This window comes from Panthera pardus, unplaced genomic scaffold (genome assembly GCF_024362965.1).
Source record: "Panthera pardus isolate Hobbes unplaced genomic scaffold, ASM2436296v1 HiC_scaffold_16, whole genome shotgun sequence".
NCBI lineage: Eukaryota > Metazoa > Chordata > Mammalia > Carnivora > Felidae > Panthera > Panthera pardus.
The window spans coordinates 54,615,801-54,687,889 of record NW_026526721.1 but is presented as its reverse complement, the minus strand read 5'-3'; the positions used below and the strand labels follow the sequence as shown (position 1 = coordinate 54,687,889).

The 72,089-nt window shown below is 37.3% G+C and overlaps 1 protein-coding gene across 1 annotated transcript; it reads left to right on the top strand.

Moving 5' to 3' along the window:
* Window positions 1-16,464: 16,464 nt before the first annotated feature.
* Window positions 16,465-69,557, top strand: IFT57 (intraflagellar transport 57). The gene is made up of 11 exons (XM_019448272.2): window positions 16,465-16,804; window positions 19,280-19,442; window positions 20,266-20,384; window positions 22,770-22,860; window positions 27,103-27,171; window positions 43,490-43,612; window positions 63,094-63,165; window positions 64,087-64,218; window positions 65,579-65,641; window positions 67,315-67,381; window positions 68,373-69,557. The coding sequence occupies exons 1-11, from the start codon at window positions 16,593-16,595 to the stop codon at window positions 68,549-68,551; spliced, it is 1,290 nt and encodes a 429-aa protein (XP_019303817.1). The 5' UTR covers window positions 16,465-16,592; the 3' UTR covers window positions 68,552-69,557.
* The last annotated feature ends 2,532 nt before the right edge of the window (window positions 69,558-72,089 follow it).

Here is a 72,089-nt window from a genome sequence, read left to right as displayed (position 1 = left end):
GTCCTTGAGGGGAGAATGATAGAGTAGAAAGTGGGTCAGACAAGAGCTGGAGGGAAGGACAGAGATAGATTACACATTAGAAGCCTAAGGGCACAATTCTGACCTTGTAGCTTCCAAGACCCTAGGATTAACAGATCAAGAGCCACAGGTGCAGAGCTACGTGCCCTCCTCTTCCACCTCTGCCCCAGGATAACCCATAGACTAATTATAATGCATTTGCATTGCAGTTATGCCCCTCTCCCCCACCCCATAGAGAAAGGCTGCCTGGACAGTTCTGGTACGCACTTTATAGGGTCAAAAACTCCCCCTCCCAACCTGTGGGAGGAGTTCCCTGAATGATTGGAAGCAGCCTCCATTAAAAACCACCCTGTCCATGTTTTAAGACCCACTCAGGTAAAAGGGGAGGATCCCAGTAACCTCAAGGCAGTTGTCAGCTCTGAGCCCGCCTGCTCTCCCACCTTGAGTGTATGGTCCTTAATAAACTGCTTTGTGCTTGCTACCTTCCTTCTAGCTCATCTTTATTCCAAGGGGGATCCTCAGGCAAACCTTTGCCTGTGCAGACTCTCCCAAACTTAACAGTATGAAGCTCAGGTCTCAGAGTTACAGTTCAGTTTACAAAACATGAGTGACAAAGTACATTGTTTTCTGTTATGATTGGTTACTAGAAACTTACATTCTTTTTAGGGTAGGAACACTGTATAACCTTACTTATTTGTAGCTCATTGGCAGGAAGCTGAAGAGAGCTTAAGTTTTGTTTAAGGTCAGAGTTAGCACTTCAAGGAAAATTAGGACAGTTTAAGTTTTGGTTACATGACTGTGAGTGTTTGGTCAAGGGGTATATCCAAATTGTGACCTCCATTTGGGTTTTTCTTTAACACTGACTGCAAACATAATAGAATGGTGTCTTGAGCTGCTGTTTCATGTGTGTTGCTATGCATAAACAGTGATCAAAACACTAATTAAGCTGTGGTGGCCATGAGAACAAGCAGAGTTGAGCAGAGGCTCCAAATGCTGGAATCTGAAAACCACTATCTTGTTTGTGCAAAGGCAGTGCTTCTCAAGGGCTGCTGCTGGGCAATGACCGCACTGGAGGACACAAGAGTTGATGGTTGATCTTGGTTTGAGGGCTTCCTCAGTGGCCTTGCTGAACCTTCCTTAGACAGTAACAGCATGCTTCCACTCACCCTTCCATTTCCTCCTCGCTCAAGGTCAGACTCGATCATGGTCTGAAAGCTCTTCCAGCCTTTTCCATCTCTCTCATCATTTTCTCATACAGGCATTTTCCCTAATAAAATCCTTTGATGTTTAAACCAGTCTTGGTGTCTAATTCTCAGAGGACCCAGACAAAAAGGCAGTAAGCCATGGGTTAGGTAATGGCTCACCTATCACCATGCAAATAGAGGATGCTGTATTCTTTGGAAGTGAAGCACACAGTTTCTGCCAAAAGGTAGTAACTAAGTTGCTAGATTTCAGTTAGTTTTCACCAGTGCATTCCTTTTTTGTTTTTTCCCCCTGAGAAAGAGGGAGGGGAGAAGGGCAGGAGAGACAGAGAGAGAGAGAGAAAGAGAGAATATCTCCAGCAGTCTCCACGCTTAGCACAGTGCCTGACATGGGGCTCAATCCCAAAACCCTGAGATCATGATCTGAGCTGAAATCAAGAGTCAGACTCAACCAATTTAGCCACCCAGGCACTCCTCATCAGTGCATTCCTGATGGTCTTGGTGAATATTGGGCTCTTCAGAAACATTCAAGTGGAGATAAATGCTGTGATAGGTAGGTATGGTATTGGCATTTGAAAACTATGGAGGGAACAATGCTTACAGAGATAGGGGAGTTGGCTGGTCACTGCTAAATTGTACTAACACCCTTCAGAGGGATAATGGGTGATGAGGGCTATGAACAAGCAGTTAGCACCTAAATATGACAGCCAGAGACTCTGGAAGGTAGGTTCCAAAGATGCCCATCTCCTGCTGGGGGGCTGACCCAGTTGAGCAGCAGGCTGAAGACTTGATTGCTAAAGTATCAGAGCTCCTGAGACATTTTAATTCTCTGGCAGAAAAGGTCTGCCATGGGAAGGTCAGGGCCCTAGTGGGGAAAACCTGAGACTCTGAAACAGAATAGGGACATCTGAATGTCTACAGGATGTTGCTTCTGCCTCCTTCCAGACACTCTGGGATTGCAGAGGTAACACACCCCTCCCTGGCACGAACTAGCATTTCTGCAGCAACTCCCAGAAGCAATTCACCCTAACAAGGCAACAGATGATGGCCACTCAGGCTAACCCTGCTACCTTTCATGGTTGCCAAGACAACAATTAGAGTTAAATCTCAGCTTAACACAGCTGGAGATGTGCTGAGCCTTACAAAGGAGGAAAGAGACTATCCCCCTAACGAATTATATGAATGAGCTGGCATATCCTAGTAAGAATCAGGAAATTACTCCTGGAAGTAGATTTTGAAAGTTCTTGATCAATGGGGACAAAGTGTACAACCAAATAAGCCAGAATCCATTGACTTGGGGATACTTTATTAAGACTCAGGATTTAAAAGCCCAGCAAGGACCCAGAGGATAGGTAAACTCACAGCTGGGGTGGCTCCTAGAAGCTTGGGTGACTCTCAGTAGAAATGTCCAAATTGCCCTAGCAGAAGGCAAATGAAGGGATTAAGTAGCTGAAAGAAGTGAGCATGTGGTGTGGATATATAAGGCCAGAAGACCCATCAGAAGATTATGTTTCACAGGAGGGTCCAGATAGCACACCATTCACCAAGGCCATCAGTAATGCACTGGTAAGAGTAGAACCAGTACCATTAAGAAATTCTCTGATGGCTTTCCTCTACAGGCCGGAAATGTTGGTACTAGAAACAGTTGCATAACTGGGCTGGCTAGCATCCCTGGAGATGATGGGGTCTTGAAGTAATAGAGGCCAGATGGCAGCACTTGTCTATCAGGAGCTGGGAGGCTGTAATTACCATAATGACTGGCAAGACCGCGGGGCAGCCAAGGCTGCTTGACCCACAGGGAGTTGTAGAGATGGTTAATAGAGCATAGTGTCTCTAGGGGCAAAACAGATGGACAGCTAACAAGGGTGTTACTTAACATTACAACCAAATAAAGATAAGAACAGAGGAGCGAGATGCTGAGTGGTTGCCCAACAAAGTCATAATTACTTGCTCAGTTCCCAGATCAGAACAAATTTTCATATTTATAACCAATTTGCTAAAGAAGGGGCTAAGTCCCTAGGAGGAAGGACTCTACCACACCATGGTAAGCAGGTACCATGACAATACAATGCCTATATGCGTTATTTGAATTGATACATTTGGCAGTTGGAGTAATCCCCACATTATGTCCCTGGCCTCTGAAATAAGAGCTATCATCATAGCAGGATAGTCAGATGAAAACTTCTTTTTTTTTTTTTTTTGAAAACTTCTGAAATCATCCTCCCTATAGTAAATTTAAAACATTGTAATATCCCATGAAGGGGTGTGGCAAAGATGAGCACCAGCATTATATATTTGAAGGATGCAGGAAGAGTGGCTCTTATCAGATATCCATTTAATTTGATACTCAGGCCCCTTGAAAAGTCAGATGAATCTTGGAGAATAACTGTAGACTATCACAATGCCAACCAAGATCCTTGTTTGTAGCTACTATTCCAGCCAGGGTATAGAAGATAGAGAAAGTCAATATGGCATCAGGTACACAATATGCAGTCATTAATCTAGTGAATGTATGTATTCTATTCAATCCCATCAGGAAAGAGGATCAGAAACAGTTTGTATTCACATGGATGGATATAATATTCCTTCAAAATTTTCCTTCAGGGCTATGTTCACTCTCCTGCCCTCGATCATAGTTCAGAGAGATCTAGACCTTCAGGAAACCCCACAGAACATCACACCTATCTATTACATCCATGATTTGATGCCCATTAAACAGGAGTAAGAGATGATTAGGATGTTGAAGACCTTGGTAAGATGCATTCACTCTAGAGAATGAAGGAGCAAAGATTCAGGTGCCAGTCTTTTCAGTGAAGTTTTGAGAACCTAGTGATCAGGGGCATGCTGGGACATGCTCCAAAGTAAAAGACAAATTACTGTATCTTGCATTCGTTACACAAAGAAGCAAGGAAAGCATTTCGAAGGTGTCTTTGGCTTCTGGAGGCAACATATTCCAAACTTGGGACTATTCATTCCATCCATATTACAGGGTGATACTGAAAGAGCAGACCTAGGCCGGCCGACTAGTGACTATGTCCCTGACATGGCCGCAGAAAGAAGTTCCCGCTCAAACCTCAGACCATGCCTCCTCCCCTTGAGTAATTTATGTTTTCTAAGAAAGCAGGCTACCGATTGATGCATTCTTCCGAAGTCTAAGGTGGGAGGAAGGGGAGTGTGAGAGGCGTGGAAAGTGTGAGTAGAAGAGGGAGGGCTTCTCTCAGGTAGGGGCCAGATGCAGGAGCCCTCAACCCTGCCCAGGCTTAGAATGACCTAGGAGCATTTTACCCTTCCCCAAACCAATTAAATCAGAGTCTCTGGGGATGGTGTTTGGTGCTAGGTATTTATATAGCACAGCAAGGCTGACAGCCAATGGTTAATAGGCGACCAGTGAGAAACGTTCTGTATACACTGAGGCCAAACATGTTAGAGATCCTCAGACACAGTGGCTCTTAAACTTTAGGTGCATCAGAATCTCCTGGAAGACTTGTTCAAACAGATTGCTGAGCCCCACCGGCAGAGTTTCTGATTCAGTGGGTCTTTGACGACCAGGCCCAACATTTGCATTTTTAACAAGTTCCAGGTGACGCTGATAATTGCTGATCTGGGACCATACCTTGGCAGCCATTGTTCTATCCTTCCCCAGCCAATTGACTGAGGCCACAACTCTTCCCCAGCCAATCGGCTAGGGCCAGGATCCTTATAAAACCTTTGTGCTTTTGAAACCCGCTCTCTCTCTCACTGCTGCGTTGGTGCAGGTAGGGGATTGAGCTTGAGCTAGCTCGAATAAAGGCTCTTTGCTTTTGCATCGGACTCTGCTCCCTGGTGGTCTTTGGGGATCACGAATTCTGGGCATAACAATACAACAAAAGGATGCCAGCTTTAAGTGGGGCCTTAGATTGCGTTGTAGTATAAAATGAGTACTTCCACACAACGTTCCTCCCCATTATTCTTTTTTTTTTTTTTAATTTTTTTTTTCAACGTTTTTTATTTATTTTTGGGACAGAGAGAGACAGAGCATGAACGGGGAGGGGGAGAGAGAGAGGGAGACACAGAATCGGAAACAGGCTCCAGGCTCCGAGCCATCAGCCCAGAGCCTGACGCGGGGCTCGAACTCACGGACTGCGAGATCGTGACCTGGCTGAAGTCGGACGCTTAACTGACTGCGCCACCCAGGTGCCCCCTTCCCCATTATTCTTCACTTGGGATTAATCTTGTACCAAGAGCTGACTGTTGACCCAGTCTTTACCCAGCTCCCTTCCCATTTTCAATCCCAGGCATATAGCCTAATAAAATTCTGTCATGTCTAATCCCATTTATCCTGTGACTCTTGGAAGATTTGGACGAACACAAGTGTTATAGAGAAAAGTCACCTAAAGCATAAGGAATCAGGGCACCTGGGTGGCTCAGTCAGTTAAGCATCAGACTGTTGGTTTCAGCTCAGGTTATGATCTCATGGTTGTAGGATCAAGCCCTGTGTCAGGTTCCATGCTCACAGTGTGGAGCCTGCTTGGGATTCTCTCTTTCTCCCTCTCTCTCTGCCCCTCCCCAACACGTGTATGCACACACTCTCTCTCTCAAAATAAACTTTAAGAAAAAGAGTAAGGAATCATTACCATTGTTAAGAATCTCTAGAGGAAGCAGGGTGCCTGGGTGGCTCAGTCGGTTGAGCGACCAACTTTGGCTCAGGTCATGATCTCGTGGTCTGAGTTCAAGCCCTGTGTCAGGCTCTGTGCTGACAGCTCAGAGCCTGGAGCCTGCTTTGGATTCTGTGTCTCCCTCTCTCTCTGCCCCTCCCCTGCTCATGTTCTCTCTCTCTCTCTTTGTCAAAAATAAATAAAACATTAAAAAAATTTAAAAGAATCTCTAGAGGAAATAAAAGGGGGAAACCAAATTTACAGTGTGAGGGTAGGATGGGTTTTTGGGTATGAAAAACAAGACTGTGTAGCACTTCTCATCATTCTACCCTCTCCACCCTCAACTAAAGAGAGACCATGGTCTGGTGTGTGGAAGAGTTAATAATGGTATTATTATTAATAATGACTTTGGTGGTATTGACTACAAAGCCAAACAAAGATATCAGAGACAGAGAATCCAATCAGCCATTAGTAAAATGTCATTAAGAATTGTGGCTCAACCAGACAAGAAGACTGATAAATCGATATTTAAACCAGTCAGTTAAGGATTAGTGAAGGAAGTTAGTTACTACGAGGTAGAGAGTTACAATCTCAAAGCACAGGTAAGTAATTGAATCCACTTTATTTAATTTAATGACTTAAGACACAAACCTGAACCTAACTGTAAACAACCTCATCTGAAATCTATGGGCTTAATATTCTCCTTCTTGTGATGACTATAAAAAGGGCTCAGCATGTCTATCTCATGTTAGGAAGAACCATCCTGGCCACACACAGGCACCTTGTTTTGTCAGAGATGTGTAGGCTGTAGGTGATCATATTATGATACACAAAAATATGCAACTTTGGCATAAGGGTTATTTTGAGCTGAAAACAACTGAGAAATAGCAGGTACCAAAAAAATCTCTCTGCCCTCCCCATATTTGCCTAAAATCAAACTTGGACTCCCAGTCACCAAAGACTCTTAGGAGCCCAGAGACAGCACTGAGAGAAATCTGCTTAACACTCTTCACCAAAATAATCCTTATCTTCAATAATTTCCCCCATATACTTACCTTGGAAGCCTGAGGCTCCTTTCCTTTGTTATGTCACTTCTCTACAAACTTATTCTTTGTTGGGATGCTATGTAAGCCCAAGTTTTAACCACCTCTTTGAGTTATTCTTATTAAGTTTCTCCTGCAGGTATACTCACTGCACATTAATAAACTGTTATTCTCTTTTGTCAGTCTAGTATGTAGGGCCACAGTCAGAGAATCTAGGATAGAAGAAAAAAGTTTTTTCAACTTCAACTTGTTAGATGCATTATTTTGATCATTATTTATTTGAGCCAGTAACCTTAACTTGTTTGAGATGATAAAATAATTCTCTTACTAGAGGCAGATATTCCAGGAAATGAGTGAAATTTATGCATTGCCTCCTTTAAGGTCCTCCTTTAAGCAATTCAAAATTGCTGATTTTGAATTCAAAATTTCATATTTTTTAATTAAAAGGGATCCCCACTTCCCATAAATTGCATAAGCTTCAGGACACACAAAGCCTGGATCTGTCCCAGGAAGCTTGTATAGCAGGCTGAGAAATTTGGATATTGTTGCAAACGGTGATCTATATATGAATGTCGGGTAAGACAGTGACACGTCCATATTTGCATTTTAGAAAGATTACTCTGAGAACAATGTAGACAAAACTGTGAAAAAGGACCAGGTCTGCAGAGACAACTATAAGGAAGCCATCATTGTATCCCAAGCAAGAATAAAGACCTTTTTCTTTTTATTTCATAAAAGGACTTGGTGTTTCCTTTGAAAGAACAAGATCCTCTAGGGCATTTCTAATTTTACTTATAAAAGCTTCTGCCTCCCATTTCAGAAGCATTATTCTTCCTCCAAGAAGCTGAGGAGATTCAAATCTTTTGCAATGTAACAATCTGTCCTTGCCTTCAGAAAGTAAAATATGGAATTTTCATACTCAACAGTGTTAAATTACAAGCATAAGGAAAATAGCAAGAATTTGTTTTAAAATTGACTATCAGTTTAAAAATTGAAAATAGAACAGTTTTTCAGAAACCTTTTTATTCCAATAAAAGATTCAAATAAAGTATGTGCCAAATCCTTGGATGGTAAACTCAATATTATTTAAAAAAAAATACCCTAAGAGCACACATTTTAATATTAAACAAGTTTAGAGTTCATCTGGAAGAATAAAAATATAATAATCAAGATTGAGAAAGGTGGGTTGTTCTACCAAAGAGTAAACCTTATTTTAAAGCCATGAAAACAAAAACAGTTTTAGAGGCATGAGAAAAAGCAAAGAGAAGTCTGTTCAAAGTGTGGAGTCTGGAAATGGACTAAAGAAGTATAAACACGTCACATTAATAGTAAAAAAATGGGCTGGTAGATGGTTAGTCATTTTTTCACAGCAGTATGGGGTGAAGAGGAAACCATCAACTCCATTCTGTGGGGGAACTATGGGGGAAAATCTCCCCTTTTAGGGGGAGACAACCACACAGTCTATGTACCATTAATTGTCTACTCTTCCTCAGTAACTTCCTCAGAAAGTTACTATGAAAAATTCATACTCTGGGGCGCCTGGGTGGCTTGGTCAGTTAAGCGTCCGACTTCGGCTCATGTCATGATCTCAGGGTCTGTGGGTTCAAGCCCCGCGTCGGGCTTTGTGCTGACAGCTCAGAGCCTGGAGCCTGTTTCGGATTCTGTGTCTCCCTCTCTCTCTGCTCCTCCCCTGTTCATGCTCTGTCTCTCTCTGTCTCAAAAATAAAATAAACGTTAAAAAAAAAAAATTCATACTCTGACTTGGGGTACTGGGGAAAAGGAAAAAAAGTTTTACACTAAGTTTACGAGTATTCCTGCGAATTCTGCAGTTACAATTTAAATACACACACACACACGTATACATACACTGGCCATGTAGATCAAGCACAAAGACTTATTGAAAATGATAAGTTGTTAGAAAGTCATAGGAAGAGTTTTTAGTTATACACTCTTGATTCAGGACTATTTTGGGGATGAGTTCTTTGGGATTTACTTAAGCACATTCCAATTTCAATTCTTAGCAAATGGGCTATAGGTGCATATTCTTCTCCAGATTCTGAAAATATCTGATTATATATAGCAGACCCCTTGCTAAAATCCCTAGGCAAAGAGTTAGCTCATGCCCCTGCACACTTAAACAGAAGACTAAAGGGGATCAGCCCCCATATTAGACACAAAGGAGAAGAGCCATCAACTTTGCTCTGAAGTTTGACTCCTCAGACCAGAGATCTACTGCAGTCATATTGGTTCTCCTACTGGTGTCCCCTCACTAATTCTTCCCAACCTTTCAGAGCCTAGGCAAAAATGATACTAGAGACATAGAATGTATAATAGACTATGAGGAATATAGAGGAGGCCCACCTATCTCTGTCCTGTTAAGGAGCAGGAAGAAAGAAGGCTGGAGAGCCTTTTTCCGAAGCACACCCTACTTCCCTATATCATAGGTTGCACTTGCCAATTGACAGGTGTATCCTGCATTAGTGCATGTGATATTTCAGCACACACACCAAATATTTGCTGTGCAAAAAAAAAAAAAAAAAAAATCTAGAAAATACTCTCCGTGGCTGTCAAAAGCAAAACAGTGATCTCTGGATCTATTAGTTTGCGCTTTCACATTCACACCTTCAGAAAGAAAGGAAAAAATGTTATCTCATTATCAAAGTCTCACTAAATGTAAAGACAGAATGTATTACTTCTTATATTCATGAAACAAAATATGTAGATATGGAGTAGAAATCTTCTCTACTAAATAGCTAGGAACAAAAATAAGGCAATTGGATTCAATGTTTTATTATCATGTAATGGTTTGGGCACCAGGTTCCACCCACAACAAGGTGCCAATAACCATTTGAGAAACTGGTCATCAGAAAGGCTGGCGTACTATGCATTGAGATGCAGAGTTGTACCGTGAAGGTGTAGCATCTAGCAGATTTTGCTTTTATTAGGCTCTAGAAAGCCCGATTAAGTAAGCGTGTTGTTTACTCTGCTTGAATTTAATTTTTCCTTGGGGGAAAGAATCCCATCCCTGCCTGTAAAATAAATTGAATTTTCTTAATCTGGCCCTAAAGAATAAACCTATTTCTATTTAATCTTCAAAACTCTGAAAAATCAGATCAATCATTCGTTAGTAGCCAGTATGTATCAAATCAAAGTGTTGCTATCACATATGATGGAATAGAACTCTTATCAAAAAAAACTAGACTGTTGTATTGTTTTCAGTTACTTATCTGCTATTTTCCTGACAGTTTACACTATAGCTGATCAATAGGTTATAGCTTTCGCAGGCTTACTTTTTTGAAAATGTTAGCTCAAGACCATCTTCACTATTTCAGTTCATATCCCACATAAAGAAATTCAGAAGTGTTGCATTTTAATGTAAACTATTGTAGTAAAAGCTGCTGATGCCTACCCAGATTTCTTTTTACCAGACTGATTTTCCCATTCTCCAGTTGTTACAAATAGTGGCCACTTGGTATTCACAGCTGCATCCTTCTCCAGAAAATTACCCTTGGCCGATAGAAGCCACCTCACCCAGAGATGTCTGGGACAGCCCATAGCCAATGAACCAGTGAGACATGGATATAAAGGCCAGTTTTCTTGCCTTAAAGTGGGGCATCTTTGTAGTGCCATTCATGCCCTAGAGAACACCTCATGATGCCTATTACAAAGTTCTGTTGAATCTCTCTCCTAATATCTCAGTATCACTTTTTCACTACTCCAATTGCCACTCAGTTCAGGACCATCTCTCACCTGACTACACAAACAGCCTTCAGAATCAACATTCACCTTCCTATAGTCGCTTCTCTACAATATTGCTGGAACACTCCAACACGCAAATATAATCGTCTTTCACTCCCCCTCCTCTAACACACACACCCCTACTTACACCTTTCATTAACTATCTCCATCACTTACACAGAGGCAGTAAACTGAACTCAGTTCACAAATGTATTGTTTCTCTCCAAAGAAAATGAGACCATGAGGCAAAGCAAAACCTTGAGATACGTACAATATAATTGGATTACATTTACCTACCTTGAGAACCAAAGTTAGCTAAAGCAGTTAACTATAATCTTAAATTGAGTTAGAAGACTTTGATTAGTAGAGAAGAACTAGAAAATGAAGTAAACCTAGGGGAATGGGTGACAAAAACAATTCCCCTTGTATATTAGGGAGTTTGTTATGGCAAGTTAGGACTTAGTATGTCCCACTGATGTTCTTGGTGGGCAAGAATCTCTTCTACCTTCTGGGCCAGGAATCTCTTGATACATTGCATGGGAAACTTCTCAGTTTCAGGTTGGGATGATGGTTGGTTCTCAGGCAGGTGAGTATAGTTTAAACCTGGAAAACTGCAACACTAAATACACTAACGAAGAAAGTCAAACCCCGAATAGTAATAATAATGCTAAAGAATAATTTGTGCATCTTTGATACTTAAGTATCTAATATTTGAAAATTTGGCCCATTACAGAAATAGACTGACTTGTGACTCCAGTTTATAATATGTAATCGTGTAACTGATTTTGACTTGGTTTTACATTGCAGTTTGTTTACAAATAATATTGGAATACTTACAGAATATATTCCCCTTCCCTCCCACCACTTTTTAAAATTTAAATTCAGGAAATTTAACAGAATCTGGAATGGTTTGTCAGACAATATTAAAACAAATGTGATAAGTTTATGAACAGTTTTAAAAGTTCTATAGAAATTTAAGTTGTATATCCCCTCCTTAAACTTGACTATAACAAATTTCCTACATTTACAAATGGAGTAAGATTTGACTATCAAAATAAAAGGTAAGAACAAGGCTTCTCAATTTTGAACTTCAGTGCATTAATAAGTATCTTTAACAACTAAAGTAGCCCCTGAAATAATATTTTGTATGGAGAGTATTAATTAGGACCTCATATTGACATACAAATCCAGATTTAGACTGTTGCAAAATCATAAACCATGACAAAATTAGGTCAAATTCCTACATGACAAAAATGCCCCCTCCTTGAGATGGTGCATGAGTTTTCTAGTTCACCAGTCTTTCTCTCACTCCCTGCTCCTCCCCTTCCCCCCAGCCACATTGCTTAATTACTCATTTCCCTTTACATGCCTGGTCCTTATAAAGGAATTTCCTATTTCAACTCATGCATCTAGAGGACTGGTTCTCAACAAGGGGTGATATTGTTCCCCAAGGCCCAGGTGGCAAAGTCTGGAGACATTTTTGTTACAACTATGGATGGATACTACTGGCATCCAGTGCATAGAGGCCAGGGATGCTGTTAAACATCTTACAATGTGCATAACAGCACCCAACAACAAAGAGTTATCCAGCCTAAAATGTCAACAGTGTTAAAGGCTAAGAAATCCTGACCTCTAAGAAAACATCTAAAATCCTCCAACATGGCACAGAGACCTTGCGATAACCTCTGTGTATTTTGGAGACTAATCCATTGACATTATATGGGTCGCAAATACCTCTTTTCTTCATTGTTTATATAGTCTTCTTTTGTATCTAAGTTCTTAAATTTTAATGAGTTTCTCTTTCCTTTAAAATTTGTTCTTTATTTCCTTCGAGAAATCCTTCCCTACATTGTTCCCTTCTAAACGTCCTATGAGTATTTCACATTTATGTCTTTAATCCATCTGGAATTTATGTGTTAGAATTCAGAGATGTAATTTTGTTTCTACATGGATAACCCATAGCTTCAATAGCATTTACTGAATAGTCCATCTTTCTCCACTAATTGGTAACACCAACTTTGTTGTATATTGACTTTCCAAATAAACTCCCACCTATTTCCAGATTTTCTATTTTCTCTTTATTCCTGTGATGTCATTAATTTAAATTACACTTTGATTAGGAAACTACTATCTGATATCATGATTCCTTCCCCAGTCTTCTTTAAATTTATTCTTATGTATGATTTTCAGTGTCAGCCCTCTTGTAATTTTATTCAAAAACGCATTGAGTTTAAAGATGGGGTTAAAGATAACTAATTTTTCTTATTCATGAACATTGTATCCCTATTTGGATTTTTCCATGACTTTCAACGAAGTTTAACAATTTCCCCATAATGATAATGATAGACTTATTGCTGGGTGCTATATATGGTTTTTGGTTTTCTAGTAACTATTTTCTTAGTTTAGATCTTGTATAAGGCAAACTTGCTGAGCTGTCTTAATAGCTTGTCTGTAGAGTCTCTTGGAGTTTTTACTTAATCATATCACCTGCAATAGTTTCTTCTTCTGCAATACTTACTAATCTTTTTCCAATGTACTGGCTCTGATTTCTAGTACAGTTTAGAAGAGTGGGTGTCTTCATCTTGTTCTTGACTTTAAAGGCATTGCCTTTAATGCTTCACATTTAAACATGACTCTTTTCTTTTTAGATTTTTGGCAGATACTTTCTGTCAGACTATGAAAGTTTTATTCAATTAGTGCCTTTCTAAGTTTTTAACATCTTGAATGGGTGGTACTAAGCCAATTGTAACAGAAAGAGGGTTGTTCTTTAAGCATGCCCAGTCTTCTTGAAGGACTCGTTCTTGTATTTGGAGATGTAGCTAGAAAGCTTTCCTCCATCTTTGAACCTGATTCCTAATCACCCCCAGCCTTGCTCAGCATCTTTCAGGGAAATCCATTTAGTTTAAATCACCTTTGATAGAGATACTGTTCAGTTTCCAGAGATCAGCTCATTCACTCACAAAAAGGCCTTAAGGGCCTTAAAAATTACCTCCAATCATTTCACAGTTTGCAAGAGATAAAAATCAAAGTCTGAAGCCTGGCCAAAATTGTAGTCAACACATAGAGCCAGGGATAAATCTCTTAAGATTCTTAAAAGGAAGTAGGAATATGCATCAACATTCCTTTCTCTTCAAGCTCTTCTCTAATTCCCTGGTCAACATATGAGCTACTCTTGCAAAACTGCTAACAAAAATGTAATCCAAAGTTTCTAAGTGGCTGAAACAGCCAGATGAGGATTTAAGTGTGCATCTCACATGTGTGAAGGAAACTACTTCCGCCAGGGAAAGAGAAGTGTTATCAACTATTGTGGGCAAATAAAGAGTCAGCAAAAATAATCCCTGGGCCTTATAAAAATGTAATGACATTTCGGTGTTGTTTCCCATCTTTTTTTTCTGTGGGAAAACACACAATGTTGAATAGTTGGCTTTTTTGTTTCTTTCATTCTTTCTGGGCCACACTTACTGGGGGACACTTTATAATTTAGTCTTTTTTTCTTCTTCACAACAATGAAGGGGAAAAATAATTATTCATACTGCTTTTAAGCCAGGATGCATCAGTATTGTACCTGAGAAGAAAATGGCTAAGTTCTGGGACAGGTGGGATTTTTTTCCCCTTCAGTCAAAATACATATGTTATTGGAGCGTTTCTTCGCCAAAAAACAATGTTTGGCTATTTCATCTTGAGCGCTATATATAACTTTCTGAAAATGTCAAAACATCTTATGCAGGCAGCATGCCTTGAGTAAACATCTATCTCCCTGGGTGTAACTAATTTACCCATAGCCTTTTTGAGTGTCATTTAAACAGCCACAGGTTGTTTGTTGATTAACCAAGCATCGTAAAGCATGGACCTGAACTTCCATTTTTTTCTCCAATCGTAACAACTATCTTGCAGTCTGAAAGTTACTGAAAGTTACCATTGCATCCCTCGCCCATATATGTGGTGGCTGGAGTGGGGATGTATGAGTGAGAAACACTCTTCCAAGTTAGCAAAGAAAAAGATCAAATCTGCAGTGGAGTACAGTCAAATCCAACTTTCCAATCTATCTTTTTTATTTTTATTTTTTTAAGTTTATTTTTATTTATTTTGAAAGGGAGATGGAGAGCAAGCGTGGGAGGGGCAGAGAGAGAGGGAGACAGAATCCTAAGTAGGTTCCAGGCTACCAGCACAGGGCCTAATGTGGGGCTTGAACTCATGAACTGTGAGATCATGACCTGAGCCAATGTCAAGAGTAGGACCCTTACCTGACAGCCACCCAGGGGCCCCTCCAACCTATCTTTATTAAAATCAACTGGTTAATGACTTGCAGTAGGCCAGTAAAATGTTATTCATTTAAAAAGCAAGACTTGGGGCACCAGGGTGGCTCAGTCCAGTGAGCATCTGACTCTTGATTTCAGCTCTGATTATGATCTCACAGATATGAGAGTGAGTCCCAAGGGCTCTGGGTTGGGCATGGAGCCTGCTTAAGATTATCTCTCTCCCTCTCTCTCTGCCCCTCCTCTTCACTCCCACATGTGCACACACATGCATTCTCTCCCTCTCAAAAAAAAAATTAAAAAATAATAAAAAATAAAAGTTATCTGTGGCTCTTTGAGTTATTTCTAAATTATTGTATGTATTTCCTTTCTCTGGTAAGTGGAAAAAAGTATTTATTTGCCTGATTTTTCACGTTATTAGTATCAGAGAGAAGTTAGGTCTAGACTGATATTAAAATGAAAAGTATTCCTCCACCCATTTTCTAACAAGAACAAAAATATATTACAGATAAATTTCAAACTTCAGTTATGTCAAAAAATGTGAGTCTTCCATATTCTCCAGTAGCAGGTATAATACATCAGAGATCTTTCCCAAATCACATTATAAACACAAACACATTTTCAGCCTCCTCCTACACATTTTCTTCTCCCACGAAATCTCCACACATCCACCATCTACCTCATTTTTTATGCAGCTTTTTGGAAAACTGCTTGATACACAAGCCTTTTTTGAAAACTGTAAAGCTGTGGTCAGCTATGTCTTTCTAATAGCTGCAGAGTACAGTAGGAACTTTTGCAACACAGAGCTGTGGCACAGAGAAATTCAAGACAATCCCCTTTATCTTGATTTTTAACAAGGAACCTCAAAACTTTATGTTACATGTAATGGGCTTGAAACAGATTAATCAACGGGATGTGAACTTAGAATTCATGTTTCGGAGGTAGAACAAATCCTTCCCAACGCCTCCTTTTTGCTCATCTCCTGCCCTTCTTTTCCCCCACCCCTTCCTTTTTCTAGTGCCAGAGTAACAACCGGGAATTATAATATTTCAAGGCTTATAATATACTGTACTGCTAAATGCAGCAAATACAGAAACCTCTTGTTGGAAAGTTCCTGAGATGAAGGGAAACCTACGACACTATTGTTGCAACTTCGAAAAATTCTAATTTTGAGAAGAAAAAGCAAATCATAGTCGTGGGCTACCTTAGCCTTCAACAGTGCACGTCTTCCTTTCTGTTTGATTTTTTTCAAGGCTACCCGTGGATAACTCAGACGCCCGCGGGGCATTGGTCCTTAACCAGCAGGCCCAACCAGCTCCCAGCCAGCTAAGAGCTACAGGGAGATCTCAGCACAAATGCGCTCCGCCCCTCCTTTGCCAGGAGGCGTGCACCCGACGGGGGGGGGGGGGGGGGGGAAGGCCACGCCCCCACGAGGGGCGGGACTGCCTCTCAGCCATCTCCTCCCCAGAGGCTCGGGGCGCTGTCCCGGCGTGACGTCATCCAGAAAGCCCGCCCTGGTTGGAGGGAATTTAGAAGAAAACAGGGCGGGAAGGAGGCGGAGTCTAGTTTCCCTGGAGACGGGTTGCTCGGCGGTCGCTTGGTAACCGGTCGCGGCGGTCCCGTCTGCGGCAACGCAGGCGGCTCAGGCGGCCGAGGTCTGTGGGCCGAAGCCCACGCGGGGCTCTTTCTGCCTGCTCTGTGATGGCGGCTGCGACGGCAGTGGTCACACCCTCAGGTTTGGAGGATGGGGTGTCTCGGTCCCGCGGCGAAGGGGCCGGGGAGGTGGTCGTGGAGCGGGGGCCTGGTGCGGCCTACCACATGTTCGTGGTGATGGAGGACCTGGTGGAGAAGCTGAAGCTACTCCACTACGAGGAGGAACTCCTCCGGAAGAACAACCTGAAGCCCCCGTCCAGGTGGGTGCCCTCGTTCTCCAGCGCCTGGGAGCCGGCCAGGCCCGGGGAGATGCCTCCTCCGCCTTCTGGGGAACCTTGAACGCGAGTTGCACTTGCCTCCATCTTCCTAGGCAGGAAGGGGCACTTCCCCCCGAACTTGGCGACAGAGGCCACGGAGTTCACAGAGTTGAGACTTGGTGTTTTTTAGAGAGAGTAAAGTTTCAGAAACGCAGAAAAGACTGGAAGACGGCTTTCCTAGACTTTAAAGCACCCACGCACCTCCACAAAATGCAAACTGTTCTTTCTGATTATAAAAGTTGTAAAAGAACCTATTGTAGAGGACTCAAAAAAACACAAGAAAGGGTGTAGAAAAAAAATACTGAAATCACCCATAATCTCTTTCCCAAAGATGAATATCACTTTAGCTGCTTCTAGTTTTTGTTTTCCTCTGAGATAATTTGTCTCTACAAGTGGTTAACTGCGGGTACCTAGGACCTTGCTCGACTTTATATGCAGTAAGTAAACTTGTTGATTAATTGTTATGGTTTAAAAGACTCCTGCCTTTGCAGTAACAGTACTCTCAGAAACTAAGAAGTGGAAAAGACAAATGAAACGACAGCTACTGGAACTGTGTCTATCGTACAACCTAAAATTCTGCCCTTGTTCTGGTGGGGAACAGTCCATCATATCCTGAAGTCAATGCCATTAGTTGTTGAGGGTAATGCACAGCTAGCACTTTCTCTTCCAGTTAGTGTAGCTTAGTGATAGATAAATAAGCTAATACTTAGATTTGTTTATTGTGTAAAGTGCAATTTAGATTAAAAATCTGTAGTGATTTCTTTGAATGGGTATAGCTTGGCTAAAATAATTTCCCATGACAGTTTTGATCTCATTAGTCGATCTCTTCCAATAGCTTGAATTTTAAGATATGTAGGCTCTATGTAAACTGCCCATATTGCTAAGTCGGTCTATAATAAAAGTTAGAGGAAAAAGTAGTGTTGCTTGATCCATGATAGAAATTGTGAGATTGAGAGTTATTACATAAATGAATTAAACAGGATAATATAAATAACCAACATTTTCTATGATAAAAATGCATTTTTGCCCCCAAGTATATTTTTCAAACTAAAAGAAAATGGCTTTAAGGCTCTAGTGATATAACCTCAGTACTATTTCCTCAGGAGTTCAGCAGGATATTTTGAATCATGGATTTGAGTGGCAATATCCTAATTTAATGGTTCTCAAGAGTGTGGTCATCAGACCAAAAGCAGTATCACTTGGGAACTTATTAGAAGTGCAGTTCCACGGGCCCTTTCCCTGGTCTACTGTATCAGAAATTTTAGGGGTGGAGCGTAGAAGTCTGTGTTTAACAAGCTTTTCAGGTGATTCTGATGCATGCTAAAGTTTGCAAACCGCTCTACTAGGTCTGGAGGATCTTTCAGTATCCAGTCCTGTGTCATGGAGTTGTCATCAGCCAGTAAGGAAAAGATGAATTTTTAGCAGTGGGTACTTTGAAGGGGTTGTGAACATATACCTGGAAGAACTTCATTACCTTTTTCTTCCCAGCCATCTCTTACCTTTCAAAACATTTACACTTACCCTGCAGGACAAACTTTGGAAAACATGAAAGAGTAGACTGCTGATTCTTATTTAAAATAGTTATAATAGCTATAAATATAGTTATGAACATAATGGCAATAACTGCACATAAAAGGGCAAAATTAGATCGTTGATCAGCTGACTCAAATGTTGTTAGCAAGTTTTATTCTTAACCTATTTAAGTATAAATCATATTGATCTTCCTAGGACTGTTTTTAGTAGGCTAAGGGATTTAGCAAAAGTCAATAAATGTTTGTTAGACTGTGGATATGCTACTTAGTGGTTATTGAGGCTGGCTGCATCTCAAAACCATATACGAAGCTTTTGGAACATACTTGTACTGGGGCTCTACTCCCAGAAGTTCTGATTTAATTCATGAGGGAATAAGCAATGCTTGGTCCAGTAGCTATAGTTTGAGGAGCTCCTCAGGGGATTCAGCTATGCAGCCAAGATGAGAACAACTGTTTAACATACCCGATAGGTTAGGAACAGTATGTAAAGATACCAGGGACATTGTAAAATATGTAAAAATGCATAGTGAATAATCATAAAGGTCTTTTGTTAAACTCTGAAATTCTCTTTAATTCCAAATTACCATTTTCAAGAGGTACTCTCTTATTAATTATTCCTGACATAAATGATTTTGGCAAAAGTTGTACATGATCAGTTTTTTAACATGCCCTGCATTTACTTGAGTGTAAGTTCTTTGATCTAATATTTTGTGTACAGTAGTAATTACCCTAGTCCTGTTGATTAAAAACTTTAATATGAGTGTTGTGGATTACTGGAAACTTCAAAGGGTGAATTGCAGATTTTTTTTTAATTTAAAAATGTTAAATTAAAATTAAAGCCATTAAAATATTTCATATTCCATCCTCCCCCCTTGTTTTGAAACAGACACTATTTTGCACTGCCTACCAACCCTGGTGAACAGTTCTACATGTTTTGCACTCTTGCTGCTTGGTTGATTAACAAAGCAGGACGCCCCTTTGAGCAACCTCAAGAATATGATGACCCTAATGCAACTATATCTAACATATTATCTGAGCTTCGATCCTTTGTAAGTGTAAATAACTGTCTTCTTTCAGAATGTTGTCAAGTTATGAATTTTAATATTGGTAATTCAACAACATAGATGCTACCCTTTTAGATGAATTGTCTATGAATAACAATATCTATACACACCCAATACATACGTATGTAAAATTATATTTGGGTTTTTTTCAGATAAAACCTCAGAATGGTTGGTATTATAATATTAATGCCACTTCTAAAAATGTTCAATGTACTCTTTGTAGCCCAAAGTAATAATATTTTTCTTAATCTTGTTATGTCTCAGAGGTAAATTTATGGATACTTAGTTCTCCTTCTAAAAAATGCTAGTAGGAAGCTGAAACATTGTATTTTGAAAGGGAACTTTGATTTAATAGACCATGATAGCGGTTGGTTGTACTTTTCATTTCTGACTTTTCCTGGGGGGCATTCAGTAAGAACTTTTGGTATACATGTTATTAACTTTTGACAAGTGATTCATTCTGTCCTTCCTATGGTTGTTTAATGATAGGATACCAAGCTAGTAGCTTTACTGTTTTTTTTGTTTTTGGTTTTTTTTTTTCACCCTAATAGGATCAGTTACTTGTTCTGTCATGGGGTTATTGCCTTTCAATTTGATACCTTTGACAATAAAACATCCTCATTTTCCTTTAGTGTATGTATCAATGGATAGAAAAGATGGACTTCTAAGAAGCAATATAGTTCATTATTTTAAACCATATTTGAGAAATAGAGAAGCAATACACTTTTTCAGGAGTACTTTGCTTAAAATATTTTGACATATGGAATATAAATAACAAATAAGACACTGTATATCTTTTGTATTTCAGGGTAGAACTGCAGATTTTCCTCCTTCAAAATTAAAGTCAGGATTTGGAGAACATATATGCTATGTTCTTGACTGTCTAGCTGAAGAAGCATTAAAATATATTGGTTTCACCTGGAAAAGGTAAAAATTACCCAACCTGACAATGGTAATTTTATGTGGATAGCTTTTTCCTCTGTGGGTTCAGAGCTGTTTAATTGAACTGACAGGGAGTACTTCCTCTTGACTATTCTAAACTGAAAATGCCACAAGTGATTAAAAATGTCTGTGTATAGACAAAACTGGAATATCTGATTTTATCATGCTCTTGCCCAATTCAAATTTAAATAATTATTAAAGGTTCAACTGTAAATGAGTATCTTCATCAATGTAGGAAATTTTTTCAAGGTCTCTTTATTTATATACACAAAGATGGAATATACATGGTGGTAACTGATAGCTGTAGATTTAAGGAAAAAATGGAAATTAATATAGTACTTTAAAATGGGATTTTCCCTTTTTTTATAGATACTGGCCAAGAATAATAGCCATCTGAAGAAGCCACCTGACATTCTCTTAGATCTTGTTTATTGTTTCTTTCTCTGACTTGACAGTGATGTGTTGTTTATATTTCTATGATCATATTTATCCCTTGGTTTTAAACTCATTTGTTTTCAGGTCAGGCTTTCTTGCCAGAAACTATAAACTCTTCATATATACTGTATAGCAGTTAGGATAGCACTTTGTATATCACAGATGCTCACAGCATTTTAAACCATATGAAATAACTAATATTCATCTACTAATGAACTAAAAAATGGCAATTTTATGCTTCAACCTAAATATTATGAGTTAGTGCGGTATAAGGAATAACTATATGATTCAGATTACTTCTTTATTGGACTCCAAGAAAAGTTATGAGATGTGATACTCCATTTGGCATTTTTAAATATTATTAATTTTATTGTCCAATGTGTTCTAAATTCACCTGAAGTGATCCGTTTCTCAACCATTATTCAGTTTTGTACTTCCTTTATTTGTAGGCATATCTAATTCTTGGCCACGTATTGTGATTTTGATAATTTATAAGGACTGTAAATATATGGGGAGGGAAAAGGGGAAAATATTGAAAATAAGCATCAGAGAATATGTCAGCTATGTAATGTGTAGTTTACATAGAAGTTACATATTTATAGATGACTATTTTACTTATTAAATATGTCAAAACAAATCCTAGAAGAACATTGCCTTTTAGACATTATCTAATTCTAATTAATAAAAAAATAGGAAATTTATTTTTTAAATGTTGATTTTTATATTTTGTTAACCTGTCTGAGGTATAGATTTTTAAAATAAGTTTCCAGAAATAAACCTAAGTACTTTTGGGTATTTTTAATATGGGAAATACATGTCACTAATCTTGATGGAGAAATGATTGTTCAATACTTAGTATTAGGACCACTGATTAGATTTTGGAAATAAGCTGGAGCCTTTCTTATTCCATCAAAATAAATTTCAGATTGATGAAAGGTGTAAATGTGAAAAATGAAACTGTAGGAGTACTAAAAAGTCAAAGGTGGTTGAGATGTGTCATGTGAGGGAAAAGCTAGGATCCATGCAAGAAGAGGTTGCCAAGTCTATGTAACAAGAATTGTAAAAATCTTGAATGGCCAAGATTATATAAGTAATAGACTGGAAAAAATAGTTTTAACACAAGTTAAGCAAAGCACCCATTTTCTTAACATACAAAAGGGCAAAGGGCATAAATAGACATTTCACTGGAAAAGAAACACCAATAACTGATTAAACCATGAAAAAGTGTTCAATCATTCTCCTGTGAAAGAAATGCAATAAAACAAGAGAGATTTTTCATGTATATGATTGGCAAAGATTAACATTTATTTACAATATTGGTGAACATGTGGAAATGGAGTCACTGTTTTTGGGAATGTGAAGTAGGGTAACATTTTGGAAGTTGGTTTTTGGTGATATACGTCAAAACAATACAATGTACAAAGTTGTTGACCCAGCTATTCGTTTTACTGGTATAAATTAATTGTAATTGATAGACGTAAAGATAAATGTACAAGGATGATCTTTGTAAAATTGTTTAGTAAAAAAAACCAGAAACCACCTCAATGTTCATCCATAGTTGCTAATTAAATTAGTTATGGTACTATTTAACAGTTCAATGGAATACAGTGCCGGGGGGTGGGGGGGAGAGAAAAATGTATATGTACTTAAATGTGGTATATTAGTAAGTGAAAAAAGTATATTGGGTAACTATATGCATGTTACCATCCTAATTGTGTAAATTTATTCTTTAAATTTGGAGAGAAACATTTTTGCTTCTTTATGTAGAAAGTTTCAAAAAGAGTACATCAAACATGTAATGGTGATTATGGAAGGCAGGTAGAAAAGGATAATATCTGGTGTAGAAGGGATTCTTAATATTCACATTATACCTTTTTGTCATGCTAAAATGCTTTGTTTTTAACTCTCCTCTCATACTAAGCTTTATTATTTTAGACCAACATACCCAGTGGAAGAATTAGAAGAAGAAACTGTCCCAGAAGATGATGCAGAATTAACATTAAATAAAGTGGATGAAGAATTTGTGGTATGTGTGTTGCTGAACTTTTTGTTTTTGTTTTTGTTTTGGATTTCTTTCCCTTCCCTTAATTCCCCCAGATTTCCATTTTCAGGAATATATTTTGTTTCATTGTTTCTAGAGAAGAAAAGCTTTTAAATAGTGTACCCAGTATCAGTTGTTTAGACTTTTGGTTAAGTTAATGCTCATGGTTTCTAATGACTGAGGTCTGAATTATAGTCAAGGTTCTTAAACTATAGACAGGAAATAGTGAACTGCTAGTTATATGAGTAACCATTTTATTAGCAACCATTCTTGATTTTAAATAGGCTATAAATAATAAAGAACTTAAAAAGAACAGTAGTATTTAGGATTAATATATTCTGCTTCATAAGAACAGTATTAATTTCTCAGGGACTTCTGTATGCTTCTAAAATTAGAATAAGTACCACCCGTTAGGAATTTTTAAAAATACTTATAAATACCAACATTATTTAAATTGTTGGGCAGTATCTTGGCCTTTACCATTCTTAACATTCTATTTATATTCTGAAACTAAATAATCAAGTCTATAACAGATTAGACAACTAACATGGTAGAGACAAAGAAGACTTTCTCATAACCAGAGATGGATTGACCATGGTGTTTTAGGAAGTATAATGTGATCTGAAATTGAAATAGCAGGAAAAAACCCTTTTTTAAAGTGTACTTTACTGTCATAAACCAATTACATTTTCAAGGTGAATTTTTAAATAAGTAGATAATAAGTATATTCTATTATTTCAGCTTAATTTATTATGTGATTATATACTACAAAGATATTAATCACTGCATCATTTTATAGCAAATGCTGAAAATAACCATTAAATAAATTAGACTATATCCAAATAGTAGAATATTGTATAGCCATTAAGATTGTTTACAAAGAAATGTTATTGACATAGGGATGATAACTTATGCTGTATGCATAAATTCAAGTATGTAAAATATACAAAAAAAGAAAAAATAACAGTATGTCAACATTAGTTACATATGGATAGAAAGATTATGGATGATTATTTTCTTTTCTGTGCTTCTTTGTATTATCAAAGTTTTTAATGTGTCTTATCAGAGCATAAATATTTTAAACTGTAAATATAAAAAAGATCATTCTGTTATTTACAGAAGGAAAAAGACCATTGTAAAACTAATGAATTTAATAGATATCTTTTTAAATATGACACATTTAAAAAATTAAGGTAAATGTATATTCATTCTGCATGTGTTTTATTGAGCACCTATTGGGCAAGACGCTGGTGGAACTGTATGTACAAAGGCTCTGAGGCAGGAAGGAGCTTAGCTTGATCAAGGATCTGAGAAAAGACCACTGGGGCCAGATACCCTAAATGAGGCGGGGTGTGTGTGTGTGTGTGTGTGTGTGTGTGTGTGTGTGTGTGTGAGATAAGATTAACAAGGAAGATAGACCAAGTCCAGATCATTTTCGCCATTTTTAAGGAGTTTAGACTTTTTTCTTGTGTAATAGATCTTTTCATTCAGGCCCAGAGAACGTTAAGTTCTCACATATTGCCAATTGTTCACCTCATTAATTTTACTCAGGTATTTTCCTCATCTTGTCTTTTTAGTAACTGTTTATTAGTTAATGGTTTATGAACAGAAACCTGGTCCTAGCGCATCAACTTTTAGCTTCAGAGACATAACTGAAACCTGCCAGTCAGGGGAAAAAAAAAAGGTACAAAAACCTACTAGCCAGAAAGAAAGCTCTGAAGGTGGAAACCAAATTTACACTTTTTTTGTACCTCTACGTTATTGTACAGTGCTTGGTGCAAAGTGGATATTCATTAAATATTTGACTACCAAATCAGCTGTCAGTAAATTGCTGTGTAACTTGTAGAAATTATAGCTGATTTTTTTCTGAGAACCCTTTGAAGTCCAAAGCAGCATCATTAGGTATGTAAATTAGAGATACAAACTAGAAAGCAGCCTCTTTGCACATTTCTTCCCAACTATAAGGTAAAGTCCTTCTACTGTCATAAGACCAAACTGAAGGCCTTCTTCAAAGGCCTGAGGCTGTTAGTTAGTTCCCTTATGTCAAGTCTCTTGAATTTTTTCCTTTTTTATTTCTTTCTTTTTCCCTTTCTTTCTCTCTTTCTCTCTTTCTCTCTCTCTTTCTCTTTCTTTCTTTCTTTCTTTCTTTCTTTCTTTCTTTCTTTCTTTCTTTCTTTCTTTTTCTTATCATATTCTAAGGAGCCCTCAGTTACCTCTCCCATTCCTTTTGTTAAGGAGATCAGTGCTAAAAAGCATTTGGACAGTGGGATGTTACATTATTTTGTTGCCAGAGTTTGAGGTGGCTCAAGGATGGAAAAGATTAATTTCTGACAGAGTAAAATTCTGCTATAATCATCTAGAAACTAGAATCCTTCAGTTTTAGACTTGTCATATCAAGGTAGGACACACTGATAACTGTTAAAAAGGTAAAACAAGTATTGGTCACAAAACAATATTTTTACCTGCTGTATATAATCAGATACTTAGTAATTGGCAGTTAGAGAAGTAAAAGGGTATATGCTAAGCAAAGAAACAGTAGGAAATTGTTCAGTGTCTTCTAAATAACCAAAATCAGAATACTCCATTTATTTTAAAGCTTTTTTGGTAAGTCTGTTTATATTCAAATTGCTTTTGAATACTGTCTTAATAATATTTAGTAACAAATCTTTTTTTTGACTGCCTACTATTAAAGCTTTTTGCCTATTAGTGTTTAATCCAGTACTAATTCAACAAGTATTTATTGATCCTCTATGTAAACTGTACTGATTAGGTTATTGTAAAAGCATAATAAACTTGTCTCTTCTCCCATGGGCATCAAGTCATTGGCGTTTCAGTCATTTACTCTCGTTGTTAAGTAGGTCATCATTAGTGCAAACACAGAATAAACTGAGCCGCGTCTCAAAGGTGTGCATCTGCATTTGTGGTTAAGGTTTAAGATGTAAACAGTTACATCAATTTTGTGTACACCTCTATGCTCCACTGCTCCTCCTCCCTAAAAATGTAAATGTAAAAAAATGTAAACATAAAAAAGTAAATGTCAGTTGAGTCTATTTATACTCTGCATTTACATTGGTTCATATTTTACAAAAATCTTTCCAGTTCCCCAAAGATTAGCATAGTTCTCATAACTTACCTTAGTGGCCCCACCCCCCAGAGTTTCAGAGTGATCTGGGATGGGACCTTAGAATTTGCATCCTAACAAGTTCCCAGGTGATGCTGATGCTGTGGTCTCAGAACCACATTTTGAGAACCACTGTCTTACATCCTTCTAAATTCTTAAAGATCACTGTATGTGTGGAAGTGTCCAACAAATAATTTTTTCCTTTGAGGACCAAGCTCCATTTGCTGTATTACCACGTCCTTAAGCCTGGGTTATTGTTAAATTTGTTTCACCTGCTATGTCACTTATCACCACAGAGACATTTGAAGAGAAAGGGGAGCTAATTTTTTGACCTTCATGCTTTAGAACCTGCTCAAGACTTCATATTTACTGTATATTGGGGAGGGGATTGCCTCTCAAAGGGTCACTTCTGACCCTACTGCCCACACCAATTGGCCCAGGGGTCAGAACCAACTTTGAATCTACATCAACTATCCTTTAAGATAGTTAATATCTAAGATACAAGGTTAGTATCTCAAATATATATTTATATCTTTAAATAGATTTAATATTTTAATATCTTTAAATAGACCTAGGGCCCATGGGCCAAAGAGTACTAATGACTAAACTTAGTAATTTATTAAACTTGAACATATAAGAGATGAGATGTCAAAAATATGAATTAATGGGATTGGTCCACAGTGCAGGTGAGAATATTCTGTGTCTGTCAACTTCATTTTTGTCCATTTTAGTCATGTTACTCAAAATTGACATTAACTCCTTCCATTATCTTTCTATTTCATATATACCACACTGTACTGTTTCTTATTCTTATGCTTATTTATCCCTAGTTTTATAGTAATGGCTCTTCCTTCTTCCTTGTTTTTCTTTTTTCAGTAACTATAAAAAGGCCCTGTTGTAAAAGACACCATTAAAACCTCTAAAAACAGATGACCTGTTAATAACATTATGCCCTAGTTTACACACACTACCAGGCTTTTAAATACCCTTTCCTGCATTGGTCTTTATATTGAGCTTAGTATATTGTGTATGTAAAAACTGGAAATACATTTTTTAAATTGTAACTTTTTATAATTATTAACTTTTAAAACTCTTATTTTTCTAAGGAAGAGGAGACAGACAATGAAGAAAACTTTATTGATCTCAACGTTTTGAAGGCCCAGACATATCGCTTGGTAAGTTACATGGAATACACACAGGACCAACAAGCAGTCAGTATACTTGTTCTGCTGAAAGTTGAAACAAGTAGAAACCATTGTTTGCTATTGTTTTGTGCATGATGTGAAAAGTAGCTCTCAAAAGTTGTTTCCTATATATAAAATGTTATAATTATAGCAAATAAAAAATCTGGAGGGTCGAGTGAGACAGCCTCTAATCTGTACCATGGAAAATCCACATACTGCTTCTCATATAAACTGAAAATAACTCATTTGTCATTTTTATTATAGAAAGACATTATTTGATTTCAAGTTATTTTCCATTCTAATTGACTAGTATTGAATGGTCTTGATTATAGGAAAATACTTAAATGGTAATTCTTTGAAATTAAAATGGATTATTTTAAGACTGGTATATGGATAAAGTAGTCAGACCTTGCTTTAAGTCAGTGTAGGCTTATGTTAATTAGGAAATAAATGTAGTCTATAAATGAGAACCCACTCAATGAAATGTTTCCTTTTTTTAAAAAAATTATTTTTAATGTTTATTTTTGAGAGAAGTGAGAGACAGAGCACAATCAGGGGAGGGGCAGAGAGAGAGGGAGACACAGTCCGAAGCAGGCTCCAGGCTCTGAGCTGTCAGCACAGAGCCTGATGCAGGGCTTGAACTCACAAACCAAGAGATCATGACCTGAGCTAAAGTCAGAGGCTTAACCACCTAAGTCACCCAGGAGCCCCTCAATGAGATATTTCAAAAGTACATGTAGGATTTTTGTATTTCATTATATATATGTATTCACATAAATGATACTTAATTGTTCAAAAAGGTATGCATGGAATATAATATTTTTTTTAATGTTTTAACTGTTTTATTTTAAGTGTATTTATTTTTGAGAGAAAGAGAGAAACAGACCACGAGCAGGATAGGGGCAGAGAGAGAGAGAGAGAGAGAGAGAGAGAGAGAGAGAGAATCCCAAGCAGTCTCTGTGCTGTCAGGATGGAGCCTGATGAAGGTCTCAATCCCATGAACTGTGACATCACAACCTGAGCCGAAATCAAGAGTCGGACGCTCACCTGACTGAGCCACCCAGATGCTCCTGGAATGTAATATTCTTATTTGCCCTTTATTTAACTTTTCTTGTCTAAATTCTACAAACAAGTTTGAAACTTCCTTGGCCATCCCACCCCAGGACGATCTCTTCATTTATCATTTACTGCCTTAGTATCATTAGTCAGCATTATTTATAATTGTTAATGATATGTGTGTTTTCTGCCCACCTTGAGATGCAATAAAACATAACGTACAATATTGTGGCTAACTTGCCTGAATGTGTGAGTTGACTTTTAATACATTTATATTCTCCATAGCATAACACAGAAGATGCCAAATACATGAATTCATTCATTCATTCTTAAATGAATTAGTGTATTTTTATTGCTCAATTGAAAACTGAGAATATAATATAATCTGATACAGTATATCAGAATAATATGTTAACATTTAAATTCAAACAGATAAACTCCAGTTGTAACAGTACTTTGGTAGTACTTTATAGTTTTCAAAGTACAGTTGACCCTGAACAACACGGGTTTGCACTGCACAGGTGCACTTACCCATGGATTTTTTTCACAATGGATACAGTACAATACTATAAATGTACTTTCTTTATGTTTTTCTCAATAGCATTTTCTTTTGTCTTTATTGTAAGAATACAGTATGTAATGCATATAACATACAAAATGTGCATTAATTGACTATGTTATCACTAAGGCTTCCAGTCAGTAGTAGGCTATTAGAAGTTAGGGTTTGGGGAGTCAAAAGTTAGTCCCAGATCTTTGATTATGTAGGGGTCAGCACCCCCCTAACTCCAGCGTTGTTCAAGGGTCAACTGCACTTTAAAATACATCCTTTATTGACCTTGTGAAGGGTTTGGGTAGATGTTGTTATCTTAATTGTACAGATACAAAAACTGAAATTTATAATCTTTGGACAGTTTACTCTTTTAAAAAACTAATAAGATTGCAGTAGCTGAATTTGAATTGTTTGTTCTAAACTCCCAAGTCTATTACTTTTTTCCCTTTACACCATACAAGAGTTCAGCAGGTAGGTATAGTTTGTTTGATTCCTACCTTAAACAAGGACACTGTGGTGCTTGATGTTCCTAAGTGTTGAAGATGATAATGAAGTTCTCCTAAAGTATGAGGGGGAAAAAAGTGATGGATATACAATTATTCTCAGAACGAAACTGTCATTTGTGTTATTCATTCTTCCGTTGATAGTATAAATAGAACCTCTAAAGGCCACCTGGGATTCCCTCTGGATAAAGTAGTTTGAGAATTAGAAGGGGTTTAAGTAATTTCATTTGCCTCTATCACTACTCTAAGTTCCTGTTTGTCCTGATTTCAGTTTTTACTTTAAACTATTTAAGTTTTCCCCTACCTATGCCTTTGTAAGTTATCTAGGTATTAGATTCTTTGGACAAATATTATATAACATAAACCCCTTCAAGCTGAGGCTATGTGTGGTTGTATTTTCACAAGAGGAAGAAGTCTGAACACCAGGTGTTTGTGGATGGTCAGCCACAAAGTTCTAATGAGGCAGAAAACCCTTTCATATTTTAAAAAATCTGGCATGCTTATGATGTTGCCCACTAAAGCCGTCTGCCTGAGACAGCTGTATCTGACTCTACCTTATGATGGCTTAGGCTGCTCTTTCCCCAAGACAGAACTGCTATATAGGTTAGTAACATAGATTTAAGATTTTATGTTTCATGCAGCAGGTGGACTCACAATGCAGAGGAAATATTATTTTAGCAAAGTTGCATGCAGTGAGTTTTTTGCTAGAATAAAAATGACATGTACTCTCTAGGAAATTGATGTACTAAATGTAGATGTGACTGTGCCACTCTAGCCATTTATGGATTATAACAGTCCTCTCTACCTGTGATTTTGAAAACATAGATGCTTCTCCAATCATTCTCTGTTCTCTCACCTTGCTTTATTTTTCTTTACAGACCCTGGCAACATATTAATTTCTATCTATTGTCTATCTCAGTCACTAGAGTGCTCTCTCCTCTGAGTGGGAGCTTTCTTTACTACTTTTTCACCTGTGCCGGGTGTGTAGAGACTGCTCAGTACTGAATAATATTGAAGGAATACGTGCAGAAATGAATGCTATTTTACATTTACAATTTTATAGGCAAGGTATAGCTTAATTTTCATAGAGAAAAGAACTGCTCAACTATAATTACTTCCTCTTCTATGTACCAGGTATGATAATGCAGGGAGAAATCCACTTATATTCCCTTCTTTCACTAAATAAAGTGATACCTAGATACTAAAAAGTGTGCTTGCTCTTAAGGATCGTGATAATGCAAGAAGATGAGCCTGTACAGCATCTTCTTGAGATTTGTGGTAAATCGAGCGAGAGAGAATGTAAATGGAAAAGACGTGTTGCAGATGATGTTCTCTGAAAGTGGACACTGAGACAGGGTTTGTGGTGCAAGATGTTGATTATGAAAGGAAGGGAGAAGACTTGGGCTGGGAGAGAAGCCTAGCTGTGATTCAGGCCTGACAAAACCTGGGGCAACTTGCTGAAGAGCTCTGGACCAAATGCTGCCTGCTTGGCCCCGTCACTGGAGGCAGGCTGCCCTGGGAAGGACATGCGGCCAGGTCGAGGTGGCTCTCTGCAGGTAAGACAGCCTGAGGGGGCTGACAGCAGCAAGCTGTCTGCTGGCCACGTCCTTCCTTGAGAGGGGACCTGGTGGTCCATCTTCCTGACTACCACAACATATTTAAATCCTGCAGCTGCTAATTAGAAGAATTTGTAAAGAGATACTATGTACCCACTGACTAAATTTTGAAGTGTCTACTCGGATCATGACATAGCAGTAGTGTTTCACGAACCCTGAAAATGTTGTTCTAAGAAAATGGTTCCTCTGATCATTGGTGTATGCTTACAGTGATGAAGCTGGTTTGTTTTGGAAGCACTTGTTTTTCAGAACATTTCTTTACTCTCAGGTTTAAAAAGTATGTTTTAAAGTTACTTTATTCTGTGCCCCCCCCCATTCTCTTACACCCCTTATGGCTTTGTCAAATATAATACTTTGCAAGAAAATAACTTTTACAATTAGCAAGGGATTGCTATATCTTCCAAGGTTTTATTTATAGGTTATTTGAATTTTGATATAGCTTTTCTTAGAAGAAAAAAAGATATAAATATTAGTCTTCAAGGCTAGCCCACAAAGTTCTACATTCTCTCTGCCCCTCTGATTTCCTGAATTGTCTTGAAATCCAAAATTTAGCCAAAAACTCCTTGGGGGTGGTCATGGGGAAGACACTGGTGTCGTATTAAAGATCTCACAGTTGGGCAGAGCCCCTGATGGGTAGGGGGACAGTAGAATTTCAGAGATGTGAGGGGCGGGAGCAGGAAAGGAAGGCCCTGGCGGCAAGGTGTTAGGCAGGTGTTTAGGCCATTTCTAGCTCTGTCTCGAGTATGTTAACTGGAAACTGCCTGCACGGTTGTGGCAGCTACACTGTAATTACAAGTGGTCTTTGTTGCTCCCCTCCATTCTGAAGCTCAGTGGAGTCGTAGCAGCAGTGTTGTGGCAGCATAACACAGATGTGTCATTCTCCTCCCCCAGTGGAAAAAAAGATGGGAGGGAAGCTGTGCGCTCGAGTTCTATTTTTAAATGTCCATCACTTCATTTCAAAACATTTTTTCAAACATGCCATAGATACCATTCTTCCTTGAGATGCTAAATTTGAGGTTTTAGAAACCAAATTCTGAGTTAGACAGCATAAAACCAACTATCTCAAAAGGTTTAAACACAATTGGTTTTTAATTACTTAGCAAAAAATTCATTGTACCAAGAATGAGAGAATTTTTAGCTTAAAAAGCAAAAGCTGTAAGGAAGCAAAAATCTGGGCTTAGAATAAAAATGTCATCTCAGTTTTTGAGTGTCATTGTGGCAAGCCCACAATATTGTAATCAAAAAAGGGAAGAAGATGTATCTACTTTGGTTAATATCTTAAATACTTTAAATTTTCTTCATTTTACATTGGATTTACATTTCACTTCTTGACACAATGTCCTTTCTGAGTAACATAGGAAAAAAGCACTGTTCTGAAATATAACTTGCCCCCTGGGTTTCCACTGGTTCTGATTCCTGCTTGAAGAAAATGGTTTTTCTTCTCCTTTCCTAAAACATTTGAGTGTTTGTCCTCCTGTGTTGTGACTGTGAGAAGTCTGTGGTTGGTGTTTCACAGGAGAAACAATTAAAGCACCACATGTCTGAGCGTGATGGAACGCCTTATGACTGAGTAAATGCTTTTATTTCTCTGGTAACTAACCTGTACCACCCCATCAGTTTTATATCTGGAGGTGAATAGAAAATGTAGGTTAGAGAAAAGAAGCTGTACTCCACACTGCTCAGAAGGAGCTCAAATGGCAGTTCTTGCTGGGTGTAAAAGAGAGTTTTGCTTGATCTTTTACTGTAGCTTTTGAATCCACCCTTGGAATAGGAAAGATTCTTCCTTCCATCCTGATTTTATTGTGAGTCTAAAAAGGAGTAGGAAGCAAGGACTTTTCAAGGTCCTTTCCAGATCTGAGTCCATACCTTCAACACTGGCTCCATGGTGAAGAGTAAGCCTTGGCTAAATTTCTGACTGCATGTCAGTTGAGCACCTGACTCTTGATTTCAGCTCTGGTCATGATCTTAGGGTCGTGAGATCAAGCCCCACCTTGGGCTCTGTCCTGGGCATGGAGCCTACCTAAGATTCTCATTCTCTCTCTCTCTCTCTCTCCCCCTCTCCCTCTCCCTCTCCCTCTCTCCCCCTCCCACCCTCTCTCCCTCCACCCCTCCCCTGCTTGTTCACTCGCTCCCAAAAAAAAAAAAAAAATTCTGACTGCATGTCACTAGACACTTAGTAAATTAACCTGTGACTCCGCTTTCTTATCTGTGCAGTGGTGACACAATTCTTCCCAGGGTTGTTTTGAAATTAATATAACCTAACTAGCTTGATGCATTTCTTCTTTTATATAATTTTTCATCTTTCCTAGAGGTTGGAACTAAGAGATTGGAATGTTACCAACATCCTCATGTGCTGTAGGAGAGTAGAAAAAGCCCCCATCTCTCGATACAAATAAGTTTCTAGATTACCATGAGTATTTTTGAGTAAGAAGCTTACATAGGATATAAGTTATCAAGAAGTTTGCATTTTTATGTAATTTGGGAAGCCTTGGTGATGTCATGTCTTTATTTTCATAATCTGTCACATGGATGCTTATTGAAGGCCCACGAGACGAAATCTGCTGTCACGTAAGGTCTCCCCTACAGAAATGACTTGGGAATTTGATGAAAAGTTAATAGGATATTTTCCAGAGTTCATTTGAGAGCTGTCATTTTATAAATGGATAGATTATATTTCCTGAATCAATGCCAATAGCAGATATTTATTATGTAATTCAGTATATTAGATGGGTACCAAGAATGTGTGCTTTTTTCCGTCCTCTATAAACTATATTCCTTAAATCCACCAAACCCCACCCATCCGTCTCTAGCAGTGTTGGTGCTTTGATGTTTGTCTAATGGTTCATTTTAATCCAGGACATCTAGTTGGGCACTAAGACCTGCTGACTTTGAAATCTCCCTCACATGCATCCCTTCAGCTGTCTTTCAAGGACAAGTCCTCTTCATCTCCTGTCTGGATTATGTAACAATAATGGCCTGAATTGTCTTTGATCCTTACCCTTCAATCCTACCCTCACCCTTTTGTAAAATATTTTTCACCCTACTCTTCTATCTTGCTTACCAAAATGACTTTTATCAGGTCATTTTGAGTTCAGTAACTTTTGATGGCTTTTCAGTGCCTATAGGTCAATGTATATAGATTATAAAACAATAATTTTTTGGTCTGGATTTCCAGACTCTTAGCGGTTTGACAACTGTCCATATAGCCAACCTTATTTTGTTCTGCAGGAGTAACTTTTTTCCAGATAAATGGATCCTCTCATAAGTTTTCAAACACCTCATGAGCATATCTGCTCTCATCTTTGACCCCTAGATAGGGGTCCTTTCTCTCGTCCCTTCTCGTCCTTTCTCTACTTGACTCTTAAACCTTCAGAGTTCAGCTCAAATTCTGTCTTTTTAGTGACACTTTCCCAATTGCCCCAGTCCCATTCAATTCTGTGGCCCACAAATCTACAACACATAACTATTCATAAAACATATTTAGAACATTCTAGAAGGTTCTTTCATGAGGATTTTTATCATTTTATTACTGTCCCTGAAATAGAATAGTACCTGGCATATAGTAGGTGCCAAATAAAGATTTGTTGGATACAGGGCTCCTGGATGCCTCAGTCAGTTAAGCATCTGACTCTTGATTTCTCCTCAGGTCATGATCTCAAAGTTTGTGAGATTGAGCCCCATGTTGGACTGTGCACTGACAGCAGAGCCTGCTTGGGATTCTCTCTCTCTCTCTCTCTCTCTCTCTCTCTCTCTCTCTTTCTGCCTCTCCCCCACTAGCACTTGTGCACACATGCATTCTCTCTCAAAATAAAGAAACATTTATTAAAAATCATAAAAAAAAGATTTGTTGGCTAAATAAAGTTGTTTTACCTTGCTTGTAACTCTTCTTGGCCTCCCTTCTGGCTTAGAAGACAAAATTCATATTCCTCACCCTAGCTTCTAAGGTCTTTCACAAAGTATTTAACTCTTTTTTTGGCTCCCCAGTATTCTCCTTTCTAAGCCCCCAGTCGCTCTTGATGTGGTGTTCACAAGCCATGTGCATTTCTATTTCAGTATCTTGGCTTATGATGCTTTTCCTGACTATAAACACTTGGCTTGTCTCTTTTCTGCCTATTTGCATTCCATACATCCTTATAAGGTTAAACTTAGATCTCATCGTCTCCATTAAAACACACTTCTCCCTTTCATTCGAATTCCTAAAGCATTTACACCTATACCAGCTAGTTTCTGGAAGTTAATCAAACTTCTTATTTTTACCTGCTTTTATTGAAAACACTTCTTTTTAAAAGTGAAATATACACCTGTTGTTGTTTTTTTTGAATGAAGCCACAAAAAAGTGCAAAGAAAAATTTGAAAACATCCCCAAATCTCATCACCCAGATATAAATACTGTATCACTTTATGCATAATTGCCCTGAGGTTATGTAAGATGCTAGTATTTGGTGAATCTGGATGAAGGGTATATGGGAATTCTTTGTACTATTTGTGTAATTTATTTGTGGGTCTAAACAAATTATACAGACTCAGAAATAGATTGATGAAGTAGTATAGTGTTCATAAAATAATCCAAATAATATGGTGATATTAATAATATAGGAAACAATGCAAATACGTGGGGGGAAAACTGGACTGTTTAATTAACTGGTGATAGAATAATAAGCTGTGCATCTGGTGAAAAAAGTTGGGCTCTTTCCTCATATCATACACCCAAATAAACCCCACATGGATCAACACATTAGAAAATGATAAGGTATGAAAACAAGAACATGACTGACAAGTGTTACACTCACGGGTTGAAATTGACATAATAAAGCCTGGCAAGAATACTAAAAACCATAAAAGAAAAGCACTAATAAATCTGAATGCATAAAAATTAAAGGCTATATATGAAAGAGTGGGGTGGGGAGCACCATAAAGTTAAAAGACAAGTGATAAACTGGGGAAACATAGTTGTAACCTGTATGACACAAGGATTGATAGGCATTTGGTAAGGTATCTAAGAGTTTGTGTTCTATAGTAACATTCCCTGGGCCCTGCCACTCAACTAATGATGTGACGTTGGGAAAATTAGCTAACTGCTCTATACCTTACCTTTCGTATTTGCAAAAGTGGGAATAAGACTCCCTTGATTCATGGTGCTATTATTGGGCATTTAACATAGGTGAAAGCATTGAGAACCATGCTTGGCATTAATAATAGTAATAGTAACTGCTAAAATATATTGAGGCTTACTATGTGCCAGGCACTGTGCAAACCTTTTAAAATGTATAATTTAATCATCACAACAACCCTTCCAATGAGAAGGGTACTATTATCCTCATCTTACCGATGAGAACCCTGAGATTTATAGAGGTTTTATAACTTGACCAATAGCTAAGAAGCAGTGGAGGTAGGATTTGAGCAGAGATGGGATTCCAGACCCATCCTCTTGACATTTACACCATACTGTGGCAATTCTCAAGACATTTTAGTTTTCTTTTCCTTGAGTCTTGAGACTCTTTAATCTTGACAGTTAATTAGACTTTCATGTCCCTCTCAGTAGATGTATGAATTGAGCTCTTCAAATGTATTAGGTTGCCATCTCAGAGAAAAGAAGCCTTATAGAAATTCATTACATAAAGAATTAAACTTACTTTGGCATACTCTATAACACCAACTATAATGTCTATGGTAGTTTTTCCATACATGCTTGTTAGGGTACTTTCTTTCAGTTTTATCTTGAGAAAATAAAAAATCAGGACTGATTTTACCTTAGCACTTAATGGACATTAAATTAAAGTAGTAGCAAAGACAGGTGTTTGAGATATTAAACAGAAATAATACTGGAAGTTGCATTCTCATTCAAAAATAATTTCAGATTTCTTATTAGTAAGTTAAATTGATTTTTTTTAATTTAGGGAGCTTTTTAAACTTTTTTTGATTTGTGAGCATAATTTATTCAAATTTTAGTTCACATGATAACAGAATAAAATTTCTTTTGATAGTCTCAAAATTGAATTGAAAACTTTTATGAACTTCGTATATTTAAAGACAGAGGCTACCATCTCTCTATTTCTTTTGATGGATTACAGCCAAGGTTTAATTTAGTTATTCAGAACAAATCTGAAAATACTTTTTGTATGGTATTAAACATTTTTCTTCATAGTAATATAGTGCTAAATCATTTAAAACCTAATTTGAAAAGAAAATAGTGAATCAGACTCATGATTTATGCTTCTTTAATCATGAAGAAGAATTGACTTGTAGGGACATGAAAGGTCTTAGCTCTGTGCTTTAAATATGATTTGTTAAAATCACTGGATTTCAAGGGAACACTTCTTGATTAAAATACCTTATTTATCCCTCTAGCTTTTTATTGATCAATGATAAAGACAGAGGGACACTAGGGGCACCTGGGTGGCTCAGTCGGTTAAGCATCTCACTTTGGCTCAGGTCATGATCTCACAGCCCCTGAGTTCGAGCCCTGTGTCGGGCTCTGTGCTGACAGCTCAGAGCCTGGAGCCTGCTTCGGATTCTGTGTCTCCCTGTCTCTCTGCTCCTTGCCTGCTCATGCTCTGTCTCTCTCACTCTCAAAGAGTAAATAAACATTTTAAAAAACTTAAAGAAAGAGGGACACTAAATACCCTTAGGAGAAACCTTGCTTAATACATAGTAATGTATAATAAATATTATATTTAGCACTTAGCTTGTTGGCCACCTATCCTATTTCCTATCTGCACCAAAGCATCAAATTAGGAAGGTTGGAAAAAAGCCCTCTGAGGAACCAAAATAAGTATAACCACCTCCATTAAAAAAAAAAAAAAAATGTATGAAGAGTCCCAACCTCACCACCACTACCACCGCCCTCACCAGTTCTCACGTATTTCCCTTGTATTCTTATTTTGCCTAGACTCCAACATGTTTGGATGCTAGGTTTCTAAGCCTCCAGAAGTTGAGGAGGAGGAGGAGTTGCTACAGGCAATCAGTCAGACAGCCAGAGGTGATCACTGGCATCTTGATAACAAGAGAGGCTGCAGGAGAACTTTAAAAGCAGACATAAGAATGCAAAAATTATAGCCATCTGGGGTCATTTGATGTAGGATCAGTCATATCCAGTTTCCTCAGACCCCTAGAGAACGATTGTATTACAGAATTAATACAATAAAGGACATCATGAAAATATTAAATTACAGTCAGTAAATGTCAGCATTTATCAGTCTCCAGTATCCAGTCTGATGGTGGTGCCTCACTCTTATAAGAGGTAGGGGTTCAGGCTTGGTAATTGAAGATTCAAGTGCCTCCATTTGCTGTCTTGCTTCATTAGATCAGTGTTAGGATCTTCTGACCCTCCTTTTATCTCCCATTTTCACCTGGAAGTCTGTGGATCCAGTTTCTGCCCAGGCCTTCACGATCTACGTTCTCTTGGCCAAGCTGTCATCTGAACTTATGATCTCTCTACAACTACTGATGCAGGGTCTCCATTCCCAAGGAAACAAATTCTCATGGATGCCTGAGTCTTGAGCTTCACTCTTGGGTCTTCCGATGAGCCATATATGTTCCCTTTAGCAGACAAGGTGTTCTTTAGTCAATGATTAGAGGAAGTATTGTAGGGTATCCATGATTAGTCAAGTTTTAGAAACTCTACTTTACCCTACTCATAGCTTTCTTCCTTCTTCATTCCCAGTGGAATGTCTTAACTAGAGCTAACTGCCCAACCTAATTTGAACCCTTGCGATCAAAAAGATCCTATAGTACCAGAATTTTGTTACTATAGCAGAGATGAAAAGAATATATATTGCTGGTGTCAGGAAGCCCTCGTCAACATTGCTTTTTCCAGTAATGTTTAGCCCCCTTTCTTTTATAGGGCTTTCCAATAATGAGCATACACTACATATTAGAAATAGTTTTACCCCAAAGAGATTTTTCTTTAAGTTCCTTGCTCAAGATGGTAATTCATCAGATTATACCAAAAATGCAATCAGTGCTTCTACTGCATCACCTGTAACATTTTCTCTATTAAGACTTGTTAATGGGCCAGTCCCCCTCTGTTAGTATCAGGTTCATTACTTCCGATGTTGGTAGTCATGGTCTACCTGGAGTCCCCAGGGTTAATTAAGAGGTGAAGATATTTTGAAGGTATATCAAGTTTTGTATTCCACTGAACCTAGTGTGACAGAACAGCTTTGCAGCACTACATAGGTTATCCAGCAGCTCAGGCTGCAAAGGGCTTTATTTATTTAGCCTCCACTGATATGTGAGGCTTTCCCTTATTCTACCTACCCCTGTAACCATTAAGACTAACCACATGTATATATATACATTCATACATATAAAATTATGTGTATATATATATATATATATATATACACACATCCAATTTTATGTGTTTACATATATACACAGATATACAGAATATAGTGTTTTTCAGATGCTTAACCATCCCATTATATTACCTGAAGGAGAGATTACTTCTTGGAACAGAATTCTGAGCAGGCTTTTAACATTGCATGTTTGATCCTTGAACTGACTTGGTGATATGCCCACTGTTGGAGCCCAAGTTTATGTTATAGGATGGTTTAGACTGTTATCTTCAATTCTTCCATTGACAGTCTTAGGATCACTTTTCATAAGTTTTTCTTTCCCTCGGGACCATTTATTACCTCCATAAACTAGCCTGAGATTCTCCCTAGCAGGCTATAAACTCTTTGCAGGCAGGGATTAAATCCTTTTATCTTTCTACACCAAACACAGTACCTGGATTCTTACCTTGCATGTTGTAGGAGCTTTACAAATGGCTTATTGGTAAATTAATTAATTATAAATGAGACTTCTGGGTAGCCTGTGTCTCATTGAGCTTTTAATTGTTTCTTCAGCATTAACTAGAAAATGCAATTTCCCAAGAGGTATGTTTTATCTTAGTGTTGTTTCAGACAGGGACTGGGACTTTGTCATGATGATATAAATTTTTGATTAAATGAAAACAGCAGTTTATTTCTCTTTTTACTAATATCTCCACATAAAATACCATTTGTTAAATGGAGGTACAATTGGAAAGGAAAGGTTTTCTCAAGTTATTAACCAAGGCATGGAATAGTTTTAAAATGATTTCTACTTCATATGTAGGCCTTGCTCAGTTAATGTATCCACTTATTAGGCATTAGGAAAATGTGACTGAGGAACGAGGTTATGAAATAGATGTGCAAATATGGAAATAGAAGGAGACTGTATAGTTTGAATAAGTTAATGCCGCTCTACCAAGCCTAATGTTCTCTTTTTGCCCTTTCTTCATTTAGTAACTAGGCCATTTCCCCCCAATATATTAACTGTGGCCTAGGAGGCAGTGAAGACATTTGAGCTGCTATATTAAACCATTTTAGGATTTTGGAAGTAGGAGTTTGCAAATCATTGCTTAAGGGAACCAAATAATAACTTAGGAAGAATAAATGCAACTTACTAAAGGACCCAATATAAAGCAAGTAGTAGTTTATGCACTGGGATGCCTTAATGCAATGTTTGTAAGTGTACCCCTGTATCTTACTAACTCTTAGATTCTAGTCTGAGTCAGACAGGGCCATTGCTGACCCATTTGCCTTGGGGAAAATGAGAAACATGTGCCCTTCCTTGAGGAAAATCTTTGAGTATGTTATGGACAACTTGAACAATCCTCTGAGTTCAGGCTTGAAGAAAGTGGGGCTGTGGATGGGTACCTTCTCCAGCCTTGTTTGGTGATTCTGGACTCAACCGACTTCACCCTCCTATAGGGAAGGGAAGACCGAGGGGAAATGAGGGATGGGGTTGAGGAGCACTGGCTCTGGGGTTTAATCAGGACTACCCAGCTTCAGATCACCCAAATGGTGGTTCCATAAAGCAATCTTATTTTTAAATCAGTGATCAGAACATCTACCTTCTATTACGAATCCTACAACACTGCTGCTGAGAGGTCATGCCCCTTTGGCCCACCCTGGTTCAGTGGGAATGGGATGCGGGGCCCCATAGCCCTGGCAAGAGTGAGCCTGTGTATATACCACACGTACACCCCAAACGTCAGGGCTCACGCACACTGGCAGTGTACACATCCGTCCACCGCATCCCACCCCCATTCCCATCCGCCTACCCAGAAAAGGAGCCAGTCAGAATTGGGCCACCTAGAGCCAGGTACAAGTACTGGGGTAGGCCAGTGAGTGAGCAAGCCCCCGGCTCCTCCAAGTCTATATGCATGCTGTGGGTGCCAGGGTGGAGTTACATGATGGAGAACTTTCCCCATGGCTTTAGGTTTCAACTGGGAGACTCCGTGTCTCTTCTGTCACACGTCTCAGAAAAGTTCACATGTCTGCTTTGTGAATACTGTGGTAGCATTCTGCTAGTACTCAAAGTAATACAATGTTTCTATATTAAAGTGAGTAATTTAATATTTAAAACAGAATCTTGAACATTTTTCACTTAGTTTTCACATTTTACTTAAACAAATGCTAATATTTTTTTATACTTCTGTTTTTTTTAAAGTAGAATGTACTTGAATAAATTCAGACTATATATTGTAAAATGTAAAAGCACATACTAGTTATCCATCCTCTAATTGTGTGGTTAGAACTATATAGCCCCCCTGAATTTCTGAACAAAAAGCAATATATGCTCCTTTTAAGACTCTGAATCTGTTCAGGACTTGCTAACATGAACTAGGAGGTAGGAGAGAGACTTTCTTATACCAACAGTGCTCTAGAGACTCAGTTGGGACTTTAAAGCCCCTAAAGACCTCAATCTCCCACCAAAATACAAATCCTGATATAAGGTTATTCTTATATTTAGTGTTAGACTGGATTGGAAAGACTTGTCTAATGAGCTTTCATTTTAAGAAATGTCTTTAAGTGACATAAATTCACATTGAGAATGTAATTTCACCATGAGGTTATTTATATAATCTTTCACTTTTAAGTTTTGCATTATGAGAAATTTCAAACATACACAGAAGTGCAAAATAGTGAACTCTTATGTAACATTACCCAGCTTCAGCAGTTAATAGTTTGTCAGCCATGATTCCTCCAGAGGCCCCACTTTTTTCCTTTGCTCTTAGTAAGTATCAAAAGTATCTTAAGTAAGTTTCAGACATCATGTCCACTTACCTATACATAGTTCAGCATTTATCTCTATTTATAGGGCTTTGTTTTTAAACATAACCATCATGCTATTATAATACCTATAAAATTTGTAATAATTCCTTATATCCTCTAATACTTTTCCACATTCAGATTTCCCTGATTGTCTCAAAAACATCTTTTCATAGATTGTTCAAACTAGAATCCATATAAGGTTTATACATTGTATTTGGCTGTTTATGTCTTCGGATCTCTTTTTTTCGTATGGTAATAAATTTTTTTATGTTTTCCTTAAATTTTCTTACAATTTATCAAGGAAGCTTAAAGGAAAAGTTGCTACCAAAACTAATGTGCTAGGCTTTATCTTTGCACGTGACAGCAGGGAAGGGGCAGAGGGAGAGGAGAGAGAGAATCCCAAGCAGGCTCTCGCTGTCAGTTCAGGAGCCAGAAGCCAGGCTCAATCATCCCATGAACCGTGAGATCATGACCTGAGTCGAAATCAAGAGTTGGTCACCTAATAGACTGAGCCACCCAGGCACCCCAGGCTTTATCTTTAAATCATTAATTTGTACATTCTTTATGTTTTCAGATCTATACATACTTAATGCTGACATGTGAAAGTCTAGGAAAATGAAAAAAAAAATTTTTTCCTTTTGTAATTCAAAAACAGACATGAATTGATTTTATCACTCAACAGCAGAAACCAAATGCAAAAATGTGGCCCCACCCTATTTGAGTTCAAGTAGATCTATATTAAGTTACATTTTTAAACTACATTATAGTTTGACCTAACCAAAATATCACTTAAATTATGAATAAAAAATGTCTAAGTAATGGCCTCTTGGCTTCTGGGATCTTATCTTTTTTGTCTTTCAGATTTGGCGTTTATATTTCAGTATGGAAAATTCAGTGTGCCAGGGTGGCTCAGTTAGTTAAGTGCTCTGACTGTTGATTTCAGCTCAGGTCATGATCTCATGGTTCGTGGGGTCTAGCCCGGCATCTGGCTCTGTGTTCATAGTGCATGGAGCCTGCTTGAGATTTTTTCTCTCTACCTCTCTCTGCCCCTCCCCTGCTTCTGCTGCTTGCTCTCTCTCTCTTTCTCTCAGAATAAATAAACTTAAAAAAAAAAAATTCAAACTGAGACAATGTTTTCTTATCAAATGTGTGAATGTTTGTATCTCCTTTACTGTTACCAATTAACATACCTAAATGGCTTGTTGATTTGACAATATTCCCGTTGAGTTCACTCTGATATTTCAAAAGCATTGTTTTTTGTCAAAATGGTTGAATCCTATATTTGCTTCTTTTTGAAAATACTTATTTTGTTATTCTACCAGGTTTGAGCATTGTTTTCTTTCAACATGGATAGGAGGACAGATAATAACTTCTTCTGTCACTGTAATTTTAACACTACCATACTTGATATAAATTGTGCAGTCCTGCTAAAATGCCTCAAAATTTTACCATTTCTTTTTATAAACTCTCAATCTTGTGATATCTTTCCTTTCTTAGGATATGAACGAGTCTGCCAAACAAGAAGATATTTTGGAATCCACAACAGATGCTGCGGAATGGAGTCTCGAAGTGGAACGTGTACTACCACAACTGAAAGTCACGATTAGGACTGACAATAAGGTAGAGAAGATAGAACGCAGTTTTTCAAATGGATCTTCACAAGGCAATTTCAGGGTCAAAGGCACTACTAATTATACGAACGATTTAAGCGGGTAGGATTCGGTTTCCAGTGTTTTGTCTTAACAAAGATTTAGTAAATTGTTGTTGAATGAATAAATAACATACTATTAAAGAAGGAGAGGAATAGATCTTTAAAGTGATTTGGAACATGTCATGTTTCCCTGGGATTGAGGGGTATTTTCTTAATATACTTTTATGTATTTTCTTAGAAATCTTATTTTGTTTAGGTAAATAGTAAATGAAATTGGAATTTCATGACTGTATAGCAACTGATTATAGTTAGAAAATGGTTTTGGAGCTCTGCTGGATGGCAGAACAGAAGACATCCTGGAAGTTGCCTTACATAATCTATTCAGTACATATGATTAAAAGATAGTAAGAAAATAATCAAAGCATTTGCATTAAGTTTTGGAGATTGGGCCAGATGAATGAACTGGCCCATAATCAAGTTTCTGCTTCCTTTTACAAGAACGTCAGAAAAAACTATCAGGTGACTAGACAATCCTATTCTCATTAATACTATAATAATGTCTACAAAAGAGACTGGAGAGAGAGACATCTAGGTAAAGAAACTAATGAGTTTCCATCCCTGGAGGCAGGAGAAGAACACCAGCATTACAGAACAAGGTTCTAGGGAAGCTTGTTACTCTGAAAATATGGTCCTGAATCTACCCCCAAAGACTGCTGTTTTCAGAGTGCCTTAGAAATGAATTTATTCTTAGAATGTCTGGATTTGGGCTTGTAAACCTGTGCCCTGGAAAAGGTAGAAGTAGCCTAGACTCCTAGGGCAGTCCTACAATAGGATAAAGGCAGCAAAGGTCTTACTAGACTGAACAGCTGTGGAACAAACTTAAAGGTAAGTGGGCAAATCCTGCAGCCTGTTTACCATGTATTTTCCCAGACACTATTATGTAGCCATTGTTTGACTACATTAGGGGTAAATTCTTGTTTGCATATCTCATATGTAAATATGTGTTAATACATATTGTGTTATTACAATTGTGTTATATTGTGTTATATTGTGTTAATACATATGTGTTAATACATATTTACATATGAGATATGCAAAGAAAGAATCAGATTTCTTCACTGATTCAACCTCTGCTAAAAGTTGTAATTTACAAAAATGTAATTTTTTTTGGTAAAAATGTAACTTCTAATTCTTTAGTTTTTGGTAAAAATGTAGTTTCTAATTCTTTATTTTTATAAGAGCAGAACTCATAAAATTAAAAATTATTATTATTGTGATTCTAGTTAGAATGACATGTTAAAATAACTGTGTAGTTAGGAACTCTCAGGTACATCTTAATTCCATACGGAAGCCTTTAATTTATTTAACTTTCAAGCTAACTAACTCTTGACATCCAGCATCTCATTTAGAACCTAATAGGATTGATCACACAAGAGTGTTTTTTAAAGCATGGTCATTGATTTCTACATAACAGGAGTAACTGAATAAAGGAAGAATATAAATGTAACAGCTAACACATACAGTTTTGCAAAACTAAGTACAGGTTAAGTTCTACTACAAACTAATATTGTAGTAATCAGAATCCTGGGTTCTTAAAGAATCAGTGATCTCCTGATTGGAGAAGAATTAACTAGGTGAAAGTTGGACTGTTAGTCTTGTGCCATACATTACCAGCCTTGATCTTATGAGGATATACTGTGCCAAATTAATAAAAAGTCAGATTTTACAGGCAACATTCCAAAATGTCACATAAAGTTTTGAGGGCTTTTTTCTTTATATGAATATCATTTTGAATTTAGATTTTTAAAAAATTATTTATTTCCATTTTTTTCTGTTTGATAGCATTGGTAATTTTTTTTTATTTTTACATTATTTATTTATTTTAAAAGAGAGAGAGAGAGGAGAACATGTGCACATGTGTGAGCTGGAAAAGGGTGACGGCAGGGGGAGAGAATCCCAAGAAGGCTCTGTGCTGTCTGATGCAGGGCTCGATGGGCTCAATCTCAATATTGTGGTAAAATATGCTGATCTAAAGTTACATCTGATTTTTTTTTTTTCAGAATTCTTTTCTAGATCATTTGGTCTTTGTGCCTAGTATTTCACAAACCCTTCTAAGTATTTCAGCGGTATCAAATAGGAAATGCAGGTTTGGGGTCAATTTATTCAGCTTACTTAAGAAAAATGAAATTGTATGTTGATTTGAGAAAATAAAGGGTTAGTAAATAAAGAGATATTTTTCATGTCACAGAAATAAAAATAATCTGGTCACATACGAGGTTTCTCATGGGCTCACCATCCTCCTTCATCAGAAGAGTTTGACTCCAGCTTCATGGTACATCCCATTCTTCCTCCACTCCTGACTCGACCAAAACCAAACCCTCTCCTTTACTTTTGGCGAAAATAATTACCTTTCACTCGACGCAGGCTATTTAGGACATTTGGAGACTTCAACTTTGTGTTTGAGGGAAATGAGCTGTTTTCAGATCAGTGTGTTTTACCAATCATTATTAGATTAATTTTTAAGTAGCATAGAGATGTGGGAGATAACTATACAGGGCCTCCATTATTTAAATCCATTATAAAGTTCTTTAAAATGACCTTGTGTTAGCAGTAAATAAGTCCCATATTTCTTTAGCACTGGATCAAATGTTTGTTTTGCTTTTTTTCCTCACAAGTTCAGTGCTTGTGTGCTTCTTGGCAGGTAACTAACAAAAAAAATTAATAAATAAATAATAAGTAAATCTCCTTTTTGTTGTTTTGATGAGATGCTCTCGTATACTGATATTTTATTTTATATTCTCTGTAATGTTGTAATTAGGTTTTATTGTAAGATGAGGTTATTCTTTTTTCTGGCAGCACTCGTTACTGTTGCCAGTTTTCGAAGAATGCAAACGAATTTTAATATTGGCTTAAATTACAATTGGGGAAATTAAAATGTTGCCAAAAATGCAAATGATCTGTTCCACAACTGAAGGTGAAGGACTTTTGTCATATGTTAGCTTCAATGGACTATATTAGTAGTTCCCTTTTTAGAGTTGGTTTAGAGAATGCTCCTGGTGATTCCTTCTAGAGTGTTATATACCCAGAGACCAACTCATATTGCCCCAACTTGGAATAATGTGTCTAAAGACACAGAAGTTCTGCCAAGAAAGTCAATAAAGCCAGCCAAGTCCTGGGTCATTCCATTCTAGTTAATGCCTCAGTTATGACCAAGTGAGTAAGGCTCTGGAGTCCATTCCTTAGAAGGGCAGTCTGAGGACAGCTAAACTAGAGTAGACATGAGTGCCACCTAATCAAATTGTCTACGAGTATTATTAGTGTACTAAGACTGTATATCTTGTACTTTTTGTTCCTTCCCTCCTTAGTTCATTTTTCTCTTTATATCTCTTTCCCTTTCTTCTTCTGTGTTTTTATCTCTTTTTTATTATTTTATTTTTATTATTTTTTTATTAGACCCAGGAGTGGTGACAAGTGTTACGTAAGGACTCTGGTGGAATTTAAAACTAAGAGCAAACATCTGTGACTATAATCAGACTAAATTTAAATCTGTAACTGGTCAAGAATTATCTTAAACTCTGAGTCTTTTTCAAATACACTCTTGTTTTTAATTATAAAAATAATATGGAAACAATTCAAGGGGAAAGGGGCTAGGCAGTGTGCTATGAAATAGAAGCTGTCAATTCCATGTTTAGTTTCACTATCAATTCCTGATTTACTGAGCCAAAGCTTCAGAAGCTTAGTGGAACTGTGGCAGCCACAAAGACCAGGAGAAGATGGAGCCTATCTCACACATCTTCCCTTGGCACCTTCAATTCATATTTCTACCACTTATTACATGTTGAATCCAGGGCAAGCTACTCAACCTTTCTGTCCCTCCTTTTCCTAACCTGTAAAATGGGACTAATTATATTAGTTACCTCACAAAGCTGTTGTAAAGCACCAAGAACAGTGTCTGTGACATAATTAATGCCTAATAATAAATGTTAATTATTGTTAAATTATAGTATTGTTACTATAATATTGTGTTCTGTCACGGAGGTCTTGTATTCAGTTCCTGTATCAGTATTCAGGAAGAATTTAACAAAATTTCTGCACTAATGCTTCCATCATTTAAGGGAATATTTTAAAACATAAGTCTTATATCCTTACATGGGGATGTAATCAGTTTCATGTAAGTATCACTTTGGTAAATCTTTCCAGTTTTTTTCCCTAGTAAAGTTATATATAAAATGATAATAATAACTGACATTTACTAAGTGTTTACCATGTGCCAAGTGTAGTTCTTAACATTTCACATATATTAGCTCACTTAATCCTTTCCACTGCCTTATTAGATGCAGGTACCTTTTACCACAGGGGAGGAACCTGAAATACAGTGAAGTGAGGTTAACTTGCCTTTGCCTAGTAAGTCACAGATGTGATATTTGAACCTACCACCCAGGCTCTTACCTATTCACTTAGTGATAGTACAGCATACTGGTTAAAAGCACAAATTCTGAATCCAGGTTGCTTGAGTACGAATCCTGGCTCTAACACTTACAAGCCATTGGACCCCATGGGCAAGTTTCAACCACTCTGTGCCTCAGTTTCCTCATCTGTAAAATGGAGTTCATTATAAAACATACCTCAAAGACTTATTGAAACGATTAAATGAATTAACCTATCTTAAGCACTTAGAATGTTGCCAGAAGACTCACTTAATATATATTGACCACTATTTCCATGTGCTCTTATGTATATAGTTGAGATTATACCTTTTATAAAACATAATAGTATATCATGGACATAACTTTAGCTGAGTGGCATGTAGCAGAGATGGGTTGGCCAAGCCCAGCAGGTTGGGGTCAGACCAGGTCTAAGATCTGGGAGGAGGAATGGCCAGATAGAGTCATGCAAGAGCTAGTTACAATATGGGCAAGCATAAGTAAGGACTGTGAGATCTGAGAATACAGACCAATAGCAAGAAATGGAATCTGCCAGTTAGCCATTTTAAAGAAACAAGTGGTTACTGCAGGTAGAAGCACTTTGTCACATTTATTGAAGGATAATATTTTCCTTCATGACTGAAATATCTTTAAATCCATAATAGTAATTTTTAAAAAAAACTTTTAAGTGAGGGGCGCCCGGGTGGGTTAGTCAGTTAAATGTCCAACTTCGACTCAGGTCATGATCTCACAGTTCGTGAGTTTGAGCCCCACATCGGGCTCTGTGTTGACAGCTCAGAGCCTGGAGCCAGCTTCAGATTCTGTCTCCCTCTCTCTCTCTCTCCGCCCCTCCCCCGCTCATGCTCTGTCTCTCTTGCTCTCAAAAATAAATTAAACATTAAAAAAAAAATTAAAAACCTTTTAAGTGAGTCAGTTGACAGTTGCCGAGTGGAGTAATAACAGTAGTTGAAGATGAGAATTCTTCATGTCCCATAATTTCTGGGGATTTAGAAGATGTGGTTGCAGATTCATATAAATTTCACTTTCTGTATTTTTTTATTAATTTTGAATCATTCAGTATTTAATGCTGTTCCTTGAAGACAATCCACCTATCATTTTTAGTTTTCTTGTTACTATGGAAAAACAAGCCCATGTTTGCGTGGAAATAAACAGAGACCACGTAAATTAGGACAAAGACTGTTTATGCAGAGCTTGCTATGGCCGGGGAGTTAGCCACCATTGCCTGCATTTGGCAGAGACTTAAAGGCGGGCAGAAGAAGGTAAAAGATACATAGTGGGAGAAAGCAAAGGCTTCAGAAATGTTCAGATATGACTGGAGATTTGGAGGCAGAACTAACTAGAAGCAGGGCCTCCTGGGTGACCGGGTGGGGTAAGATATGTGATTTTGTCTGGTTGGTCCTGCATTGGAAGCCAGGGGCTTGGGGAGAAACATTCAGGAAGCTGGCAGCTGCTAAGTCTGCCATGGGCTTACTTCACAAGGAGGTTATGGTTTGACTTCCTGGACTAGTTGCTGCAGATTGTGGGTCAGAATTCTCTTTTGTGTGATGATCTGGCCTTTGTCTGTTGTTTATTTGTACTTTCAGTCTCTCAGTGTCATCCATTGAACTGAGGGAAAGTGGCTTCTTTAATGATCAGTCTTATCAGTCTTTATCTGAAGGACTTTTTTCAAGGATTTTTACCATAATAGAAACAAAGTAAACATTAATAATATTTATTCCTGTTCCCCAGAAATCAGGAAGAGCAGAAAGTGTGAAATCAGTTTTCAACTAAACCTTACATAGGCCCTTTTCTTCAATTATACAGTATTTATTCCTAAACAATTATGTATTATAATGATTTAATATGAGGTATTTAATGCAATGAACAAATGTTCTATCATGCTTTAATGCCCTGTGGATATTGTAATTAAAATTTTGATTAATGACTTAAATTGATTTTTTTCCAAATTATAATTAAATGTTTCCTGCTTTGTTGTTTTAAAAGATAGTTGGCTAAGTACCTCCTTCATTCCTCCAAAATGTCTCCTACTCATTATGTAAATCTTCAGGTTCATTACAAGAATTTAGATAAAGAGATTATATATTTTTTGAAAGGCTTTGGAAGTACTACAGCATGTGTTTCTAATTATTTCAAGCGTTTGATTCATTCACTGAACTGCTTTTTTACATCCTTACCTGCTTTTCAGTGTCTGACTTTCTCAGGGTACAGTTGTAAAAAACAAAACAAAACAAAACCTTAAACTTTAAATTTCAGCTCCAAACAATTGGATTTTCTTTTAATGTAAATAAACCATAAGGTGTTGCCTTGGGTAATTCACAGCAAGAAACCTTTCGGGAAGAGTCATTGTGCTAAGGTTGGAATGGTTGCAATAGTCTTGAGCCCTTGGGCTGTCCAGTCACTGTGAGAGCTAAAACCTAAGAGGGAGGAGAGAGGCCTTTATTAATCAGCGGCTGGAATTCCATTTAAATGAACCTGGAGGGACTACGGAATTACTGTATTAGATCCGAGTCTCTTCAAATTGGGAGCCAAGTCCTGCAGAAAATGTACAATAGTAGGCTTTCTCTTTTTTTACTGTTATAGAGGAATCTGTGTCTGGAAGCAAGAGAAGAGGGGTATTTTTCTCATTCCAGAGTAGTGGAGAAGAGTAACTTGCTTTGACCTTCTGCCATTGCTGTGTTTGGATAGAGTATAAGAAGAATGTTAATAAAATTGAGCTTTCTAATATTTCTGAACTGCAGGGATTTATGAATTGTAATAGTTTGGAAATAAAGAGCATTTCTTAAGACTTGTACTCTAGTTGCTGGATAAGGCTATATTATATTGATAGGGTTCTTGGATCCATGAGCAAACAGGTAGAATATATTCTGTGGGCTGGGATACAAGAATACATTTATGTATATATTAGTCATTAAAATGAGATTCTGCCTGTTATTTGAATAATAGAGAAATTTACAATATTTAAAGATTTTCTGGTAGACAGACCTTTTGTTGAAAAATATTCACATAATTTAAAAAAAATAAGGCACCAAATAAAAAAAAAATCAGCTCTTACATTTACCAGTAACAAATGTAAATACAGGTGGCAATAAGTTGGTCTCCATGAGGCTCCATGCAGGAGTAATAGCTCCAATTACTGTCACAAATGTTTGTAATTGTATCTATTGCTGCCAGACAATAAATGCTTTTTAATATAGTAAGGCCATAAATGTACATGCTGCTGTTGTTTAAACAAAATACAATTTTCAGCAAATTTATCCTTGAAACACCTGCTATAATCAAAAAGAGGTGAATGCTATCAAAATAAACTGCCTAAATTAACTAGACACATACATTTTTAGAGCAGCCTGCATGATTACTCAACTGCCACGTTTGTCTGAGAGAATGAGGGGAAATATTCACTGATGGACTTTTACAGGCAAGCTTTCTTTAAAGGAGACTACAAAAAAAAACACAGAATATTGCTTTGGATTTTTGTGTTATTTTTAAAATATGGTGTTATTTTGTTATAGTTGTTTTCTCCATTTCTTTTTTTTTTTCTTTTTCTTAAGCTGATAAAACTGGGTTTTTGTTTTTTGTTTTTTGTTTTTTGTTTTTTTCCTTTTTAGCATATGGGTCACAGACAGATATCAGGGTTGTGGAAAAGAATACTGTGCTTAAAATTATATATGTAAAACTACTGCAAAGGGGTGGAGAAAAACCCACCCATCCTCAAGCAACTGGAAAAGATTTTTAGCTGCTTCTGTCATGGTCTTGTTGAACATTCAGGATACTCTGTTTAAAGATAGTTGATGATGCTTTCCTTCCTATTTATCCTGAGTGTGATAAATGCTTCAACTGGATCGGGGGAAAGGCTTCATTTATCACAAGTTGAAATAGGAGAACAAGTGTTTTTGCTTTAGAGATTACCATCAGCTCTAACTAAGGAGCATCGACAGTGGTAGCAGATTTTAAGGAAATAAGCAATAAAGACTGCATGTTATGTAAACACTGCAGAGGAAAGTTACTAATGCCTCACAGCAGATATACCTCAAATAGACATTTGTGATTGAGAGCAGTGAATTAATACATATTGATTATAATTAAAATTTCTAGACTGCCTAAATATTTCATTATTGCAAAGTATGATTTAATGTTTCCTTTAAATTACTTAACGTAGAATATAAATTGAAACAGAAACCATTTGTCAAATGGACCTCCCTATGAAATGCAATTTTTAATTGGTTTGATTCATTTTTCCAATCAATGATATTGGAGGAGTTCTCACTATCACTGTTTTATTATTAAATTTCTTAATATTTGGACACATTTTGCTCCCATAGTCTTTATCCCATTACATTTGATTCTGTTTTCCTTATGCCAAGGCAATCTTTTATGTTTCTTGGTTCTTCAGATATGCAGATGGCTCTATTTATTTTTCAGGTTTTTTGTTTTGTTTTTTGAGTATAATAAGGGATCAAAGTTTTGATTAGTAGATTCCTGAAGTTGAGAGCAACTGTCAAGGTTATCTCTTCTGCCTATCCATTGTGGTTACTCGCAATGAAATAATTACATTCTGATTTGGCCTAAGAGTGTTCCTGTATTGTCAGAAGGGCCCCATTCACTCCCACTCTGCCTTGCCAGATCTCTTCTCTGGCTTCTAACTCCTTCTAAAGTCTGGAAACCCTCACTGAGGAGATTTTTATGGCCATATAAAAGGGATGCGGATGGAATAAGCATGAAAAGTAAGTCAGAGTCAACATATGAAAACACTTTAGTAACAGATGGTAGTCAGTAAAGATAATAATCTCTGAGCACACATTAGAAAGGCAGTTATTTAACTAACAAGGTATTTTATTTAGAGATTATAGATCTCCAGTTTCAGTTCAATTACAGGCAGGTGTGAGAATACTAGTGACTGTTATGATAGCCTTTACTTACCCTCTATTTTTCTCTACAACAGGAGGAATATCTGGAAAGCAGGAACTTTCCTGAGGAAACATGTATTTCCAGCAATAGTGGAAAAATAGTCTACTCCCTGCAACAAATATACACATACGACATACCATACATACATACTCCCCTCCTCTTAAGTCGTATGTTTAGTTCTTTGAACACTTATAAAGAAAATTCATGTTTTCATATTACAAGGGTATACCACAGAAAACTAAGCTGCTGGCAATTAAAAAAACATGTCACGTTTAAAAATTCAGGAAAGCTACATTTTGTAATTATCTCACAACTTGATGGGCATTTTTCATTAAGAGAGTAATTCAATCTCAGGGCACCTGGGTGGCTCAGGCGGTTAAGCATCCAGCGTTGGCTCAGGTCATGATCTCACAGTTGGAGAGTTCAAGCCCTGCATCGGGCTGTCAGCGCAGAGCCTGCTTTGGATCCTCTGTCCCCTTCGCTCTCTGCCCCTCCCCAGCTCGTGTTCGCTTGCTCTCTGTCTCTCTCAAAAATAAACATTTTTTAAAAATTTAAACAGAAGGTAATTCAATCTCATGAAAAAAATATTTAATGGACAATCTCACACTTTCCCTCTCTCTCACACACACACAAATATGTGCACAAATGTGAGCTGTGGTGAAGCTGAAAAATTAATAATTAGAACAAGAAATAGAGACTGCAAACTTGCTTGTGCAAAGTGACAAAAAAGAATTTAGTTAATGCTCTGTTGTTAGGGAAAGGAGTGTTCTGGGTGGAGGATGGAGATCCACTGGTCACATTCCTGCTTTGAAAGCATGATGAGTTACCAGCCCACCCCAGCAACATTTACTACAGTGAACTTAGGCATATGCAGCCACCACTGTCAAGCCTTTTTCACATCACGTGACTTCCTGCCATCATATTCTCAAAGAATTTGGTCATTGGCCATGGATGGGGTATTAAACATGCCACAGGAACATTATCACTCCGCATTGAAATCTTGAGACCAATCACTTTTGGACTGCCACTCAGACTTGGCCCTACCTCTCTCTACCTCTGCAGCTACAGTTATAACATCAGTAACCGAGTCTCTCCCTGTGGTGGAGACAGAGGTAAAATGTCCAGATCCCCTTATAAGCAGGGACTTGCTGCCCAACCACAGAGGGTGTGGTCAGCAGTCAGCCTCTAGCTGTCCACTCCTTTGATGGCAGCTGCCTAGCCCAGGTCACGCCTTTCCAGAGTATCCCACACCTGGGCTTCTGTGAATTGTTTATAATATTACACATAATACTGCTTTGAAAATTCTTGTACAATGTCATTTGGTAAACATATGTACACATTTCCAGTAGAAATTTCACTATGAGTGGAATTGCTAGGTCACAGTGTATATACATGCCAAATAGGGTTTGAAAGTGGTTATTACAAATTTGTATTCCTCCCAGCAGTGTGTGAGAGTTCCAGTTGCTCCACATCTTTATCAGAATTCACTACAGAGTTTATTTTGTTTTATTTTTGTCATAGCAGATATGTTGTGGGCTTGTTGTCATTTTAATTTGCATTTCCCTGATGACTACCAAAGTTGAGCCCTTTCCATATGTTTTTTTGGCATTTGGATATCCTCTTTTGTCTTTTGCTATTGGGTTATCTGCTTTTTGATTTATAGAAATTATTTTTATACTCTGGATATGAATCCTTTGTCAGACATAATGTATTGCAAATATGTGCTCTTTAGCTTTCCTTTTCACTCTTATTGGTGTATGATGATAAACAGTGGCCTAATTTGAATATACTCAAAATGATCTTTTTTTGGAAGAAGGGAGTGTGGCTAATACTTATGTTCTATTTAAGAATCTTTGCTTACCCCAGTGCTATGAAGGTATTCTGTGTTTTCTTTTTGAAGCTTTATTGTCTTAATTTTGCATTGAGATCTGCAATTCACATAGCATTGATTCTTATGTATGGTGTGAGGCAGAACTCAAGATGTATTTGTTTTTCATATATGTATATATATGTATATATGTACATATATACGTATATATGTATATATACATATATGTACATATATACATATATATGTGTATGTGTATGTATATATATATATATATATATATATATATATATATATTCAGCTGACCCAGTTTACTGAAAAGGTTATCTTTTCCCCAGTGCACTGCTTTGTCATAAAAAGTGAGCATGTATGTGTAGGTCTGTATTTGGACACTTTTATGTGTTGTTCTTTCATACTACTGAAAATAGTGGCTTTTAGATTTTATTTTCTGTCTGTTGCTGATATATAAACATAGAATTCTGTGTGTGTGTGTGTGTGTGTGTGTGTACATCTCCAGCAAACATGCTAAAATCACTTATTCATTCTAACAATAGTCCTATAGGCTGTTTTGCATTTTCAGTGTATATAATTATATCATCTACAATTAACATCAATCTTATTTCTTTTTTTTTTTTAACGTTTATTTTTGAGACATAGAGAGACAGAGCATGAACGGGGAAGGGTCAGAGAGAGAGAGGGAGCCACAGAATCTGAAACAGGCTCCAGGTTCTGAGCTGTCAGCACAGAGCCCGACGCGGGGCTTGAACTCACAAACCGCAAGTTCATGACCTGAGCCTAAGTTGGATGCTTAACCGACTGAGCCACCCAGGCGCCCCTCTTATTTCTTTCTTTATAGGCCTTATCCCTTTTATTTCTTTTATCTTGTCTGATATAATATTAGATATAAGTGCTATTAGCAGAGAGAGAGCTTTCAAATTTTACATTTGACCATTAAGTATGATGTTAACTTTGACTTTTATAACTATCCTTTACTGGGTTGGGGAGCTTCCCTTTTGTTCCTAGTTTGCTGAGAGTTATTATTATGCATGGATGGTCAATTTTTTCAAATGATTTTTTTCAAATGATTTTTTTCTTCATTTATGAAGATGATCATAGGATTTATTTCTTTTTTTCCTCTTTTGTTATGGTGGATTATACTGATTGAGTTTTGAGTATTAAACTAACCTTGCATTTTGGATTAAATGCAAATTAATCATGATGTATTATCCTTTTTATATATTACTGGATTTGATTTGCTGGCATTTTGTTGAGAATTTTTATATCTATGTTTACAAAAAAATACTGATCTGTAATTTTTCGTCTCTTTTAGGTGTCTTTGTCAGGTTTTAGTGTCATGCTATGCAGGCCTCATAAAACAAGTTGGCAGTTGCTTTCCTTTTTTTTTTTTTTTTTTTTTTTCCTGTTCTCTGGTATTTGTATAAAGTTGTTGCTATTCCTTAAATGTCTGAGAAAAGTCACTGATGAAGCTGTCTGGATCTGGGTATTTCTTTGTGAGAAAGTTTTCAGTTGCATATGTTTACCCTAAAACCATTTTAAACTCATTTTTTCATTATACAGTTGATATATAAATACATTCTTGGGAATATTCAAATATTACAGATAAAACTAAAGTCTCCTTTAACCATTACCCCCTTAAAATTTTTAGTTCTACTTTACTGCATTTCCTCAGGGAAATGATAAGGACTGATATAGTGTCTTTGCAAGATTTGCCTGTGAGCTACTTTAAAGTAGCTCCGTCTCAATTTCCTCATCTTACTAGAGTTTTTAAGAGAGTTACATGTGATGATGTAGTGCCTGACACATACTAGACATTATTTGAATGTTAACCTTGAGGCTATTATTAGACGTAAAAAGACCTCAGACTGGATATGACTATTGGGGAACTACTACTCTATCCCCAAGGAAGGAAATAGAAAAAGGTTTCTAAGTAGCCAAAATAGAAATCACATAAAACTATGTATTTTATTTATAGGAGAGTCTGATAAATCTTTCTTTGGAACTTACATATAGTTTGTTTCAGAGATTATTCTAACAAGGTTGGTTAAACAGATTGTTCATCCACAGCAGATTAGAAGCAGGAAATCTCCTGTAGCATCCATGCTGTAGCAAAACAACCAAGCTAAGAAACATTAATTTTTATGTGCAGACTTGAATTGAAAGTTGTCAGTTGCTTGTGCTCCTTATTGAAATTGGGTGACAAAGCAAGGAAATGAAAGAAGTAGCTCAGTGTAATGGAAAATCTGTAAGTGAGAGAAAGGACATTTGGTTTCCTATTCATTTTGTAATTGACATGGTAAAAATCATACAACATCAATTTGTTACCCAATCTGTGAAATGGAGGTACAGGATTTCTTCCCCAGAGTGATCTCGAAAATCCACAGAGAAAATGAATTCAGAGTTGAAACAGAGGCCTAATGAGAAAAATGCGGTGAGGCATCTTAAATGGAGGGAGCCCAAAGTGTCTGTGCGTATATGCAAAAGCCCATAGAAACCCTCGTAACTATTTTTATATTTACTAGAACAAAAGTGAAAAACAGAACATTCCATTAGTAATTATTCATAACAGAATTGGGGAAGAACCAGTGAGAATAGAAGGAAAAGGTAGGGTAGATTGCAGAAGTAACGTTTTTGTGATGGAGAGCGATTCAGAATACATGAGAATCCTGACACACCGCTCCTGCTCTCGGGGGCCGCAGCCATGGTGCCACTAGAGCCGGGACCTTGAGCCTCAGCTGTGCTGGAGCACAGACTTCTGAGCCCAGGAAAAGACATCAAAGGTGCCTTCCTCAGCTTTTTTGTGTCAAGAGTCCTTTGGCACTCTGCCTCTCCACACATAAAGAAGTTCAAACTTGGGGAGGAAACTTTGACATTTCACAAGTTGTAAATTAGTGAAATGTACACACAGATAAAAGTTGCATTTGCCATCCCTAGCTGGTGGTTCAGTCTCTATCTCAGCAGCCATTTCAGAGAAGAGCTTTACGCATTGAGTTGGAGACCCAGACAAAGAAACAAAGAGTCTGGGAATATGCAAAGGAAATCATTCAGGTGCTGTTGAAGTAAAACCCAGAGATCTATATAGTCTTGCCAGTCACCTTCGTGGCTGCAACCAAATCTCCTACATTTTGATTTTATGGTATCCTGTGACTCGCCATCTGCAAGGATGTCATCGTAATTCTCCAGGCTTTGAAAAAGGGAGATGCATAATTTGGCAGTAAAGAATTTGTAGTGGGGAGGAGGTTATGGTTACCACAGTACCTTTGTGTCTGCCTCACAAGTGACAGAAGTATACGAGATTTTATGTGAAGGGATTTTAAAAAATAGAAAGCCTAAAGAAATTATATGTTGCAGCATTATTAGTTTTCTCATTTCCTCAGAGAGGGTAAATGTGCTGGATTAGTGAAAAGCTCAACTTCAATAGAAAGGAGAAACGAGCTTAATAACACACTTAGAGCGCTTCGGAACAGGTGACCAGTAAACTCCAGCAGCCCAGGTGGTCCCACTTGATATATAACAAAAAGAACTACTGGTTTGCCTTAGGTACTCTTCTGTAGTTCATTTTATCACAAAGAAAAGCAGTATATAGTGATGAAATTTGAAGTGGGGTTCGTGAGCACATGGCTAAGAATTCTTGAGACGTTTTTGTTGCAAAAAGGTGATTTTATAGCACGGGAACTGGACCCATGGGCAGAAAACTGCACCGGGATTGTGAGGAGTGACTGAATACATACTTTTAAGTTTGTGGAGGGAGGGGGATAGAGATAACAACATGGTTTTCTAAGGAATCTCTATATGCTGAAAGCAGGGCTTTACAGGACCCTGGAGATGCAGCTTAGGTAAGATAAGGTTGCTTTTAGTTTTTAATGAAATGTAAACACTAAGGCATTAAGGCAGCCATAAACTCCTTGAGGAATGTTACACACCGCATGTCTCTGGTATCTGTCTGGGATGCAAGCTGTAGGAGATTTAATTTAAACTACATTTTTCTTGCCTTTGTTTCCCTCATCACATGGTATGTGGAAATTCACTGGTTTGGGAGTGCTTTCCATTTTCCAGACATGAAACTTTGGAAAGGTTATTTAACTTACCTGATTCTTGGTTTTCCTCCTATACAAATGTATATATAGTCAGTTTTTCTGTATCGGAAATACGCCCAAATGACAGTGGTTTACGGTAATAATAATACGTTTACGCTCACTCAAGATGCACGTCTGCTCACGTGTGGCTCAGCTGTGGGTCTTCTCCTGCTGTGTGCCGTGTTTCTTATTCCCAGACCCAGGCTGGAAAGCATAACCCCTCTGTGGGGTATGTCTATTATCATGGCTGAAATAAAGGGTAAGAGAGCTGATGGATGCCTCTTACAGCATCTGCACAGTCCTGGCATAGGCCATGTCCACCACTGTCGCATTGGCCAATGAGAATCACACGGCTAAGGTCAGCATCAGTGGAGCAGGGTGGTATACAACCAGCCAGCAAATCACAGAACGCTCTTACAGGGAAGCAGAGAAGTGAAAAAGAAGGGATGAGAAATCTACTCAGCACTCCAAACCTGTGTGAGTCTCAAATAAGGAAAGGCATACACCAGTGCACTGTGACCTAATGGATGCACTACCAGTGTAAGAATTGCTATCATTTTGAACGGTTTCTTTTACTGTTTTATTTTGAGGATCAAGTCCTTACATACCATTTAAAACCCATCAGGTCTTCATTCTTACCACAAGCCTTTGTAAACTTTCTAACCATCACAGTTGTAGTTTTTTTAAAGCTACATATTTGTCTTTTTATATTTGTGATTTTAAAATGGTACACTTATATTTTCTGCTATCTTAAACCCCTTTCAAGACCTTCTTGGATATCCAGGAGGTTTTTGACTTTATTTTTCCCTGATGATTAAAAATTGTCTTGTAGGAAATTTGGAAAACTTTGGAAGGATAAAGAAAAAATCATAAACATCAATATTCATATTCCTGGCCTAACACACACACATACAAATATACACAAATATTAATTTTTACTAAATTGGACACCTAACAGTGTATTCTGTGGCGAATGTTTTTCCACTTTACTATATGTAGCTAGCATGCATTTTTGCTGAGTAAATTTTTTTGAAAACATGAACTTAACATTTCAGTATACAATACATATATAATTACGAAGCCCAATAATATATCAAACACTCATGAACCCACTACTCAGTTTGAGCACTAGACCGTTACAACGCCCTTGAAGCACCTGTGTTCCTCTGCTGCTGCCCTTTCCCTCCCATGGGTAACCACTGTCCTCAAGCTTGTGTCTTGTGTATTGTCATTAGCTGCTGCTTCCTCTTCCTCTTCTTCTTCCTCTTCCTTTTTTAAGTGTTTTCACGTAAGTGTACATCTGCACACAGTGTATCACTGAACTTTGCTGCATGTTGAGCTTTATAAAAATATCATATGGCATGATTTTTCCTTTACAAAAATTACAAAATTAGTTTAAATTGTCTTCTGCTGGCAAATATGTAGAAAGTTAAATATTTAGGGAGCTGTTTTACAAAGAACTTACATATCCATCTTTGTGTGCATCCCCAGTTATTTCTTTGAGAATAATTTCTAGAGGTGAAGTTGCCGGGTTAAAAGGTTAGAACATTTGTAAGGCTTTTTTTATGACTGAACATCAGGAAATGTGTCCATCTAGATTTTAATAAAACGAACATTCACATTTGTGTGGCAGATAATGATAAATCATTACTAGCTTCCCACTTTAAAAGGCAGTAAGAATACACAAATGCCCCAGTGACTTGCCATATTAAAAAGTCCATTTTGACTCCCCGAAATCTACTCTGTTCTTATCACACTGTATTATTACCATTCTCTTAGTTCCTAAGGCTGGAAACCTTAAAGACACCTTCTGGCTACTACCCCACCCCCACTTTAGCCACCACACACTTGCCCCGAGTCCTCAATTCCTGCTAGTTCTGTCTTTACCATGTCCCTTGAATTCATCCCTCCCCTTTCATTCTTACAGGCACTGCTTTACCGCAAACCTTGCTAACCTGTCACGTGGACCATTACATGGCCTCTTAACTGGTTGCCTTCTTGCCTTCAGTCTCTTGCCTGTCTAACCAGTCCTTCCCTCTGTTATTTTTTTTCTCAAAACACAAACCTGTCTTTAAAACTGAGACCAAAAATCTTTAATAACTCTTCATTGTCCACATGATAAAATCCACACTCCTCAGTTAAAGCCCTCGATCTAACTTAACCTACTCTCCAGCTTTGCTTCCTCATGATTCATCCTCCCCACCCCACACCACCCCACCCCACCCCACCCCAAGAACTTTGTGTTTTATACTCTAGCCAGTCTGGGCTACTTATTCCCTATTTATTTTCCTGTTTTTTCTTGTTACTCCCTCAACTTAAAATACCCTTTCTCTCCCACCCCTTTCCAGCCTTTTGAAATGCTACCCATGCTTCAAGGTTCCACTGAAATGCCAGCTCCTCCATGGAGTTAACATCAGTGTAAATCATCGTAGTTCTCCATACATGACCAAGCATGTTTGTTTCTCTCGAAATACTTTGTCAGAACAGGACATTTGCTGGGTAAAAAAAGAATGCTGAGTAGAAAAGGCAGAACACAAACTATATGAAACATATCAATTACTATAAATAATATTATATATGTAAGTATATGTAGGTAGATATGTGTTTATACATATGCATACGTGTCTACCGGGACTGTAGGAATACTTAAGCTTGGCGTTTATTAAGCTTACGAATTTTTTTTTGGAATCAGGCAGGATGAGTACTTTTTAAGAAAAATTACTAATACAATTTTAACTTCTTAGGTTCATTTTCTTTCATAAGGTTGCTTGCTTGGGCTTAAACAGGTTTCCATTTTGAGGCTGAAGCATCTTTGGTCCAGTGCAGCAGGCCAGGCAGTGTCGTCTCCTCCCTGTTCCACTGTTGACTGGCTGAGTTGGAGAGGCCTGTTTCCTTGCCAAATCTGTCTAGTCATAGTCACGGGTGATGAACAGTCCCCTCAACTGTAAAATGAAAACGTTGCACCAGATGACTGTTAAATGGATGAGTAGATGATCTTTAAGGTCCTTTCCGGCTCTCATAGTCTGAGATATTTTTTGCTCATGAGATAGAAAAATGCTTAAGGACAAAAGAAAGTGCTGATTTGTTCTCCACTGTAGCACCCTCACTGGTGTCAAGTAGCCAGTTGCTCCTTTGATTAACTCTGAGCTGCCAAAATGTGTTGTGTGGGAATTAATGCATTTGGCTTCTGATCCAGGTGCACCACTACCTGTGGGGCCTTGGGTGTGCCCCCTTCTGTCACTGGGCCTGTTAGTGCTTATCTGTGAAATGATGAAGGTGACACGAGATGCTCTTTGAGGTTTTCTAATATTTTGTAATTTTATAATAGGTATGTATGAAGTATCCAAAGGTTGTTTTACCCTATAGTCACTAGCCCATGTTTCAAAGTTAAGGAATCAGTAGAACAGGACAATTCACAATATAATTTTCTCTTCACAAAATAGTGTAGATAGCAAAGTGGAGTATCAGGGTATGCAAACAGATATGTGTAATTGAGGAATCTCCTGGTTCCATCACTTCAGCTTATACCATAGTATTTTTTCTCATCATGGGTGTTTCTCCAGTCTTAAAATTATTACCTTTAGTAATGTAAACAAAAAAATTTTGAAGATATCTTGTAATTGAAATACTGGCATAGATTTCAACACACTAATTTGGGTCAGCCTAGTAGTACTCCGATCTATCTCAAAATACATGAATTCTAATAATCATTATAGATTTCCTTTTTTAAGAAAGAAAAGTCTTCCTGAAGAGGGCCCCCGCTTAATTTTCAGGGGATAAACTAATCCTTGATATATGATACTTGATTCCAGAGTTGCCTCTGGCAGTTGTTACTATTTAAACAAGTATTTCTTTTCTAGTAATTAGATTTTTTTTTTTTTCATTTTGATGGGTAGTCATAAATATTAACCACCAGCAGTGCAGGAATAATTTATATTCAAATTGTCAGACATCACTCTGTGAACACACAAAATAATTTACATTTATTTAGAGCCTTTTATCCTAAAGTGCTCTACACATATTCCTTTATAATCAGATTGCAAGCTATATATAGGACACTGCTACCTGAAATAGGGCAACAACCAAAGTAATTAAAATAAAGGATATGACGACAAAAAAAGTAGAGGAAAGAAGGAAATATATATTTTACTTGTTTTTATATGCTTTTGTGCCCATAGGATTGGAGAATTCATGTTGACCAAATGCACCAACATAAAAGTGGAATTGAATCTGCTCTAAAGGAGACCAAGGTATGTGAATTACTTCAGGTGAATCAATCAATGTACTTTACTCATCTGTTGAACACTTACTAAAGGAAAACGTGAAAGGAAAAAAAGACAATCCTTGCCTTAGAGGATCTTACATATTGTACCATATTACATTTCAACAGCCCTAACACTTAAACTAAAGAAAGGTAACTTTATTCAAAAGAAATATAACATATACTATATTACACATTGGAGATATATCTACTATATATATACACACTATATATATATATATATATATATATATATATACACACACACACACATATATATATACACACTATATGTATACACACACACACACACACACACACACACACACACACACATATATATATATTTCATCATTTCAACATTTCATCATTCTTTCCTCTCTGAATCCCAAAGGATAACAGAATGCCAGCCCAGCAATGCTTAGAACCTCCAACTTCCATAGGCTTGCGGCTGCTCTGGCCAGAAATAAGGACTTTTTGGAGGATGTCACAAAGAAGCAAAGTTGGAATGAGAAGTTATGGGTCCCAGGCTAGAACTATAAATTTAAAGACCTTCCTCCAACTGGAACATTCTAGTCATCTTTGAACTGTGCTACAAGAAAGTCATGCTATTCCATTACCTACTTGTGAACTATAAAGCAGATTCCACTCACGTACAATATAGATATGCATAAGGACTAATGAATTGACTAACACTACCAGGTGCCTTTTTATTTTAACATTCTGCCATGTGTGACTAAAATATTTCTCATTACAGACTTATTTTGCTATTGAAAATTATAAGCTATCTTTTTCACAAGTGGTTGAGAATTTGTGGGATGGATTGAAGGAGATTTAGCCTGTCTCATACTGTTTTTGAAAAATATATTTGTGAATTTTTTTATCTACTAAAATCCTATGGAATTTCTAGGGATTTTTGGATAAACTTCATAATGAAATTAGCAGGACTCTGGAAAAGATCGGCAGCCGAGAAAAGTACATCAACAATCAGCTTGAGCACTTGGTTCAAGAATATCGTGCAGCTCAAGCCCAACTGAGTGAGGTAACTTAGGAATGATAGATCCCCAGGGATTTATTTCAGTTGGTGACCCCAATTCCCAAACTTGATACGGCACTTTTCATTTGAGAATCGTGAAATGCTTTTCACAAATAGCAACACATGGATTCTCTGCCTACTTTAGGAAGCCACGTGAGGCAATAGAACTTGTCATCTTCATGTTACATGAAATAGAAATTATCTCCTAGAAGGCTTTAAATGTGTTTCTTCATTTGATTTAAATAAATGAAGGCATGTATTGTTGGGGAACATTACTTAGAACAGGAACAGAGTGTCAGGACACCTGGTTTTGTTTCTAAGTCTGCCGTTAATTTACCGTATGAGTAGGAGGAAAAAGAATAGTATGCATTTACATGTGTCAGAGGGAAAAGACATCCTTGCCTTAATGGCTTACAGCCACATAATAAGGAATATGAAAGCAAGACACGTTCAAAGACAAGCAGTTTAATTAATTTAATGAGCAAATTTTTTAATCCTTTCAAGGTTTTAGAATTTCCACCAAAAAAATAAAATAAAACCTTCAGCCTTTGAAAGCAGCAGTCCTTTGTACCCCAGTTGGGATCTCAAGGCTTTCCTTGGGAGTGATGCCCCTCTTTTCTGTTGTTGAAGGGAGACTAGTAAGAACACCTGCAAATGTCAGTTGAAGACATTTTTTTTTCTTTCAGCAAAAAGGGGTAGAAGAAGGAAAAAAATGGAAATAAACTTGAGATAACTTCTGTACTTTCAGAAGTTCTCAAAGACCAAACAGAAAATAATCTTCACTTTTTTATTACGTTATTTATTTAACAAATGATTCCCTGATATACACAACTACCCATGGATGTTTTTACTTCCAAAATGCTGTAAAAGTCTCTGATTAAAACCACTGTGTATCTGTCAAGCATTGATATTAAATAATTGTTAGATTAGTTCCCAAGAACATATTCCATACTGTCATACCATTTGTTAATCCTTATTAATAGCTCATCCTGATGCTCTATTATGATTGATTTTTTAGAACTGGTTTTCTCTGCATAGCATGCAAATTAGATCGACCAAGAGCTACTCTCCTAAACTGTTTGGGAATAGCCGAGGACAGTTTTTATTGTGCACCATACCCATGTGAGTTACACCATCAGTATGTGAAGGTTAAGGTCATTCATCATTTTATAGTACTTTAGTTTAAGTACATGGTGCCTATTAGGGCTATAAAATAGCTACAGTTAAATGTCACTTTCACAAATGTATTCACAAATGGGGGGGTGTCATAAAATGATACGCAGAAATTGCAAACACAAAGAGGTCATATTTAAGTAATCTGCTTCTGTCTTGAATTTGTCATTAAACAAAATGTTTTCTCCCTTAGGCAAGGGAGCGATACCAGCAGGGTAATGGCGGAGTAACGGAGAGGACCAGGCTCCTGTCTGAGGTACACACTGTGCCCTTGCCCTTTTCCCACCGTCAGCCAAGCCCTGGCTGTTCAGAGCCATTGGTAGTTTAATACTGCTACAACCGTGCGTTATTTCAGTAACTGCTTCCTGTGGCTTTAAGTCCTTTCCTTTAGGAGAAAATCCCTAGTTTTCTTATCAGTGAATCCAGTGATGTATTTATGTACTACTTATTTCCATAAAATGCCTGAAGTTGTTTTATTCACTTTAACATAGAACGTGCTGATAATATTAGCACATTTATAACCCTCCTTAATCTTTTTAAAAACGTAACATTTATAATTAATATATAGAAGCATAGGTAAAGCACTGGCTTAAATGGCTTATAACAAGTTTTAATATTAGTCTGTAAGATATAAGATTTGTTTTTAGTGATTGCTCCTGATGTGTGTGACCCTGAATATTTCTCTGCCCACAAACTGGAAGTGGCTTGTAACCTTTTCCTTCTGGGAACTTCTGAAACATTTGCATATATTATTGTATTTATTTTCACTATCTTGCAAGAGAGTAAGATCTAATATATATTCCAATTTTTTTAATGAAGAGCTGAGAGGAAAAAAAATCTTACAAGATCAGTAACCAGTGTACAAGATTATCTTTGGTTACAGTTCAGTGTAATTGTCATGGGCTTTTTCTATATAATAGAATTAAGCTCCTTTTATAGGGATTATTTGAGGCATAAATAGTTATTTTAAAATACTAAAAATATAACTTTAGAAATATTTAGACTCTAATCCTGTGGTGCCTCTAGGCAAATAAAACGTTATGTAGAAGTAAAGTGCTCACTTAATGTTAGGTAAATTAACACTTGAAGGGAGTCCAGGGAACCATTTAGTTCTTTTGCAGGAGGTAGTTATCCCCAGTTGTAACATTGCAGGTGCCTAAAAAAAATTAATTTGCTTTACTTGAATGAGCACTTGATTCCCAAGGAAGTTTTTACTCACCAGTATGATAAAAATAAAGCCTACTAAGTTACAATAAGTATGGGTTAGTTCTAGTCATTTAAAAATTTTTTGATTTTTTAAAGACAACGTACTAGATTAGAATTTTGCTAATAGAAGTTATAGTAGTATAATTTTGAGTATGACGTAGAGTACAGATAAGAGCCAATATGACAGCACGATGTGCCTCTTGGAGTTCTTGGTTTGGATAGAGCAGTTAGAATATTTTTATATGCAGCCATATGTTATAAACATTATTTTTAGTGTCCTGTACAGGAAAAAGTGGCATCTTTTCTTATAAGACTATAATATTAAGATACCTAGTAAACCTCGGAAATCCAAAATCTTCTCTGGATGTGTATACTATTTTAATTAGTAACTGATTATTAAAGACTGGCATGGTAGATGCAAGGGGATAACGGCAAACTTTACATGCCATTAATGACAACCGAACCATTTGCATTGTCACATGACAATCTGAGACAGTCATTTGGTGAAGTTAATGTTAGGAGCACTCTCAGAAGATAAAAAGCCTAGTGTGTCTGCATACTTTATCTTATTATTCTAATTATGTCCAGAAGAGTCCTAAGATCTTTATATCCCTTTACAGATGTATTATATCCAAATGTTCTTAATACATCATTCAGTAATTTTGGAGATTTTATTAAAATTCAGAGCTCATGAAGACTTTTTTTTTTTTTTTTCAATTAAAGGTTACAGAAGAACTAGAAAAGGTAAAGCAGGAAATGGAAGAAAAAGGCAGCAGCATGACTGACGGCGGTGAGTGCACACTCATCCTAAGGGGAAAATGAGCAAGACGAGAATATGTCTTCAAGAAATCTGTTTAACAAAATGGTATTAGAAAATAGGGAATCTGCTTTTTAAAGTGAATTTGAGGAGAGGTAAGTACATGGTACAGAGATGGCATCTGATAATCAGTTTTTCCTTATAAATCAGCTGAAAAGAGTCATTTTTTTTTCTCTCATTTAAGATTTTTTGATTCAAACTGCACTGATTCAGAGATAGAGTGGGAAATATTTAGTAATACTTTGTTATTCCAGTTTTTAGAAAATAATATTTTCTGTTTTCATCAAATGAGCTTCATTATTCCATTTTATGTACAAAAGAGCACTAAGTGTGTGCCCACACGGCATGGAGGCAGGGATGGGACGACCTTTGTTTTTCTTCCTCTCCCCCTAGTAGACCTGACTGGGCAGGGGTCAAATAGAGAAGAATTAATAATCCTCTACTAATCATGCTCCATCATGAGCTAGTGACTTTGACATGGCCCTGGGTGATTGCCTAAGGCCCTTCTGTGCTCTAGAAAGATTTTCTAGAGCTCTAATTGTATATACTGAGGGATCCTTTAAAAGGGGATGTATGAAGATTTTGCTATGTTTGAATGAGCCCATTATCTGTGTCTCACAGGTAATTCTTTCTTTTTTCTCCAGTTGTATCTGTTTTCCTTCAGACAAATATTCTAGCCCATAAAAAATATTAAAAGACATCCTCAAATACCCTTTTAACAACTCTTCCCCTAGAAAAGAAAGGAAATTCAGCCGTAGCACATCAAATGCTGCATCATTTCCCATCCTAAAAATCTCAGGTGTTTAAAATACCACCGCAAAACTGTGTGAATGCCAGTACGTTGTTGGCTGTGTTTTTAACCCCATTTTTGTCTTCAGACAAAGTGAGGAAAATGTCATACAATTCTGTAATACACTGATACTCCAGATATACATTTTTATTGCATGTTATTTTCATTCTGCAGCTCCCTTGGTGAAGATTAAACAGAGTTTAACAAAGCTGAAGCAAGAAACTGTTCAGATGGACATCAGAATTGGTGTTGTAGAACACACATTACTCCAATCAAAACTGAAAGAGAAATCTAACATGACTAGGGACATGCATGCGACAGTCATTCCAGAATCTGCAGTAGGCTCTTATTAAAATACACTGTTTTTCATGCTTCTGATTAGTTGTTTTTTTATATCAAAGTATATTTCACGTTGCATAGATTTTCAAAACACAATTAAAGCACGTTCAGTGGGTGTTTTTTTACATATATACACATACCTATTGTATCGTGATAATGGATGGTTAAAGCCTTTAAATTGAATATAATAAGGTGATTAAAAATTCTCACTTTGAAAGAAACTTTCACTAATCACTACATATGTTAAAGCCCCCACCTGGTGGCATGTTTTTCTTACTGTTCCTTATGTAAGCCAATGTCCATGACCCATGCCTTCTGTAGTGCGGCTGCTGCTGACACCACATGGACCTTTGACACGAGCCTGGCACCTTCAGTTTGGTCCACCTCTGCAGTGACCACAGTTGCCTCTGTGCCCAGTGGCAGCTAATGATGGCTGGGGATTCTTTTTTAAGAACCCAGACTACCCTTGCCTCAGCTTTATGGTTACCTAAAATCACATTTCTTTTAAAAAGCATATGAAAAACCTTCAGTGTACTTATTAACATTTGAAGCTTATTATCTATCATGAGTATGTCATGACTAAAATGATTTTGTATCTTCTCTGATCTAAGGTCACCTAATAAACATTTCAGGCATGTTTGACTCTGTAGTGACAAAAAAAGTATATACGTGTCTCAGTTTCAGTTTTTTCTGTGGTATCGGCTATACTAAAGAATCATTTATAGCAGAATGGGAGACAGCAAGACACGTGAAGATCAGCCTCCCAGTGTCAGTGATTTTTCCTTCCACATCTTACTGAGCAAAATTCTACTCTGGGACTGCTAAATTGCTAAAATAAGCAATACTAGCATGACCAGACTTAACATCTGGGGGAAACTGGTGAGGAGAACACAAACCAGAAGATAGCCTGCATTTATGTTTTAAAAAGAAGAAAAGAAAATCTGGTGAATTTTGATAAGAGTACTATATTTGTATAGGACAACAAAAATAATAAAATCCCCTTTTCGATTTTTATCGTAATATTTTGTCTCCCCAATTTTTTGTCTTAGTCTTTACTTTATTAGGTAACACACACACACACACGCAAATATTTTTCTTCATACTCTTCTTGAGTTTAAGTTTAGTTAAAAGAAAAGGAGTATGTATAAACTTTTCTATGACCCAAGAGGGTGATAATCAATACAATGACAAAGAAGTCAGTTCATTTAGTTTGGGATAATAGGCAGTTTGAAAAACTCCAAAATTTTCCTTCCCTTATTTTATGGTTATTGAGTGGGGCCTAGAAGAAAGAGGGAAACCCAAACTTTGGTCCCACAAGCTAACACTGAGTCCCTTGGAACTTACTCGCATAGGTACTGTCATGGCTGCAGTTTTTTGATGAATTCAATCAATGCAGAGAATCCTTCTGAATAAATCAGAGCTCTCCATAAAATATACTTTTGCTCAGAAGCAAAGTACACTCTTCACTTTGTGTAAACATGCAGTAATCTAAGAACTCTTCCAATAAGTAGTGTGAGCAACCTATTTTTATTTCTTCTCTGAAATAATCCAGTTTACTCCATTTGAGCTGGTTACTCCTCCTCTGTGTTCTCATAGAACACTGAATACCTCTGATACAGAATTGATTGTATTGCATTGGGATTATCTATTGTCTTCTACCCTAATAGTCCGAGCTGCTTGAGGAGAGGGAGAATGTCTTTTTCATTTCCATAATTCTACTCAAGTACCTAGCACACAAAGCACAGGTTAGTAAAGGAATGGGTGGATGACAGGCATTACCCAGTGCCAGAATGTCTTATAGTTCCTATTCCACAACATGGCAAATTTAATGACTTTAAGCCTATGAGTTTTGACACAGTTTTGAGATAGTAACTGTAAATGATGGGTTTTTTTTACCCTGTGGTATTGGAGTGGAGTTGGAAGCATCAGTATGGACTCATGGTTTTTTAATACATACAGATTAACAAATATATAAATATATAGAAACACATGTGTACATATATGCATGCATTTACAATTTCTGTGTCTAAGAGGGCCTAGAATCAGTGACAGCTCAGTAACAATGTTTCCCTCAGATCTTGGTTTTTAATTTTTCTACTGAAAAAAAACCCAAAAACAGCCTTCTTAGAAAAACTAAGACTTCTGGGCTGGGGCAGGGAAAGCACAATATGAATCGGGAATGTTTCGTTCTGCCAGAAAGTAAAGAAGGGCTCAAAGAATGATGGGAAAATGGCTAAAGGACACAGATTGAGGGGTGTCCTACCAGCCAATCTGGGACAACTGGACATTAAATAATGATAGTAATGAACTCTAGCCCACAGAATAAAACAAGAAATCGTGAGTCCATTCAGATAGGAATTATGAAAATTAAGGAAACCTCACTTAAAATGGAATCAGAAAGCCCTGAAGGGGGGAGCTCTCATGCACATCCCACTTGTTGCGCCTGCATGACCAGCAGAGAGAAGGAAGATAAGAATTATCTTGACAAGGAAAGACATTTTTTTTCACACAGGAATTTCATTTTCTGCTCTTAAGAAAAAAAAAAAGGAAAATCTCTCCCGGCCCAGCAACAAAGCACTAACCATTGCTTGCAGCCAGTGAGAAACTGCCACAACCTTAAACTGTTGCTCTTTGCAGTGAACTTTTGTTCAAAACAACCCTCCCCAATTTCCTCCTAACCTAGTAAAAGCTGACTTTCCCTTTGTCTCTTCAGATTTGCCTGTGGTTCACCATAGCTTGCATGTCCCATATTGCAATTCCCCTGCTATTTCCAAATACACTCATTTTTCTAGTAATATAAGTGGGTATTTTATTTTTAATGTTGACAAAATGAATGAATCAATAGAAGAAGAGAGGTCTTCCTTACAACAGAATGATAGCTAATGTAAAAAGAATATTACATTTAGAAATTGCCATCTAGCGATTACCATAGTAATTGTTTCAGGCAAGAATCATCAAAGGATATGTGAAAGTATTTCAATCTAAAATGGAACCAGAAGGGGGTACCTGGGTGGCTTATTAGTCAGTTAAGCTTCTGACTCTTGGTATTGGCTCAGGTTATGATCTGAGGTTGGTGAAATCAAACCCTCAGGTTGGGCTCTGCACTGACAGCATGGAGCCTGCTTGGGATTCTCTCCCTCCCTGTCTGCTCCTCCCCCCCCCCCCCCCCACTTATGCACAGGCACTCTAAATAAATAAATAAATAAAGCCAGAGGATATGAAACGGGACTCTCACTTATGCTATGCACCCTCAGAACATAATTTAAGAACTGAGAGAATGATCTCTCCTAAATGCCTGATTTATAGAAGACCCAGATTTAGGGCAGCTGGGCAGCTCAGTTGGTTAAGTGTCTGACTTTGGCTCAGGTCATGATCTCACAGTTTGTGGATTCGAGCCCCACATCAGGCTCTGTGCTGACAGCTCAGAGCCTGGAGCCTGCTTCAGATTCTGTGTCTCCTTCTTTCTCTGCCCCTCCCACACTTGTGCTCTGTCTCTGTCTCTCTCTCAAAAATGAATAAACGTTAAAAAATTTAGAAGACCCAGTCTTATCT

Coding starts and splice junctions, on each gene's coding strand:
- IFT57 (XM_019448272.2), top strand. CDS start 16,593: ATGGCGGCTGCGACGGCAGTGGTCACACCCTCAGGTTTGGAGGATGGG. Junction 22,861..27,102: donor AAGTGGATGAAGAATTTGTG/GTATGTGTGTTG, acceptor TATTTTTCTAAG/GAAGAGGAGACAGACAATGA. Junction 64,219..65,578: donor CTCAAGCCCAACTGAGTGAG/GTAACTTAGGAA, acceptor TTTCTCCCTTAG/GCAAGGGAGCGATACCAGCA.